The sequence below is a fragment of the Rutilus rutilus genome (genome assembly GCF_951802725.1).
Source record: "Rutilus rutilus genome assembly, chromosome: 3".
NCBI classification, from domain to species: Eukaryota; Metazoa; Chordata; class Actinopteri; order Cypriniformes; family Leuciscidae; genus Rutilus; species Rutilus rutilus.
In genome coordinates, this window is record NC_140211.1 from 5,110,814 (window position 1) to 5,182,902 (window position 72,089).

The following is a 72,089-nucleotide window of genomic DNA, read 5'->3' on the forward strand; positions in this document are numbered from 1 at the left end:
GCTGCAGGAGACCGGACTTAAAGTCAAAGTAGGGAAATGTCACTTCCTACAGTCTACAGTGACGTTTTTGGGACATCAGATATCTGCTGAGGGTATAGCCACCGACCCTAACAAGATCTCTGCTGTGAAGCAGTGGGCGGTACCCACTACTCTGAAAGCTCTGAGGTCATTCCTCAGTTTTTGTGGGTACTATAGGAGATTTGTCTCTGGCTTCTCAAAAATCGCAGGGCCGCTGCATGATTTAGTCAACCAGTGTCTGCACGAGGGACCTCCTGCTAAAGTTAACCAAAAGGTCGTCAATGGTTGGAGTCCTGAGTGTCAGGCATCCTTTGATGCTTTGAAGGAGAAATTAACTACTGCGCCCGTGCTCGGATTTGCTGATTTCTCTGCCCCATTTATCCTTGAGACTGACGCAAGCAATCAGGGGTTAGGAGCCGTTCTTCTACAGCAGCAAGAGGGAAAGAAGAGAGTGATCTCTTATGCGAGCCGAAGATTGCGGAATGCTGAAAGGAATGACAAAAATTATAGCAGCATGAAGTTGGAGCTGCTGAGCCTCAAGTGGGCAGTAACTGATAAATTCAGGGGCTACTTGCTGGGTTCCAAATTTACCGTAATCACGGATAATAATCCACTGTGTCACCTAAACACTGCCAAATTAGGAGCCCTGGAACAGAGATGGGTAGCACAGTTAGCGGCATTTGATTTTGATGTCCAGTACCGACCTGGTCGATGTAATCAAGCCGCGGATGCATTGTCTAGGCAGCCCTTGGCAGGGGAGCCCGTGGTAGACAAGGAAGATGCAGAGTATGATGACTGTGTGACTATTTGTAGCCTGGCACAACGTGGGACTGCTCTTGATGTTGAATTGATTCAAGCTGGAATAGAGAGGTGCGAGGTCCGTCAAATGCGCGCCATGGAAACTCGTGGGCTGGCGAGCACTGAGGCTCAAGGAAGTACTGCTATTTGGCCTGGTTATTCTAAGGAGCAGTTGGCCACGTTTCAGACTCAAGATCCAGTGCTGAAGGAGTTCAAGATCTTTTGGGACCAGAAACGTAAACCTGCAGGCTTGGAAGTAAAAGCCCTGTCGAAATCCGTACGAGCGTTGCTGAAGCAGTGGAGCCGTCTAAGGGAAAATGAGGGATTGTTGTACCGTGTTGTGGAGGATGTGCGTCATGGAGAGTGCTTCCAACTGTTAGTCCCCACCTGCTTGAAAACCCAGGTGCTTGAGGCCGTGCATGCTGGTATGGGGCATCAGGGAATTGAAAGGACACTGCAACTGCTGAAGCCAAGATGTTACTGGGTGGGAATGTATGGGGATGTTGAGCAGTGGATAAAGAACTGTCAGCGCTGTGTTCTCACTAAAATGCCTCAGCCTAAAGTACATCCGCCCATGAAGTCATTCCTTGCTACTCGGCCTTTAGAGGTGGTGGCTGTAGATTTCACTTTACTGGAGCCAGCCACTGATGGAAGGGAGAACGTTTTAGTTGTCACTGATGTGTTCACCAATTCACGCAAGCTTTTGCAACGCGGGACCAGAAAGCTGACACCACAGCTAAAGTTCTCCTGAGGGAGTGGTTCATGAAATTCGGAGTCCCAGAACGGCTACATGCAGACCAGGGGCGCAATTTTGAAAGTGAGGTAATCGCAGAATTGTGCAAGCTGTATGGGGTTAAGAAAAGCCGTACCACGCCTTATCCTCCGACTGGAAACGCCCAGTGCGAGCGTTTCAATCGCACTCTACATGAGCTGCTACGAACACTTCCTCCCGAGACCAAAAGACGGTGGCCTGAACATCTTGCCGAGCTGGTCTATGCGTACAATGTTACCCCGCATTCCACAACCGGGTATTCTCCTTTCTATCTGTTGTTCGGCGTGGACCCTCATTTGCCTGTGGATGCACTGTTGGGACGAGAATCGGGAGCTAAGCCGACTCATGACTGGTTAGTGGTGCATCAGAGACGGCTGAAGGAGGCTCATGAACGTGCCAAGGTCTACGCTGAGAAAAAAGCAGCAGAGTGAATTGCACATGCTCAGGATAAAGTGTATTGTCCATCCATTGAGGTTGGCCAGATCGTATACTTGAGGAATCGACCACTGGGAAGGAATAAAATCCAGGACGCTTGGCATTCGACCCAATACCGGGTGATAGAGATTCAAGGGACCACTCATACGGTGGAGCCTGTGGAAGGAGGGCCCATCAAAAGAGTGAATCGGGTGGATCTCAGACCCTGTGTGCATGTACCTACTCCAGTGGCCCGCAAGGGGAATGTTGAGTCTAATGTGGAAGTGGATGAGGCTTCAACAGTGGATGTGGATGATGAGAGTTTGGAGGAGGGCGTAGTGCTCGTGGAATGTACTGGCCCAAGTGTGGTTGAAAGTCTTGTACGGACTGAAACTGAAGCTGAAAACAAGATGGAAGCTCCCGAGGTGTCTCCTTGTGATCCCGAGGTTCCGGCTGGAATAGAACTTGGGGGAGGGTTTCAGGAGGAAGGGGGGGTTCTAGTTTGCCCACACTTCGAAGGAGTACCAGATCTAATGTGGGTCAACATTCAAATCCACACCATGAGCCTAGATCAGCCCTAAATCATAATGCTGTTTCTCAAATGATAGCTAATTTGGGTACCGTATTCTTCCGAGAAGCAGTTAAAGAGCTGAGAAATTCTTACGCTGTCACCGAGGGCGTTGACATGTCAGCCCTTATGATGACGTCATAATAGCGCGATACAGAGAAAGACGGTTAAAGCAGTGCATGAGAGACACATTCAGTCGTGTGCAAAGATGATTATCATCCTTGGTTTAATCGAGGTTCTATGTAAGTAAATCTAATAATCATCATTTAATCTGGTGTAATAGGCTATGCTCGTTTCATTCTGTGTATGTATACTGTGTATTTTGGTGGTTAGAGTTCGAGATGGCTGGAGATGTTTGATTGATGCACTTGACCAGCATTACGAAGTCTTTATAAAAGAGTTCGGTAAGTTCTTAATGTAATGTGTATGTGCTAAACAAATGTGAATGAGGTGCATAATGTCTTGTGTATGTTATATTTGATTTTTTTTTTGTGAAATAGTGCTTTAATGCACATGATGAAAATGCTGACAGTGGTTTTGTGTTTTTGTAGGGTGCCACTACCGTGTTTGTTTGCTTTCAAAGTGTATTGTTTCACCCCGAAAGTGTGCCCTAACATTTGTAATAATTTGTACTTCAAGAAATTGACACTTTATAAGGCTTTACTGGTATTTCTGTAAAGATATTTTGATAACTATACATTTTGAGTTTCTACACTTGAATAGTGTAATCTAGTATTTGAGGTTGAGTGATTCCAAACAATCACCTGTTATTTGTTGAACCATTCAGTTCAGAGCATTGAAAAGCTTAAAGGAAATTTAAACAAGTGATTCAATAAATAGAGAATAATAAAGCCAATCTAAAACGTGATTCAGTGTCAATTAATTTATTTTGTTAACTGGCAACAATATATTCAACTTACTCAGTTGCAATTGCTATACTTTTTTATGTAATTGCAAAAATTGTTTACTGTGTATACCGTGTACAATAAAAAAAAAAATCTGTAATGTTTTGGATGCTGTCTTCTCCCTTTTTTTGTGTAGTGTTTAATAAATGATCTGTAGTGTGTATATTATTGACTCATGTGTGTATGATCTGAAAGCATTGTTTGATTTTTGAGTTTAGTTAGAAAATTTGGATTAGTGTTTGTTGTGATAAAATGGGTGAAGGTTTTTAAGAAATGTGTCCTAGCAATTGTGGATGAATGAATGAATGAATGAATGAATGAATGGATGGATTAATTGATTCATTAATTAACTTTGGCTACATCTTTATATTTAAAAGCCTGTCAGAGACGTCTGTGCTGTGTCCTGATGGCATCTGTCACAGTTGCTAGGCGACAGGAGCGGTGGGCGGGAACAGCTGGTGATGTAAACAGGAAATCCTCCATATGTTAGAGCAGGAGTACAAAACTCAGTTTCTGTAGTGCCACAGTCCTGCAGAGTTTAGCACCAACCCCAGTAAAAAGCTCCTGATTAAGTCAATCAAGTCCTTCAGGCTTATTTGAAACCTACAGGTATGTGTGTTGGAGCTGGTTGGAACAACTGTGACCCTCCAGAAACTGAGTTTTGCACTCCTGGGGTCTCATTTATAAAACTGTGCGTAGGAACCTTACTAAAAGTGTACGTGCGCCCGAAAGCCAAAAATGGCGTACGCAAAAAAATATTCAGACTTATAAAACCGTTCGTACGCCAGAACCTGCGCAGAATTCACTTTATAAACCCCAGTCAGCAGAAGATTGTGCGCATATATGCGTCTCCACCCCGAAATAACCATATATGGAGCTTACAACGCCTAGTTTTACTATGCAGATCCTTATCTGCATATCATTTGCATATGATTATTCATCCACGTGATAACATTTATTAACTGTACAAGACACATTACATGAAGAAAAATCAAGTAGTTGCCTATCCTTGCCTTGTTTTTGAATACATAAATCAAATAGTGTATAAAATACATTTCAGAGAAAGTTTTTCTCAATCTTTTCCACTGGCCGAATTGTATTTTAATTGATTTATATTTTTAATGGAAACAGATAGGCCTTGGGCATTATTTGCACAAAACTATTTTCTCGGACAATCTGGTATTATCATGATAAGCAGTTATCTCTGTGGTTAAAACATTAAAACAGCACGCCACAGGAAAAGTGTTCAGAAGCATCGCATCCACAACAAATATTTCTATTGATTGAATATAAAAAATGTTGTAACTTCTCAGTAATGATTTCATGTTTAAGTGTTAAACTCCATTAGTTTGAATGGCATATTTAATCTAAATGTTTATATCAGAAGTAAACCATAGTTTAAATCATTATTTTATTTATTTAAACTGTTATTTGCGTCAGTTTCACTAAACGGCCCAACGCGCTCGCTGGCGCGGACATTTAAGAAGGGATGGATATTTGCTTCAAGTGACAGGCTTGGTGAGTGAAATTATATTTTGTATTATCTTTCTGTATGTCTTTAGATTTTCTGTCAAGTGACCAAAAAGACATTTAACTCCAGCTCACCATCGGTGTCGCCAAACTGCTCCATCTCCAAAACGTTCGTATACGCATGGGTCAGAGTTTGCGTGCAGGTGCGCAAATTTTCCCGTCAAGTTTGTTTTTATAAATCACAACTTATGCGTCGGAAGTGGCGTACGCCTCTCTCAGGGCCTGTTTTGTGCGTACGCAACGGTTATAAATGAGGCCCCTGGACTTAGGTTAGAGAGTCTCATTTAACAACATTCACTTCGACCTTCCTGGACTTTGAAGGATCCAGCTCTGAATTAAAGACACAATTATAGTGTGACTTTCTTGTTGTTTCAGTGAAACTAAGAGATGAATAAGACTGAATGAAACGTAATGAAATATGACTAGAACAATAACACTCTGTTTCTCCTGTTTCACGTCAGAGAAATACTTTCCATCCTGAACATCTAAATGTGCAAATGAGTGATGAGGATGTGTTAACATGCAAATGTGTTCATTTTTTTTTATAAACAAATAAATAAACAGTAAACAGCAGGAGTATGAAATGAAACAAAATAAAAAATAAAAAATCACAAAGAGATGAAATCTAAAAAATTAACACTGTTTTAATGTCCGCATTCCAGCCAATCACAATCAAGTGTTTAGACGGAGGAAATAAAGACACGTTTATTCTGAAACAGCAGCAGCAGAAGATGATGATATTATTACAGTGAGATAATGAGAGTCCAACAACCTTTACTAACATTAGAAATGGACTTCAGGGGAATGAAAGCATGATATGAGCACTTTAATGTCTTTATCTCGTCTCTGTTGTGAATGTCTGTCGTGTCTCCTCCTCAACAGTGATCTCGGCTCTCAGAAGAAGAAGAAAAGAAGAAATATAAGTGCAAAAAAAAGTTATCTCGTTTTCCTCCAAAAAATAAAGAACAGGAAAAAAAGGCAAAGGTCTGTCGGTTTTCCTTTATTTCATCTTTTTTTTAATTTTTTTATCCCTCTTCTCAACACAAACTCTCTCTCAATAATCAAACTTCATCTCACACACGTTTCTTTCTCTTTGACTGGAGTCTCAAACAGGTTTTTTTTTAAAGGCTCTCAGTAACCAGTATCACCAGTCTTCATGAACTCAACCCTCATCAATCAGATCATTAGTGGGTTGTTCAGTTCACACACAAACAGATAAAAAGTGACCAAAAACAGAGAAACACAAACACACATGTCAAATTCAACAGGGATGTAACACAAGTTATACAGTCTAGCAATAACATTAGAGAAACTGTTTAGTTATTAAAGTTAAAATATAAATTATGAATGTTCTTATGTATACAATTTTCCATACAAGGTCCATATTAACATAGACTGATACAGACTGACACAGACGTCAAGATGCAAATAAGGGGAAAGAGTTGGACAAATACAATATAGAGGAAGTAAAATATGAAACGGGTTTTTAGAGAAATACACAAATGACGTGATGAGCTGAATGAGGGATGAGAGCAGATATAATAATCACGTAGTTTAAATCTGCAGACAGAAACATCAGACTCAGGACAGAAACACACGACCTCTAAAGTAAGAACATGTTCATTCTTCAAACACAATTAGACTTTCAGATGTTAATATTGTCTCAACGATTATGAACTGAGTTATGTTTATATGCTTAAGATTATGTTTTAATAATCTTTTATGTTTTAATAAGATGAATATAAGATTATAATTTTTTTTTTTTTGTTCTTCCTCAGAAATGGACCAAACTCTATATTTGATTCTTCTTCTCATTGGTGAGTGTGTTTGTTGTATTATTTATGGTTTATAGTTTCATCAGGTTTGACCCTGTTATGAAAAGCATTAAATCAAACGCTCTCTTTCACAGCTCTCTGCTCCGTATCTGAGTGTGTTCAGCGTCAGTATCACTTTATAAACGTGTTGAAGACCTGGACTGAAGCTCAGAGATTCTGCAGAGAGAATTACACAGATCTGGCCACCGTTGACAACATGAACGACATGAACGAGCTGAAGAAGAGTGTGAATGATAGAGGTGTTCAGTATATCTGGATTGGGCTGAAGAGGACGAGTGTTGATAAATGGCAGTGGTCTTCAGGTGAACCTGCGCTCTATCTGAACTGGGGATCTGGACAACCTAATGGTGGAGTTGAGAGGTGTGCTTTCATGAGAAATGGAGAATGGCATGATGTGTCATGTGGTATCAGCCTGACTTTCATCTGCAGTTCATCTAACAGTAAGTGTAGCTTCATACAATCCCAATAAACATTCATTTATAAAACGATGTACAATATACTGTACAAAACTGGAATGCAGTTCTATATGCTGCTACTTTTTAATGTGCTCATGAATATAGAGGAGACTGTGGATATTTGTCACACTTCCAACTTACAGTAAAATCCCCAGTGTTAAATGAACAACCCTCAGTGTACATATGTGTCCACACTACAGGGTGTTAAAGCTGTGTTGAAGTTCATAAGATTATTAAATGACTAAGAGATGATTGACCTGATGTCAGATGAAACAACAAGGACAGAAAAAAAAACAGAAGAGCAGAAACACAAGAGCTACAATTAACTTCCAGCCATTACTCTTATCATTACGCAGCTTGAATTTAATTATAACATACATCAACAAATAGACATAGCACAATTAAAATAAAATTAGACATCAAGAATCAGCATATGCATCTCAATAATGGTCACATGCTTCAGACCGCAATGCATGCTGGAAGCCATGAGTTTTATATTATGGTTCTCTGATGACGACACAACTGATCCACGATTGGCCGAATCCACGAGCTCTGATGACGACACAACTGATCCACGATTGGCCGAATCCACAATCTCTGATGACGACACAACTGATCCACGATTGGCCGAATCCACAAGCTCTGATGACGACACAACTGATCCACGATTGGCCGAATCCACAAGCTCTGATGACGACACAACTGATCCACGATTGGCCGAATCCACAAGCTCTGATGACGACACAACTGATCCACGATTGGCCGAATCCACGAGCTCTGATGACGACACAACTGATCCACGATTGGCCAAATCCACTGCATGACAACGATCACGTGTGTTTCGTGTTTCTTCTCACACTTTCAGTTCCACTAATGCTCACAAGTCTGTTTTTAATAACAGTAAACGCTATTTTCATGTAGTCGCAACGTTATATTGTTAATTGAGAGTATAGGCTTATGTTGAACTTTATTCGTGTACAAACAGACGCTGTATTTAGTAGTTCATAAAGTATTGAATAGAAAAGTATTTGACAAATATTGCATTTATTTCACTTCAGCTGTGGTAAAGTATGCAAACACAGCACAAGCGTCACAAGAGGAAGCAGAAAGTGTCCGACTTCACGTCTCCATTTTCAGCTCCTCCTCTCCTGCACACGGCAACTCTCACCGATCGGTTACATCCAGCCGCAGTCGATCTCCAATATCCGATGTCTCAAGTCGGACACAGTTTCTAACCACTGCTCAAGTCAGCCACCGATCGGTCTGTGCAGAGCTGTATGAAGTCAAACAAGCCTCTTGTGTTTCTCTTTTCTTCAGTGATTCTGCTCTTTATCATCAGGTGTCTTCAATAATCAAACAATCATCACTCATTTAATCACTTAATTTTCCAATCAACTCTTTTACTTTTAACACCCTGCTGTGGTTCCCATATAAACACAGAGCCGTGTTGTTTTAACACCAGGGATTTTGCTTTTGGAGTAACATATTAAAAAAAAATCATAATGGGGAAATACTGTATAAAGAAAATTCACAAATCTTAATTAATGTTTTATCAGCAAAATTCTTAAAAGTATGAATATTGAATATATCATCAGCTGTAGAAACAGTCTTTGAATGACACGAGTTTCTGATGCTTCGCTGCTCTTATTCACATTAAAAACCATAACGCAATGTAAGAATAATGAACAAACTGATTCTTGAATCTGTTTCCATGTGTTTTTCTTAAAGTGAACACAGGACTCGTCTTTGTCGATCAGACGATGAAGTGGAGAGACGCTCAGAGTTACTGCAGACAGAATCACATTGATCTGGTCAGTGTGAGGAACCAGAATGAGAGTCAACAGGTTCATAAGTTCATCAATGATAGTCACAGATCTGATGATGTCTGGATCGGTCTGTTCAGAGACTCATGGCAGTGGTCAGATCAGAGTGACTCCTCATTCAGATACTGGGATTCTGGTAAACCTAATAATGTTGGAGGAAATGAAAACTGTGCAGTTCTCAATTCGAACGCTCTGAGACAATGGTATGAAATCTCTTGCGACAACCAAGACAATCCTTTTGCATGTCATAAAGGTGAGCAGATCCTCACAAACACACACAATCCATCCATCACCTCCAGATATCTTAAAGTTCACGCTACATGTCTGACATGACAGATTCCTCCACAGTGTTTGTTCTGCATGTTGTTTTTGATCAGTCTCTCTCTAGTTTTTGCTTGTGGTTTGTTTTGTGTCCAGATAAACTGATTCTGATCAAAGAGAATCTGACGTGGCCTGAAGCTCTGAGATACTGCAGACAGAATTATACGGATCTGGTCTCGGTTCATTCAGTCGAGATGCAGGAGGAGGTGATGAATGTGGTCAAACGTGCGTCTACTGAGGCGGTGTGGTTGGGTTTACGTCACTCCCGTATTTTGGGCATCTGGTACTGGTTGATCGGAGAGACCGTGTGCTATCAGAACTGGGCTCCAGGAGAGGAGGACTGTGTGTCTGCAGTGAGATCTGGAGCAGTTCAGTCTAGAGGAGATCAGCGCTGGATCAGCCGTCCTGAACACGACAAACTCAACTTCATCTGCAGCAGATATTAGGAGTGAAAGGAAATACATACCTTTCCTAACAAATGTATGTATTCACTTCCTTTATTCTCATTTGTCTCTTGGTTTGCAGTAATTTTACATACAGTTATTTCACCCTCAGTAGGCAGTTGTACCTGAGGGTAGTGATGGTCGCTTTCGATTCACGGTTTGTGAAGCTTTATAACCATTGTGAATCACTTGTTACAAACCAGTGATGCAGAATACCTATCAAGTGTTGCATTTATGCCATGTCGTAGTTCCCGTAGTTATGAGATGACAACGTGTGATGTTCTGGGAATTATGTGTTTTTATGACAACACTACACAGCAAAATCCCTAGTGTTAAATGAACTCCCTCAGTGTTCATATTTGTCCACACTACATGGTGTTAAAATAACAATAACACAGTGTTGAAGGTAATGAGATAATTAAGTGATTAAGTGATGATTGACCATCAGTGGTTTTATTAAGAACAGAAACAACAAGAACAGAAAAAAGGGAAGAGCAGAAACACAATAACTACAACTGACTTCCAGCCATTACACATTATTGCACTTATTAATAACCAGTTTGACTTAATTTCTGTAATACATCTACAAAAGTTCTTGAGAATTAACAGAGGTTAAGATGTTGATGTTTTAATGAATGTTTCGTTTTAAGTCACGATGGTTTGCATTTGCTATAGTTGGACTCGTGACTTTTGTATGTAACCCTCCTTCACAATTCCACTTTTTAAGGATTTATCATGTGCATGGGGAATGAATTGATGAGAGGTTACTAGAATTTAAAATCAGGATGTATTCACAGCAACTAAACTTCGGGCATGCGACTCTTGCTAAAGTGTAGAGAGGCCTGGTTAGCTTAAATATAGCTATACTGTGTTCGTTTGTTTTTTTTCCACTGTGAGCATAAAACTCCCATGCACATATACTTAGCCACTATAACCCTTATTTGAAAAAAAAAAAAAGAAACTAAAATCACAATCAATCACATACACTTAAATATCAGACCACAACGATTGAATGTTATACTCAAAATGTATTTATATATTTTTTTTCAGAACTAGGTGAGTTAACCTTTTAAAATGTCCTCATGTTCCAAATGAAATGACAATGAACAATACCCCGGGGTTTTTCTACTTTTATGTCTCAGTTTTGTGGTACCACAACGTTGGCGCGCTTATTGGAGCTCAGTTGAAACCTTTCCAAATAATATTGTCTGTACTCACGATTCCTCGGTAGTAGAATATATATATAGTGACCGTCTATCCAAACCATTCCGTCCAATGGTGAGATACGCAATGAAGAAACCCGTCCTGAAGCTCCGTCCGTCCATGTGCAAACGCAACACCTCCGGCCTGCAGCGCGAATCCTGAGCACATCTATAGAGATCGCTAAGACATGTGACCAAATGGGCGGCAACCTCTTCAGAACGCAAATAATTATGGGTATGTTTGGCCAGGCTGGCATAGCAGGCAAGTGTTCTGGCATGAAAATAATGAAAAATTAGTGTGAAAAACAGAATATAATCCTACAAAATGCAGGCATCTTGAACACTGCGTTCTTCCCTCCATGCAATGAAGTTTGGCGCCTTATGTTTGTGCCGCGGATTCCCAAAATGCTTTGCGTTCACCACTGGGAATACGTCATGATGACGTCACATTAGCAATCCTTATTGCAGCAACATGGGTGGCAACATCTGACGCACACTAGCCAAAAGTTCACAAAATCGAATGAGCTTAACTATATCTTGTCCAAAAATGTCAATTTCATTTTAGTTCACAATGTCCATACTCACTCAGAAACTCTGTGGCAAAGTGGTTTTCCAAACGACGTTTGAGTTACAGTTCTTATCAACCTACGTCTGTGATTTCATGTACGGTCCAGTTCGCACAATGCTATGGCGTTAGTTTCACTTCAGTAGAATCTCCGTGACCCATTTAACCAGCTCCAAAACAAAGCTCACTCTCCCGTTTTAACAGGGTTACACACTGACAAAAAAAAAAAAAAAAAAATCCCCCCCTGGCTCTTAACTTCGATGACCAGTAATATATCAATCATACAGGACTTAGAACTAACTTTTGCTCGTAGCTATCTCTCCGGTTCTTTTTTCCTTGTCACTCTTGTTTTCAGTCTCGCTCTACTTTTTAGTCCCGCCCCCTCAACAACCCGATAAGTTGCCCAACTGCTCTCTGGATGGCACTGATTGGATAACAAACAAAACTGACACCTGGCCACCCAATACAAAATAAAATGACAGGGTTCAAAGGTTACTCACAACAGAGGATATTTCAACACATCCACTTTATAACTGCATTAACACGTATTAATACAAAAATGTATTACACACCAGGCACAATTGAACTGGCCCATATTTCAGGATATATTGTATTTCTGTTAACAGAACACAAAATAAACAATATATAAATTTAGCAGGGTGCTACATGTAGATTTGAAAATCATGCTTTTCCCCATTATTGTTGAATCACGGAAGCTACACCAGTTACTTTTGCCAAGAGATCTCTATTTATTATGTTATACATGTGTCAGACATACGAGAGAAACAGGCATAGAATAATAAGGCTATAGGTGAGAAGGACTTCATTCCAGATTTCTCTTTTCCCCATTTCTCTGTCCTCTCACCCCATCATGGTTTATGTCCTCTCTCCCCCTCATGCCTCAGTTTCTCTTCCCTCTCCCCATCATGTCTTTATGTTTCTCTGAGTCAGTACAGTAAGGATTGAGCTTCTATACACCACTGAGGGACTTACAACTTCCTTGTAAGGTAGAAAAACATGTTGCTTATGTTTAAAATGTAACGTATACCTCATGCTTACACATGTCACAATCCACCTTCCATATTAAGAAACTATCCCTCGGTGTATACATTAGTGGTACTTTTGAATCAGTTGAAAAACATTCCTTTCCTTGTAAAAAATATGCCAACTGTACACATTTGAAGTATCATCATCATTGGAACAGTTACATTGCACACATACTTGAATGCAAAATATAGCTCATCCCATATCGCTCATCAGCACACATGTACAACATACTCCGACTTCACAAAATACATTATGAAATTATTATGAAAATGAATAAAGAAAAATAACACTAAAACATAACATTAAACAGTAAATTTTTAGTGTTCACTTTTTAAAACTGGTGTTCTTTGGCTTTTGCAACTTTGCGTTAATAAAACACATTTGTTATAGCCAGGTCATCATGGTTAAGTTTTGATAATTAAATTATTATCAGTAGTGGCCTGATTCACAATGTATTTTTGAATGCGTTCATATTGCTGTTGGATCTCAAGCTGTGAAATTACAGGCTTACAATCACCAATACTAAAGGTACAAATCAAGCATATAATCAGAGATTTAGACTCTGGATGACACCAGTGAATCAGGCTACTACTTCATGATCATGTCATCATCAAACCATAACCAGGTTATATTTTTGTAAGTGCTTTACAAACACAAAGTTGAGGCACCCAGAGAAAAACTAACATTAAAACGTTAAGGGTCATGAGTCCAACTAAAGCAAACACTGATCACCATCATGGTGACTTTAAGCCAAACTATTATTTTCCATAAAACATCAACATCTAAACCTCTGTTAATTCTCAATAAGAACTAATGTATACGTCTGACATATATAAAGTAAATCTTGTTAGTAAATAGTGAAGCTGGTAATGCTGTTTGTGGAGTTGTTTAATCCTCCTCTGCTGAGATCTTCAGAGATTTAATGTCTTCTTTTATCTTCAGTTGATTGCATCTAAAGCTGTGCCTGGAGGTCAGTTTTAGTTCTTGTGTTTGTTTGTTTATTTTTCTGTTCATTTTCCCTTCAGTGATTCTGCTTGTTATCATCTACTTATCTCATTTACTCCAACACTGATTCAGTTACATGTAACCCCCTCTAGTGTACACACTGAGAAGTGTTCATTTCATCTGTTTAACCCATGTGGGGCCTACATAGAAACTGAGGTCAAAACTGTCTGGGCCCCAGTTAGATAGACCAGGTCAAACACATGTGGGCTGGGGAGTGTTTTCAAAATCATTTGGCAAAGCAATTGGTTCAATTGATTCAAAGTTTCAAAAAGCGTTGTTTCTTCCATCAATGCCTGAGGGTAAAAAAAAAGACTGAAATCTTCTGCTCAGATGTTTGTTTAAATAGTTTAAATATATTCTTCAGTAATCTGTTATTGAGCTGTAAATTGTCTAAACTATTCTTTTGAGGGTCTGTTTTCCTCCACTGTATGGATGTCTGTTGATTCATGTGTTTCATTTGGGTGTTTGATCCATTTTTAGAGCCTCAACGGCCATAATCACTGTTTGCTTTTACAAACTCTTTCTGTCTTATTTTGTGTTTACTAACTTTAAAATTAATAGAATTGTATAAGGGGTCAAAGGGCATCATATACTCATCATTAGATACGTGTTTATACAATTTACTTTTTGTTTTATCATGAGATAATTCATGTAACTGAAGAGTTTTTTTAAATTCCTCATTTGTGTTTTAATGATCTCTGTACTTGTCTCTCTTATATTGAGTTTCATGTATTAATCATGTCTTTACATTAGAAAAATGACTGGATGAATGTGAATCAATGAGTACCAACAGTATGTGCCTCAGCTAAATGAAAAATTGTTTATTCTAAATGGAGTGAAGTATAAATTATCGAATCCTTTTGTGCTAAACATAAAGTAATGTGTCAACAACACCATCTAATAAACCCAATTAAACTTTAATTGTCTAAATGTATTATTGCAAATATTTACAGTTTCCTTCCTGTGATAACAATGACAAATTCATTTGACACATTTTACAAATATTTCAGACAGACATTTTAAAAAAAAAGTTTCTTTTTGTATTTTTTTTAAGTCAAGCTCAAAGAAATAAAACAGATGAATAAGACAGAATGAAATGTAATAAAATATGACTACATCAATAACACACTGTTATTGAACAGAAACACTGTTTCTCCTTCTGTTTCACGTCAGAGATGTAAATATTGTCCATCCTGTCCAAATGTGGTCTGTACATAAACAAATGAGTGAAGAGGATGCGTTTACATGCAGATGTGTTCATGTTTTACACACCAACAAAAAAGAAACAGAAAACAGCAGGATTATTTATATATAATTAATTTTCACAAAGAGAAGGATTCTAAAAAATATATAAAAAAAAAATAACAATGTTTTAATGTCCGCATTTCAGCCAATCACAATCAAGTATTTAGACAGAGAAAGTAAAAGACACGTTTATTCTGAAACAGCAGCAGCAGCAGCAGCAGAAGATGATATTATTTCAGTGAGATAATGAGAGTCCAACAACCTTTACTAACATTAGAAATGGACTTCAGGGGAATGAAAGCACTTTAATGCAGGGTGGTCAGAGTCTTCCTCTCGTCTCTGTTGTGCATGTCTGCTCTAGTCTCCTCCTCACCACCAAGGGTCTCAGCTCTTGTCCCGTCCCCTTTAAGACTCAGCTTGACGGACAGCTTGGTGAAAACGGAGCTCTCTGCATTAGATCCGCGGCTGGACCTGGTGCGGCTGGAGACTGACTCCGAGTTGGTTCCTTCAAAGAGTTTGGCCATGAAGCCCAGACCAGCATGACGGATGTGAGAGCTGCCGGTGAACACGTACAGGACGGGGTTCACACTGCTGCTCATGAATGCAAACGCTGTCACGTTGGGACGGGCAACTTTTGCCGCTTCTAAAAGAGAAGGGTAGTCCTGCATCATACCAATCACCTGTGGGAAAAGACCAACAAGAAAGAGAAATAGGCTGATGTAGCAGGGATATGTTGTTACACCAGATTATAAACCATTTCATTTATATTTGTATTTATTTGTATTATTTGTTTTGGGGCATTTTATTTTAAAAGAAGTTTGTGTGCTCTTACTAAACGTAATCATCACAGTGTGCACGTCAGCTGACGTCATACGTAGGAGTGAGGTTCAAACAGCAGTGCAATAGAGAGCCTAAGTCCCGCCCCTCCGCTTCCGGCTCATGGGACCTTATTTCGGAAAAAATATGTATGGAAGTCAATGGCGAGAGACAACTTATCTTTTTATTCCGTCTGAACTGTGCCCTGAATTACACATATGATGTTTGTCAATTTAAAAGATAATTATGAAAGTCAAGAAAGTCGCAGTTTGTCATAAAACAGAAGAGTAACATTTAGTTTTGTGAAAATCGCTCAATGAACTACATCTTTCGTCTCGCACTATGTACGTCACCATCCGTTGCTTGTATGTGTGCAGTCTGGTACAAAACACTCAGGCATGACGGCGTAACGTTACGATTATAACGTAAGACTATAGAAAAAATGACAGACGTTAGCTTCAGTAAAGTTAGCTTCATTCATTGAGAGAAAAGGTATGACATCACATGTGCGCCTTTTGGGTCTGTAGTCTCTGTAATTACGTATTTTCACAGTCTTATACCTCAGCAGTTTTACATCAAGCTGCGACTTTCTTGACTTTAAAATGTATCTTTTAAATTGACAAACATCATATGTGTAATTCAGGGCACAATTCAAACGAGATCAAAATATTAGTTGTCTCTCGCCATTGACCACCATACAATATTTTTTCCGAAATAAGGTCCCATGGTGGTCAACCGGAAGGGGAGGGACTTAGGCTCTCTATCGGAGGTTCGTCCTCTTTCCTGCAATGTCTCTTGAGGAGAGGTACGATTTCATGAGCTCCGTGCACTTGATGTTAAATTGAGTTATAAGTGTTCATGTCAGGTTTAAATAATCAATTGTGAAAGAGTATTCATTAAGATGTTATATTTGACTATTAGTTTGAGTCATTAACTTGTTAAATTGAGTTTATTTGTGTGCTGTTAATGAGAGAATAGTGCATTGCGTGAAATGGCGGCGGGGTGTGTGCATCACGAGTGAGAGATGTGTTAGTGGCTAAGCGGATAGCGTCTCGATTAAATTATATATATATATATATATATATATAGATAGATGTGTATATTTGGTACGCATACTAAATATATATTTCTAGTTTATTAATATATATTGTACATTGCATTTACTGGTTTCTGTAGTTAACTTACTGGTATATTTAAAGATGTATTTTGTGGTTAACAGGTGAAAGAGCTGCGGTTTAACAGTGCCTGTCTGTTTATGTGTTTTATCACACAGGCATTGTAATTAAATTCAACTTTTGCACAACCAGCTTAGTGTGGAAAATTCTTTTATTCAAAACATCCAAAATAACACAACGCAGAGGAACAACCGCTACACTGACATAAATGTGAGAAAATGTACCATTAATGTACATACTTTGTACTGTATTTCACACATAAGAAAACCATTGGCATGAAAGGAAGACTGAGCCTTCTGAATAATGTATTAAAAGTGATCAAAGTAAGCGTGTTTGTGGACAACAGGTGAAATGAACCCAGATACCACACATACATCTCCAAGATGTCTTTTAACTGTCTGTTGTATACAAACATCTGAAAAAAAAAAAAAAGTAAAAAAGCAGTTTACATTTTTTAAATGTCTATATGTTATAACCCCTGACAGGAAAAGATGCATTGCAGATCAGAAAACACACAAAAAAATCAAAATCAAATCGACATCTCTGCAATGTATGTCTGTTATCTGGGAAACATTTCAAATTGAGCCAAACTATCGTTGAGATCCAAATATTTAAAAACACATGAAGACTGAACAACAGGGATTAGGTATTCACAAGGCTGTATCTCGTAAAATGACAAGACACTTCCTTAATTCTCCTGGGAATTTAAAGTGCCGTTTTGTGATCAGTTTATAAGAATGTGTTTAATTATGTGCTTCAGGTCCAATATAGTGTAATATAAGGGAAACATATAGTTTGAATGTTTACCTGTGAGGTCACGTAATGTAGGCTATAAATCCCCGAAATCCCCAGACATAAATTAACTCTGCTCAGAGTACATATGGTCCCACTCTTCATAGAGTTAAAATTACTCTGAAGAAGTGTTAAAGTTAATGAGATAATTAAGTGATTAATTAGCCAGCAGCCATATCACCCTGTAGCCCAAGTTTCCCACTGAAGCTAACCCCTGGTTCACACAGGACGCCGAAGCGACGCGGAACGGAAAATCACGCGCGGTCCGGCGCCTGCCTGTTCACACTAGACGCGTATTCTCCGCGGCGGTCTACAAGCGCTTCTGCTCAGTTGTTGTTTATTCAGAGCTATTTTTTTACATCATGGGTAAGTAAATAACCTCATAAAATGAATACACCATGTTTCTGTAACCAAGAAGTTTGTACACTTCTTGTATTAATACTTTTTGTTAATACTCGCGGTATTTTAATTAGAAAATTGCTTATATTTTGACAATTGACCGGATGTCTCGTGTTTCTTGGTGTGACTTCCTGCCGGAATGGACGCGGATCACTCGCGGCTCGCGAAAAAAATAGACCAGACGCCGAAACTGGCGCTTCACGGCGCGGGCTGGCCGCGACGCGCCGCGGCGCACCGCGTCTGGTGTGAACGACACCATAGGTTAACATGGGCGCCGAAAGGAAGCGGCCTCCGTTCCGCGCCGCTTCAGCGTCGCTTCGGCGTCCGGTGTGAATGGGCCGTAAGCAGGGCTGAGCCTGGTTAGTACCTGGATGGGAGACCTCCTGAGAAAAACCAGGTTGCTGCTGGAAGAGGTGTTAGTGAGACCAGCAGGGGGCGCTCACCCTGTGGTGTGTGTGGTTAGTGAGGCCAGCAGGGGGCGCTCACCCTGTGGTGTGTGTGGTTATCCCCATCCACTGAACTGGCTCGATCACTCTCTCTCCTCTCCACTATAGCTGGTGTGTGTGTGTGTGTGTGTGTGTGTGTGTGTGTGTGTGTGTGTGTGTGTGTGTGGTGAGCGCACTGGCGCCGTTGTTCTGTGGCTGCCGTTTCACACTGGTGGTGTTGAGGAGAGATCCCCTGATATGATTGTAAAGTGTTTTGGGTGTACAGTAGTACATATGAATAAATGCCTCATTCTATTCTATTCTATTCTATTCTATTCTATTCTATTCTATTCTATTCTATTCTATTCTATTCTAATTAAGTGATGATTAACCATTAGTGATGAACACCTGCCCTTAACAAGAAGAATCACTGAAGGAAAGAGAGACAACAAGATTACAACTGACTTCCAGCCACAGTCTTAATCAAAATTCTGAATATGTAAGTATTTCTGTGGCAAGAAAATATTGTTGGTGAATATAATGTATTGATAACAAATAACCACTTTTGGTCAGGGACAAGATTAGTGAATTATTCTACTTTATGATACTGAAAACTATATCATCTGATCATCTTTGTTTCTGGCCTTTTTTTTTTTTTTTTTTTTTTTTTTTGGTAAACACTGTTACAAAGACCACAAACTGGCATAAAAATCTCAAACTGCCCAACTAAAATAAACACTAATCACCATAATGTTGACAAATTTTTATTTTTTTTATCATCAATGTGGCGGGGGAGGCGTGGTTCAGCGAGGTCTGCGACAGGAGAGAGAGCGGGGAGAAGAGCGTCGGTAAGTAGGTCAAGTGCAAAATGACTTACACCTGTGTCTCGTTGCAGTAATTGGCGTGGGGAGACCGCATATAAGCCAGTCTCTTCCAGTCACCGGAGAGAGAGGGCTGAGGACTCGTGGGCTGGCAAACGGAGGACTCTGATCGAGTGACACGGAGATCGCAGAGTTATTGAATCTGTTGAATGAGTATTGAGTTTGATGCGCATGTGGCGCGATTGTTATGTACGAGTTGATTTAATAAATACCCACGAGTCTCAGCCCTCTCTCTCCGGTGACTGGAAGAGACTGGCTTATATGCGGTCTCCCCACGCCAATTATATTAAGATATTAAAATATTAAGATTTTGCCTATTAATCGGCACCGATTGCTGGAACAATTGGTAATCGGCAAAAATCCATACCGATATTTTTCCGGCTTCCGTCTGTTGCTGGAACAGCTGAGAAGGGTCATTATACAGTACGAGAGCGGCCTCTAGAGGGGAAACATTGACGCCTTGTATAGTTTGTTTTGACACTACACTACATGTTTTCATATCGTTATACAGTGAGTTATTCATTTGTTGACTAAATGCTGCATAGTGGAGAATAGCAGTATGTTTGCCGTCGAGGCTAAGAGGACACTAACATTAACTCAAACGGTTAAAACAATATGACAAAAACACATGCAAGCCTGACCCATTACAATAGTTTATATCCAGCTGGTCTCTTTTATGCATTCGTTTGCAAGTTGCATATTTAAAGCAAGTGATGTGAGAAAGCAAACTGATGCATTCAATATCAGTTCTTTTTATCGTCACTGTAACACATTTTGTTATTTTGATTAATAATCAAAGTGTTCTAAGACAGAAACAATATAGACCTACATATAATATACGTCTAATTTCAATGCTATGGTCTCTATGTGAAGTTTGATGGTTGTCTAACAATTCGTATGATGAAAATACAGTGTTATTATGATGTTAAGATGAGTTTGATATGATACTTTTATCTCTTAACACTGGTTTATTCTTATTTTGAGTTAGTATCATGGATGAGTGAATGTTAATGGGTTGCGTGCTGAATTGTCAGTGTTAAATTCCTGATGGCATGTGTCATGACCTCATTAAACTGATAATGTGTAAAGTGTTATCATATTAACTGAAATGTTTTGAGATTGATATGCACTTTGAGTACAAATTATTTGAGTACAGATGACCTGTGCGTATTATGTTTAATCTGATTTATAGGTTTTTTTTTTTTTTAAGTGTCACACATAGTGATGCAAGCTATCTTGTTTATTGTGTGTACCAGGATGGATATAATGTTTTATGCCAATTGACGCTCATCTCTTTATTTGTTTTGTCAGCAAAAATAATATGGGTCATTGGTGCATAAAGAGAATGCAATGTTGTTATATGCAAGTTGGTATGCATTTCATGGTTATTTTGTGCAACATTGATTGGTTATTTTACACTCTTATAGTACAGAGATTGAGGTAAACGCAACAAGTGTTTATGTATGTTCTTTGAAATATTTGTTTCCTTTTTCAGGGAGACTACATTGACAACCATATAAACATTCATCACGCTATCTAGAGTGGAATTTGAATTTCGGTCAAATACAGGCTATTTTCTCTGTGTAAAAAACATACAATACACTTCAAATTCGTAATCATGTATGTAAATATGCAGTGTTTAAAGTTTAATGCCCACACGACTCAGGAAATTGGATATCATAACTATCTCAGAGCTTCCTAGTGGTAAATGCAGAGATGGCAAAAGTACCCACTTCTCTTACTCAAGTAGAAGTACAGATACTTGTGTTAAAAATACTCTGATTTAACTTCTTTACTCAAGTAAAAGTAACAAAGTACAGGCTTGGAAATTTACTTAAAGTATAAAAGTAAAAGTAGCCTTGCAAATGACAACCATTTTTTATGCAAAGCTACCAGGACCACACTAATGTTACTGGAGTGCAAGCTGAGAAACTTAAGTGGATATGGAAAAAAGGTTCTTTATAAGCCATTGCCTACATTTTAAATGGATGGCCAATCGGTCTTTGCCAAACCATTCCCTTCAGTTCCCTTTAGTTACTGTTGCTATGTCCGACAAGCGACGCCACTCTCACGCCACACCATGTTCTCACGCAGTGAAATATACATCGCGGAGCAGAGAGGACACTGACAACACACTGACAGACAGGACAGACCAGGTTATTTTTTATATGAAACAAATTCTCACCTTTCAAATTTAGTCATTTTTTAAATAAATTTAAACAATAAATACCGTTTTGTGTCTCTTTAATGTGTCTGACAGATCGCTGTAGAGCCTCAGTTAAAGGAGAACTCCGGTCAATTTTAACATCCACAGTAGTCGATTGTCGAGTTCACGCACGTGATCATAGGTAACTAAGCAACAGTGGTGAACTCGACAATCGACTACTGTGGACTTCGACCGAAAACAGGAAGTAAATACAGGTATGTGCGCTGGCTGAATTAACATCACTTTTATTCATATCTTTCACATCTATTGCAGTCAGATTCACCGTGTTCTCTCTGAAGGAATCACTCACATGGCTGGGCACTTGTGATGACACATCAAGGATGTTAAGAGGCTAAAAGCAGGTTTAAAACTTGCCCCATTTAAGTCAACAGGGTGCACATTTTAAAAAGAGGATAACACGGTGTGTAAGAGGAAAATCCGATTTTTGTCGTTGTTCTCTGTACTGACAGCACTCCAAATTTACCAAAAAATGAGCTCAATGTTAAAATTGACCGGAGTTCTCCTTTAAAGCTGCTCGTGAACCAATCATCTCTTCCTTCTAGTTATTTATAGCATCAAATAAACATGAATGAACATAAGAAGGAATGTTGTTTTTACCTGAAAAGATGTCGGTACACTTCGTTTTTCAAGTTTAAATCCTCCAATGTTAATCTACTAACTCTCCTGACTGCTTTGTCGGACAAAATGGCGGATTATGATTGGGCAGATCGCCTGTCGATCAAACTCCCTGCGAAGGGTTGATGACGCGACAAATAATAACGGTAACTCCACTGAAATTATTTGAAACTAAAGTAACGAGCCAAGTTTGTAAAATGTAAGGAGTAGAAAAGTACGGATATTCGCGTTAAATTGTAAGGAGTAAAAGTACAAAGTCGGCACAAAAATAAAAAGTAAAGTAAAACTATTTGAGTACAGAAAAATCTACTTGAGTACAGTAACGAAATATTTGTACTTCGTTACTTCCCATCTCTGGGTAATGTGACTTGAGAGGGCGTTCATGTCCAGGAAACTCGTATTTACGATAATTTGGATAAAGGCAGCATTAATGGCATCATACAGTGTGTGTTACTCACCTGTAAAATGTTGATTAGGTGATACGGCAGCCAGAAGATGATAAAAGCAGCGATGATGAGGAGGATGAGGAAGTTTCCTCTTCCTTTGCGCTGGAACATGGTGCTACGCAGCCGACAGATCACCGAGATATAGCAGAACAGGATGAAGGTGAAGGGCAGGAGGAAACCCAGCAGAGTCTCACACAGGTACTGAAAGATTTCATGAGTGCTGCTCTCCCAGTGGTACGGTGTACACACGAAGATGGGCACACCTGGACGGTACGGCCTCACGGTACTGTCGGTGCAAACAACAAATGAAAGAGGTCAACATATAAAGAGAGAGAGATAAGTCAGAGGAGACGGTTTAAATTATGGCTATGTATAAAACGGATACTAAAGAAGGCTTTGCTTGTAGAAAGAAGAAGCAAGTGTCACTTGAAAATATGAAGAAACATTTCTATAGCTCTGAATATTTTTGAATTGGAATTGTGGCCGCCTCTGAAATGGGTCAAACCACAAAAAAAAAAAAAAAAAAAAAGTCTTTATTTCTATGGTCCACTTTAGACATTCGGCTAACTATAAGTAACTTTCACAAGTAACTATCATCAAAATCAAAAAGGTGATGCCAAAAATAGAACATTAAATTAAATTTGTAAAATGCTAAGTTAATTTAATTCCTTTGTCTTGAGACTACATTAATTAGTTTTGTTGCAAGTTTTGTCCACAGACACAGTACAATCAACATGGGAAAATCTTACAGTAAAACAAGCAGCTGTGAAAAATATGACACACTGGTGTTTTTTTTTTGTTTTTTTGAGACAAGAAGTGTTGTTTTGTTCTTATTTGAATTCCTTCCTGTGTAAAGCACGTTGAATTACCATAGTGTATGAATGTGGTAAATAAAATAAATGTGATAAATGCCTTGCCTTGCATTTAGTGAAACTAGGCAGTGTATACTGACATTTCAAAGCCGTTGGTTTTTGTGGTTCCCATTGAGCTGAAGAGTAGAGTGTGTGGTTAGGCTCTGAGGCCACATTAAACGAAACTACGCTGTATGTTGCTCTTATAAGCAACTGAGTTTATGTCATGCAGCAAAAAATATTACTGAATATATTTGCATACTGCAAGGGATACACATAGCATGTGAGCAAGTGTAATATTTATTATCGAATAGTGATGGGAGGTGCAATCTGGACTTCTTCTTTCAGACAGTTGAACTGGTTAAAAAAACAGATTCACCAGTTTGTTTACTTATGCACGCAATGACGTCACGTATATGCATTTATTAAAGCGCCCAATAATGATGTGAAATGCATATAAAGTGAATAAGCTATCTTAATCATATGACCTTTTGATATAAACTATGAGAAACAATAAAAACCCTGTTCATTTCGCTCCCTCATTCGAGTCAAGTGCTCAGATCACATGTGCTCATATCAGCAGCTCATCTGTTTCCTCAGTTCAGTGTACTGGTGCAAGTGCGTATCTATACCACGAATTTACCACCTTTTTGGCATATAAACGGCACAAGAAATAAAATGCATGGTATATATGTGCACTTTCATGAGATCGTGTTGACTGGTGACTCGGGAGCTGTAACAAAATACAGACTCTTGACTCAAGAGAGAACTCCTATTGCTGTTGAACTAATGCCATCGGATCACTGTTATATTTCCAATAGGCTACTGAAGACTAAACCTTTTACTGTTTAATGTTATTTTTTAAAGGCTTAATTCCAAGTCTACACATTCAGGTGGGGCAATCGTGGCCTAAAAGTTAGAGAATCAGACTTGTAACTCAAAGTTTGCAGGTTCAATTCTCAATACCAGCAGGAAATGACTGAATAGCCCTTGAGCAAAGCACCGGTTCAAAAGAAAGGTTAATTTGCAAACTGGACATCAGTACTATTAGTGTTAACTGAAATTCCAGTCAGGGCCAACACATCATTTACAGTCTACGTATAGTGATGGACGCTTTCAAAACCTTTGCAAATCATTAGTTTCGAACCAGTGATTCGGAGCACCTATCAAACTGCCAAAGTCACGTGATTTCAGGAAACAAGGCTTTGTTACATTAACACAGAAAACTCACACAGCTCTCCATAGGAAACCAATCTGGGGTGCGTTTCTCAAAAGCTATAGTTGCAAGTTCCATCATGACCAACAGAGTTCCATGGAACCTGCGACCATAGTTGGCTAAAGATGCTTTCAAAAAAAAAAAAAAAAAAACCCGGCACTGTTTGGATCAGCAGGAGTGAATTACATTCAAGGAAAATTCACAGAATACGTCAAATAAAAATGTATGTGATCACACGGAATTAAGATGAATTTTACTCATCAGTTCAATTAATCGAGTTTAAGTTCAAATAAATTGTATCACCTGTGTGGAAATGCATGTCATATTTTTATTAAATTAGTCCAACGAGTGATTTTTGAGAGTACCTGAGTAGTTAGGATTAATTACTGCATAGGCCTTTAGGTTTACTGTCTTTGAATTCATTGCCCAGAATTAATCGGCAACAGAAGAGCTGTTCCTGCTATTCAAACGTGGTTTTAACACAGGAAGCAGTTCAAATAGTCAAGTAATCACTTCTGTGACCTATTTTGTACCTTTCTGACAACTTGAGCACTTTTGAGGAAGGTTTGAAATCTGTAGATAATACCTTTGTCCGTGAGCCAAATGCATTTTGTCAGTGGAGAACAAATAATGTTTTTTTTGACAGTAACCGTAAAGAAACCCCAGGCAGGATGGGGCCCGTAGAGACTGCCTGTGTCGCCTGAAGGATGGGCCGCCCTGTACATAATTCTTGGGGCCGGTTTTTGCAATAAATCCCCGCAAATGTACTTTTGTCTGCATGTTACATGTTTTATATTGTGGAGAAGTGTTTTTTGAATATTTCATTGATTCATAGCACTTGCACTCGGATTATGAATAAAATCATTCTGCTTTTACAAATACATGCAAAGCATTAAAGACCCCTGAAATCAAAATTCACGTTTTTTAGCTTTTAGTATGAACATGTTAAGGTTATAAGGCCTTAAGGTTATGCATAAGCTGGTGTGTTCCAAAACAATGACAAAATTTGCATTTAGAAAGATATAAGCATTCAAAACGTACAGTCTCTCACTTCCGCTAAATGGATCACTGATTTTTATGACATCATCGCGGACTTCAGCTTCTCATCACATCTTCTGTCCAATCAAATGCTCTCTAGAATCTAAAGTGTCAAAAAAGCCTGGCCAAAGCGGATGGGAGCGTTGACACATCACGGAGCAATATGGGTGAGTTCTGTTGCTCTAACGCTCAAGTTTTATTCCGTTTCCCAACTGTGCGCTGGTTACGAATGAAATGGCCAGAATTTATTCACACCTCTACTATTGAATCCAACATATCATCAGCGCAAGTACGACTTACAGTCTGTGAGGGAAGCTAAACGCTATTGGCTATTTGAAAAGGGGAGGAGCCATTCAATTTGTCCCGCCTTAGCTTCCTGTTTCAGTGGAAATTACGTCAACGCATCAAACAAAGCTGAGCGTTTCAAGGCACTTGAGAGGGCCTGATGCATAAGGGAAGCAATTGAAACCAATGGCGTTTCTGGTTTGTCGATATAGCGACATCTAGCATCTTAATAGCGCATAACCCTTCTTCACTTTTGAATGCCTTGGAAGTGAGAATGTCAACTTCTGTGTTGGACAATCGGATCTATCGTAATATTGTGCTTTCATATGAATCTGCAGTGCTGAGTATCATGCAGCACCCTTTATGTTTACAATAGCATGGCTTCTTGTTATTGCTCAATTCAAAGTGTGATTTGTGTTGTGTTGTTGTAGTGACTGGGAAAAAAAATCTCTCGGACTCACCGATAGAACGGCATGGGCAAAGCCATCAGAAAAGCCATCGTCCAGATGCCCAACATGACAGACAGGAGCCTTTTCTTGGTCCTCAATCTCTGAGACAGAAACGGCTTTGTGACGGCCAGCCAGCGGTCCATGCTCATCAGACAGATCAGGTAGATTGAGGCGTACATGTTGACGCAACACAGGTAATGGAGCGTCTTACAGACGGTGCCTCCAAACTCCCAGCCTCTCCCTCCCGCCAGGTACCTGATGAACAGCGGTGCGCTCAGGAGCACCAGCGCATCAGCCACGGCCAGGTTCAGAATCAGCAGACAGGTGACGGAGCGGACGCGGACCCGACACAGGACCGACCACACCACGAACAGGTTGCCGGGAAAACCAAACACGAAGGCGATGACCAGGATTGCAATCCCGATCTGATGGGAGACGGGTAGTGCGGAAGGTGAGGCGGGCACAGCGACAGATGGAGGTGTTCCAGATACGACTGGGATCTCCGTAGGAACAAAAGTGGCCATTTGATTCAAAGCTGATTGTTGCTTCTTGTGTTTGCTGTGTAAAGAAAGTAAACCGAGAGAAGGAAATTCAAAATAAAGCCAAGATCACTTTCCCTTTTGCCGGCAAAGAAATGATAAACAAACGCACATGTAAAAAAATACACTGGGAAAAATATTTATAGCTTATAAATACAGTTAGTTCCAACGTGTTAAAACTGGATCTGGACTAAAGAGGTCAAATAAGTGTATGCCAAGTGATTACTATTAACATACTAAAATATGATGATAATTATTTGATTGCCATTGGTTCCATCCATCCCAGATTGCAACATTGTGTCGGCCCAGATCCGGCCCACATCTGGCACATGTGGAATGATGATCTGGCCAACATGCAGCGTGGAATGACGGTATTTGGGCGGCCCGCTCCTGTTTGCCAGATCTGGGCCACAAGCAGGCCGTAGCAATGCCACATGTCAGCCAAGAGCAAAGAAATAAACCAGAACTGGACCTTATCTGAGCCACAAAAACCAAGCCTGTTAACAAGCAGAAGAACTGAAAAAAGGGAACAGAAAAAGAGACGAGCAGAAACACAAGAACTACAACTGACTTCAGCCACAGCTTTAGATGAAATCAACTGAGGAGAAAAGAAGATATTAAATCTCTCAAGATCTCAGTAGGAGGATTAAACAACTCCACAAATACCATAACAGGCTTGTTAAGGCTGAGATTGCTATGTTTAATATACACAGATTTTGTGGCTCAGAGAAGGCCCAGTTCTGGTTTACTCTTTGCTCTTGGCTGACATGTGGCATTGCTATTGGTTGCTTGTGGTCCAGATCTGGCAAACAGGAGTGAGCCACCCAAGGGCCGTCATTCCACACTGAACGTGGGCCAGATGTGGGCCAGATGTGGGCCGGATCTGGGCCGACACAATGTTGCTGTCTGGGATCCATCCATGCATCCATCTTTATAAATAGTCTTTAGCTGTTTTTGCAGTAGTGGTGATGATATTGCCCAACACAAAGAGCAGTTCCTTTTTTCGTTTGCAGCAAAACACTTTTAATCGTATTGGCAGTTGGGGCGTATTCTTGCTTCGGGTACAGCACAACAACACAATGCAGGGGTTTGGAGATTTGTTAACATTCTCTAACTTCACACAGCATCTTAAAGCGATACTCGGGGGAGGAAAAAGTGGCCCTGGCCTTTCTGGCACTCAGCAGCCCATGGTCCCCGGTCCGCAATACAAAACACATGACACACCAGCTCATTCTGTGCTGAGAAAGTTTTAACACTAAAAATGATAAACACTATAAAACAATAAAGAAATAAAAATGACATTAAAAAGTAATAAAAAATATTTTTGTACTTATCATTAACATTAATAAATGACTGGCATACGTTATAATTTGCCTAGCCTTTCCTGGTATCCACGGCAAATAGAATTTTGAGTAATCTTTACAGCTCTTTTCAATACAAGGACAGTCATAATATTTCATTTTATTTGACACTGTCCTAACAACAGCACACGCTTGAGTGAAAGCCACAAGTTTTGCCATGTTCTTGTTCAAGGATGGTAATTTCCCACTTTTTTTATGAATCATTTTCTTACACAAGTGAAATTACTGAAAGTCTATTGGGAAACCAAGTTATTCACAATATGATTAATATGAATGTTTTATATTCACAAACATTCACTCTTTCTCTTATGCACGCTAATCTGCTGCTATACGGTAATGTTTATTTGTTTATTTGCTCGTTACTCACAATTAGGAATTACATTGTGGGTGCTTCAGATGGCCAGTCCTCCCCTCGCGACACTCGTGGCTCGAGAGGCTGAAGCAACACTGAAATGCGTGCTGTCTTTTAGCACTTTTTTTTACCCAGCACACCACAAACTGTTGCACTGGAATCATTGCTCAATCAAATTGTGCTTATGTTGCAGTTCTTGCTCCTTTTTTTTTATCTTTATGGTGACCTAATTTTTTTTTATTTTTTATTTTTTACTAGGATTTTGGATAAAATTGGTGTTATAAGTCATTTGTGTTTTAATCTTTGATATTCTACTATTGCCTATTCTGTGAAACGTTTCCTGCCAAAAGTGTTAACCACGCTTTAGACACATTTATTGTCTAGCGACTGATAAGATGCTCTGCTTGTGTAGCAATGCTAAATGTTGTAATATTCTTAAAGAAGAACATTTCAAGCATACGCATTAGAAATGTGACTATTATAGACTATTAATAATACTAATAAAAAAACAGTCACCAAGTCCAATTTATTCTCAAGAAAACAATACCAACATACTTTCTTCTGTGCCTGGCACATTGCAGAACCCCATTTATAGTATATATATACACTCTAAAAACTGCTGGGTTGTGTTAACCCAATGTTGGGTCAAATATGGACTAACCCAACGTTGGGTTAAAAAATGCAATTTAAAAATGGACAAATTGCATTGGTTACATTAAAAATGTAAACCAACGGCTGGGTTTGTTCATTTTTAAATTAAATTTTTAACCCAACGTTGGGTTAGTCCATATTTGACCCAACATTGGGTTAACACAACCCAGCATTTTTTAGAGTGTATATAGACATTAAAAAGCCTTACCTCAATGATAGAGAGCGTATAATCACATGGACTGTCTTGTAGGTCTTGAAGTCTGAATGCCGCAGCTGAGGACATCAGCGTGACAGGAATAGTTTTAGAATCAGTTCTAACCTGTGTCTCAGAGTTTCCTTATCATTAACATCTTTTAAATAGTGGGGGTTTTTAACGTCATGGCTTCCTCTTCACATGCACGACTTGAGAAACAACCAATTGCCTCAGACAGGAAAGAGAAAAGAACACTTAACACTTACAAAATGTCATTGCAGTTTCATTTATTATTTTGGTATCTTTTCTTTCGGTTGCATTTTGTCTTCCCAGTTTCCATCTTTCTTTCTTTCTTTTTTTGCTCTATCCCTCTTTCTCTCTGTTTTGAATTGAATTAGACAAGGAGTCCTGTGATCACTGATAATTGCAGAGTGTACTTCGATTTCCAAACGACTCACGGTGTTTTCATAACAGCGGAGAGTGAGCGTTTCCCCAGACTGTCGTAATCAGAGCGGGACATTTCACACGCAACGTTAGAACAGAATCGCTGGAGATTTCTGTCCAGTCGATTCACTTTGACTGATCTACCAGTGCTGAAGTGTTTTCTTTGGATCTGCAGTTCACTGGATTTTGGCTTTATGTGATCTGAATGAAACCGACCAGGCTTTTTGTTTACAATGCAGTTGTATATATATATATATATAAAAAACAGGTTCCCTTTAAGATCTAGGGCAGTATTCACATAAAATCTTAAGGCTAAAAGTAGCTCCTCACTTGCCGATTTAGGAGAAACTCTTTAAAATAATGACGCCCATAATTCGACATAAAAGAAGATTGTGGGTCCTATCACACACCCGGCGCAATGCAGCAATTTTTTTTTATTTTTTTTTACCCGAGGGAAGGGTGGAGATAGTTCACCCAAAATTGAAAATTTTGTCATTAATTATATAACTTTTTGATTAAATCTGAGAGATTTCTGTCCATCCATTGACAGTCTACACAACTACCTCTTTCAAGCCCTAGAAAGTTTGTCAAGACGTCATTAAAGTAATTTGTTGTGGTCTTCTTATGGACACGCGTTGGAGAATAGTATTTTGTAAATAAAAGTATTTATGTTTTGTTTGTGCAAAGAAAGCACTCGCGTCACCTCATACTATTGAGGTTAAACCACTGAAGTCACATGGATTACTTTAATGATGTCTATACCACTTTTCTGGGGCTTGAAAGTTGTATTTGCATAGCTGACTATATGGAGGGACATACATCTCTCAGATTTCTTTGTCTGCCTGCTCGACCAAATGGTTGAGCACATTTTGAGTCACTATATTTTATTGAGAGGAGTACCTAACTTAACTCAAGCTGATTGAGCCTTCTCTACCATCTGGTTGAAGCATGTTATGCCAAACAAATCCACTAGATGTCACAGTGTCAATCAACAGCACTTGTCACAACTGTTTTTGGTGAAATTTTGTACGGTAAGCATATTTTTTTGGACATATTACACTGTAAGAGCCGTAACTTTACAAAATTATTTTACTTGGTGCCATGAAAAAACTTCAGTATGTTTTTAATAATTTTCCAAAAACATGCTCAACCAAACGGTTGATTTGTCACATAACGGTTAGCTGTCACACCCCTTTTTGAGAATGGACATTAAAATGCACTATTAAAACTTGGTTCTAATTTATTTATTTATTAATTTATTTGACAGGGACAGTGTACATTAATTAACATTACTGTAAATGCACCAGAATTAGCCAAAAGGCTATTTTTCATCCGTTGTCCCCGGACAGATCTTAAAATTGTCTACCTAAAAAAACATAAGAAGATTACAGTAAACAATAGAATATAAAAGCAGTAAAACAGATATAACTCTTCAACTCCTGTTGATAAATATATACTATAATACAGACATTATGTAATAAAAAATAAAAAAACATTTGACATTGACACAGCAGAGACACAAGTGGCAGCAGGTTGGGTTGAGGGAAGATATACATATTCTTATTAATGCTGACATGTCTGATGTGTTATAAGCCAGTTGTTTAGATGCTTTTTAAACAGAGTGTATGTGGTAAGTTCTCTGATGTTCTGAGGGACAGAGTTCCACTCATGTGCTGCTGTGACTGAAAAGGCACTCTGACTAAAAGCACTTTTCCGCAGAGGAACAATACAGTCTCCTCGGGCCGACCCTCGTGTTACTCTCTGTGTGGTGTTTCTGATGTTTACAAACTGACTGAGTGGAGGAGATGACAGACCATGGATGATTTTGTATAACAGACAGAGGTTTGAATACTTAATGACATTTTCCCAACTTAAAGGGATAGTTCACCCAAAAATGAAAATTCTGTCAGTAATTACTCACCCTTATGTTGTTCCAATCGCGTAAGACCTTCGTTCATCTTCGGAACACAAATTAAGATATTTTTGATGAAATCTGAGCTATGTCTCACTCCTCCATAGGCTGCTAGGTGGCCCAAACTTGCTGGCCCAGAAGTTATTAAAGAGATCGTTAATATAGTCCAAGTGACTCCAGTGGCTCAATCTTAAGTATATCAAGCGACGAGAATACTTTTTGTGCGCAAAAACAAACAAAAATAACGACTTTATTCCACTATTCATTTCCTTCTCTCTGGGCCTCGTAGTGTTTTTGCGCTGCGCGTCTGTGTTGCACGTCATCACGCATCACACACATGACCAGCATCGGCCAATAGTGAGCCTGCGTGGTGACGTGTAACACAGACGCGCTGCGCAAAAACACTACGCGAACCAACTAGAGTTCCAGAGAGAAGGAAAAGAATAGTGGAATAAAGTCGTTATTTTTGTGTGTTTTTGCGCACAAAAAGTATTCTCGTCGCTTGATATACTTAAGATTGAGCCACTGGAGTCACTTGGACTATATTAACGATCTCTTTAATAACTTTTCTGGGCCAGCAAGTTTCGGTCACACTGGAAGCCTATGGAGGAGTGAGACAAGGCTCAGATTTCATCAAAAATATCTTAATTTGTGTTCCGAAGATGAACGAAGGTCTTACGCGGTTGGAACAACATGAGGGTGAGTAATTACTGACAGAATTTTCATTTTTGGGTGAACTATCCCTTTAAAAACTTATGCTTTTGTAAAATGGCACAGTGATGATATCTTAATGTTTTTTAATCCACAATTTTAATTGTCTGTTTATAAAGTGACTCTAAAGAATTTAGTGTTGTTTTATTTGCCTGTGACCAGATTGTAAGACCGTAAGTGATGTGAGACAGAATCATACTATACATGAACATTTTAGCTGCCTGATTCAAGAATTCCAATTCAAGAATGCTTTGGAATATAGACCTAAGTTTGGTCTTGTTTTAAAGACAACACTCAGCAGATTATTGCTGAAGTGAATGCACTTCAAAAAATGAAAGTATGAAAAAGTAAATAGAAGTTTAAATTTACAGTAAATCAAATATACTGCACTTAATATTTTTTCTTTTATATAAAATATTTTACAAAATAAACCTTTACTATAAAATTACTATAAAATCAAAGCCATATATCTAACCAAGTTGTGTTCCAAATTTGAAGTTGATATCACAAAAATTGAAGTTCCCATGAGATTTTGTTTAGGCGCATTATCAAAAATAGCCACCGGGTGACATACATTCCATTGAATTTAATTGTATGCATTGCTGTAACACATAAATAAATTTCTGTCCAAATATCACTTCTGTCACAAAATATGGAACCTTTCTGACAATATGTGTTTGAAGATTAGAAAATGTTTTGATCATAAATTATGATGGGCTAAGAAAAAAATAAATCCTGTAGCTCTACCACACTTGACGGTGTGTTTCTTGAAACATAAAAGCCTAAAATGACATTATATTACTACATTTTGCTATTTCTTACTTTTTTCCTTTTTTTTTTTTTTTTTTTTAATGCAGAAAGAATGTAATGTCTTTGGTTTTGTTACTTTTAGTTATTTGTGTTATTTATTTTTGTTTATTGTTAAAAAACAAGAAAACATATCATTTCCTGTGTTAAAATGAAAACCTGAAATATTTAATGGCATACTTCAATAAATAAAGAAGATTCAAAAAAATATTTTATTTTGATTATGTTTTTAAATAAACTAGATGTACCGCATGGCGGTACAAAATATGACCGCCGCTCAGGCCTGCACTGGCTTTCCACAAAAATAAATGACGTGGAGCAATTTGGCTGTATTGCGTGTTTATGTATATACCTAAAAAAAGTAGTAGTATGTGCATGTCTGTCTGTGTGTGTGTGTATGTGTGTGTGTTTGTGTGTGTGTTTGTGTATGTGTGTGTCTGTGTGTGTCTGTGCGTGTATGTATGCCTGCGTACATGTGTCTGCGCGTGTGTGTTTGTGTGTGTGTGTCTGTGCATGTGGATTTGTATGTGTGTGTATGGGTGTGTGTCTGTGCGTGTGGATGTCAGTGTGTGTGCATGCTTGCGTTTGTTTGTATTCCTGCATGTGTGTGTGTGACAGTTAGGGTTGCCAACTTCAGAAAAGGAAAATGCGGGACAATCGTGGTTATTTAGGGGGGAGAGGGGTGATTTGTGCCAGGGGGGAAGTAGTTCCACCCCTTGTTTCTGGAAAACCATGAAGAAATTGGTCATGTGACCACATAATTTTGAAAAGCAATCAATTTTACTCATCCTCCAAAGAAGAGAGACACATGGCATGAGAGTTAAGCACATTTTAGTGCAAAAAACATTTTTTTCCCTTTCAAAGTAAAAATGTTATGATTAAGGTTTTTTGATTGTAGTGTCTGAATAATTATAGACAAGCTTGAAAACATTTCACACATGTTTTAGTGCTTTAGTAGGCTACACAATGAGTCTATACAGTTAGCATGATGTTAGCTCTTAACTGCTGGATCATGCTAGTTTTTCAAACTTGTGGGTCTGGGGTGATTTGTGCCAAAGGGCCTGGGTTAAGTTGTGCCAGATCCAGACCACCTAGACCTACATACTCACAGGGGATAATCTTGAAAAGTGAAGAGACGGGCATGCCTCATCATTGTTTGACTTAGGCCTGCCTGCTATTTGTTTAATTTAGCCTATGAATTTAGCTAACACTGATTTCAGTTTTGAGTTTGCACTATGTTATTAAAGAGAAGTTTTATTCCGTTTTTAAGTGGCCTATGTCACAATAGGATGTTTAGAAATTAGCCTTGTCACTTTATTCTTTTATGTTACATAATTGACAGACAGCGCTATGTCAACAGGCATCTATTGCCAAAGCCTTTTCGCCTGAAATGATTCACAAATATCATATATTGTGTTGCTATGGTGCTCTAAATGGTTGCTAGGCCGTAGCTTGATAGCTTCACAATGATCCTGAGAGACTGATTGGTCGTCTGAGTAAAATGAGCCCGCCCCCTTGTCTCTATGACACTGTGATCCAGAGTTATGTTCAATACAAAATCCCTATGCAATTGACCATATAGGAAAAACGCATGCTATGGTATTCCAGGGTGACAATATCTAAATAAACCTTAAATTAGTAATTTTGTATTGAATTTATCTTGCTTTCATATAGCATTACGGTTCATAACATTAAAATGTTCTATTTTACTTCAGAAAACACTGGCACAGTTTACCCCAATGTATTCCCCCAAAGGCACAACTTCCCCCGCACCAGGGGCAAGTTGTGCCATGAGACCACTTTTTTCCCAAAAGCTATATTTCTGAAACAATTTATTTCAGATCCAAAGTTATTGTTCTCAGGGATGCACCACATCCTGAAATATATGTACATCCTTAAGTTGAAGACATTACTGCCATGGCCTCACTTTAAAGTCATTTTGAGTAAAAACTTTCCCCTATAGGAAAATGAGGGACACTCAAAATATTTGTACTGTATCACACAGTGTACGTCATTTCAGTGTCTGCAGTTAAGTTTGTGTTTAAAAGGTTATCAGACATAAACACATTTGTATTGCTTAACCTATTTATTTAATTCTAAAAATAATTTTAATGTCATACATGAAAAAAGTCACATTACAAACAAACCATAGTTCAAAATAACAGCATTTATCTAAAATAGAAAGCTTTTTTAACATTATACACTAGGCTTACAGTTCAAAAGTTTGGGGTTAGTAAGATTATTTTTTGGGGAAAAAAAATAAAGAAAGTAATTGCCTACTTTTATTCAGCAAGGATGCATTACATTAATCAAAAGTGACAGGTAAGATAATGTTACAAAAGCTTTCTATGTACTTTCTAAAAGCTTTAAAACATTAATAATAATCAGAAATGTTTTTTGAGCATATTATTCCCTCAGGTAGATTACATGTTTTCTTGCGTGGCTGGATGTTAGACTCATGAACAATAATCACGTTGTTTGCATTCGCCAAAATTGATTAGCCGAAATCAAAACGTGGACAGTGAAAGGAATTACCGTTAGCGCGAGACGAGTCCGGCTTGAAGCGGAAGCGACCAGAAGGCAGAGGATGTTCGCAAATCAAACAATGATTTGTCTCAAAACAGTGATTAAAAAAAGCTGTGATTGGATGATGACAGGTGTCGGTGATCATTCTCAAGTGTCGTGGTCAGCACTGCTGCTGTTGCTGTTGTATCAGTCAGTGGTTTATCAGCTTGTCAAAAAACGAGACACGGGAGGTCACGCACAGGACAAATAAATTAGGCCCAAAATACGGGACGTCCCGCCTAATTCGGGACAGTTGGCAACCTTAGTGACAGTATCATCCTAAACCAGCAACCCTTCGCTCAACACCACCATCTACAGGCCGATGAGTGTACAGTCACTAAATGTGCACATAAATGAATTTATTTTATACCCCCCCATGGATGAAATTCTACGAAACTTAGCATACCCCCAGAGGATGTCAAGTTAATCATACACATGAAATATGGTGCAGTTCTGAACATCTCAACTGAAGATAGGGGCGATTAAAGCAGAATAATATTGCATTTTAATTTTTTATGGGAGGGGCGCAAATCACAAATGAGTGATTATGGGCTAGGTTTATGTGGGCCCTTAAGAGCAACATACCATAAAAATTTCTTCATCCTCGGTGCGACGATTCAGGTAGTTATTTAGGAAAAACTGCATTTTTTGGGTTTGGGGGGGCCCAACGCGGGGGGGGGGGGGGGGGGGGTGGCCCCCGGGGACCAAACTAATTTTTTCCGTAAAAGTCTAGTGGGGCTACATGCCCACCAAATTTCATGTTCCCCGGTGTTTCGGTGTCCCTGGTAACGTTGACGAAAAATTCAGTAGATGACGGAAAAAAAAAAAGAAAAAAAAACTTTGACAATCCCTATATGACCGCTTTCGCTAGCTATGCTAGCGGCAGTCATAATTAGTATTATAGTTCATTTTTCTTGGTGGGGCAGTTAAAGGGTTAAACAGATCTTCATTTGTGTTCAGAAGATGAACGAAAGTCTTATCGGTTTGGTACGACATGAGGGTGAGTAAATGATGGCAGAATTTGCATTTGTGGGTGAACTAACCCTTTAAAACAATTGGAAATGAACAAAAACGATGGATGACATTCTGCAGAAAATTGCAGAAAATTATTAATTTATTGAGCATCATTTCCTTTCCTCATTTTCAGAATACATTTACGAACATTGGACATAATAATCAGACAGTTGATTTGTCAATGAGATTTACAGTTCGCACACACTAAAGGCTACATGATATTAAATCAACACGATTGATATTCACACCAACAACCAATACCCAACTAACAGGGAACATTCTCATAACTTTGACTAACGCTCTGGTAACGTTAATAGATTGTTTGTCAAACGTTATCTGGGGTTCATTTATAAAATGTTGCGTAAAAACCATTTGATCTTGCGATCATTTCTCAAATGTGCGTACATGTGTTTCAGAGAAACTTCTCTTTCAGAAGTGAAATTTATATATCGCAAATTATCTTAAAATTGTGCGCAGCTGAATGGTGTCCAATCTCCGCTTTGTAAATGGCGCCTGTCAATAAATTTATGTCAATAAATTATAAAAGAGCACCAGTCAACATCCAAATCCTTTACCAAATATTTTTATCAATTTCTTTATCAATGCAATCTTTTTTTTTTTTTTTTTTTTTTTTTTTTTTTGTAAATATAAATTGCTGAAAGAGAAATAAACTTGCAAAAGTCAAGGGTCAAGAGCCCAACTAAAGCACACACTGATCACCATAATGGTGACATCAAACAGAACATTTAAACATCTAAACCTCTGTTATTCTCAAAAATAACTTATATGTAACTAAATAGATTATTCTGTAACTTTCTATGAGAGAAATAAAGTTGGAAGCTGGTAACACTGTTTGTGGAGTTGTTTAAGCCTCCTCTGCTGAGATCTTCAGATATTTAATGTCTTCTTTTATCTTCAGTTGATTTCACCTAAGGCTGTGGCTGAAGTCAGTTGTAGTTTCTGTTCTTGTTGTTTCTCTTTCCTTCAGTGATTCTGCATGTTAACAGCAGGTGTTCAAAATTTTCAGGAATGTCCTACTAACTTTTAAATGGCGTTTATTAACATTAAATAAACTGGGCATTTTTATGTTCTTGGAATGTTACAAATCAATGTTCCTAGAATGTTAATGAACTTTTTGTTTTTATGGGGATCGTTTTGACAGTGGTGTCGTCTGTACGCGGAAAAGGAAAACCTTCTCAGTTTTGAGCACATTGTTGTCATGTAAATAAACCCTAAGTATTGAATTGTTGGATCTTGCATGTCTACCAAGCTACCAGGGAACGTTCTCAAAACTTATGGATTCTTTACCATAGCAAAGTCTCTGAGATCCTGAAACCTTGTACTTCTGGAGACTCCAGTTCTGGAAAATGGTGGCGCTGGAGACTAAAGGGTTTCTGATGGTTTCACACTTCACCTTAATTCATATTTTTTTAGCAGTTACAGTAACATGTCTTTTCTTCTTGGCCTGTTTTTGTATGACCCTGCTGAACCAAAGAGTGTTTTCCTGTCCACTGGTTATGCAGACATTTTGCAATTTCTAGTAGTGCATTAGTATTGCATCCTTCTCATGAGCATTTAATCAATTTTTTACTTTTCAGTGCGAGTTAAATCTCTTTTTTGGCCCATTTTACCTGGAAATGAAAACCTGCTTAATAATTATGCACATCTGAATATTAAGCATTTTTCACCAAATATCAAACCAAATATATAAACCTCTGTTAATTCTCAATGAGAAGAGAGAATTATTCTGTAATCTAACATAAATAAAGTCAGCCTGGTTAGTAATAAGTGAAGCTGAAGCCATTTGTGGAGTTGTTTAATCCTCCTCTGCTGAGATCTTCAGAGATTTAATGTCTTCTTTTATCTTCAGTTGATTTCCTCTAAGGCTGTGGCTGAAGTCAGTTGTAGTTCTTGTGTTTCTCTTGTTCATCTTTCCTTCAGTGATTCTGCTTGTTAACAGCAGGTGTTTGAATGTTTGGAATAATGTTTCAGGAACATCATGCAAACTGGAAATTTTAACATTTCCATAACCAAAACTAAACCCGGACCCACCTCCATTTCTCACACATTTCTCAGTCCCCTCCTAAGCTCAGGCGACTGGAAATATCAATATTGCAGTAAACGAGCCTGTTTTAATACACGCACGCCTGCAAACAAACGATGTCACAGCACATGATGACATCTTCCCGCTCTCTCTCCCTTTGTTCGAGCCGCGCAACTGCGCCGTTCTCAAGGGATATCATAGCGGACGTCACGAGCACCGGCGAAAAGAGAAAGAGAGAGTGTTTTCGTCCCGCCTAGGCCGGACTAACCTCCAATTCTCATATATTTCTCAGTCCCCTCTAAGTTCAGGCGGCTGGAAATACTAATACTGCAGTAACGAGCCTGTTTTTATACACGCACGCCTGCAAACAAACGGCGACACAAAACACAACGCTCTGTCATATGCTCGAGCTAACATAAAGCTTATGTGTGCTCCTGTGGCTCAGTGGCAGAACATTAGGCTTTCACGCCAGAGACCTGTGTTCAAATCCGGCTCTGGTGGCAGATACAAAATTTTTCTGTTTGCTTCTCCGAGCTCGCGGCCAGCTTTCTTACATACAGAAAGCGAACCCGCATCTCGCACCCTCCCGCTCACAGGATGGTGCTTGAATATTTATGAGCGTCTAAAACATATGAGCGCAAAGTCCTCCTAGCAGCCGCAGAGAGGAAAAGATGGCTGAGTCCCGCTGCGGCCGGACCACCATCAAAACGCCCAGCTCTGTCAGTCCCCCTTACAAAAGGCTACTGCAGCAGCTTACATCGCAGCCAACGAGCCAGTAACACAACTCAACGAGCCAGTAACACAACTCACTCACCTGCACACAAACGCCGTTTTTACGGCGACCCAGAGAAATCTCATAAAGAGTATAAATTCGGGTTTTCCGGCTCACGCCGAAGGTGTCATAAGTGTAGAAAATGTGCCCACACCCCTGTGCTCACTGCTACACACAAACACGGTCTCCCCAGTAACGCTCACAGAGCGCACTCTCATAAAGCGGGCACGCGCCGCTCGAGTGCTAAGCGTAGAGAATGTGCCCACAGTTCTGTGCCCACACCTACCCACTGCCCGCTCTGTCACACAGTTAGATGCAGATCCTTTAAAGCTCCCAAACACTGGCCGTGTTACGAATGTAAGCCTTGCGCCCGCTCACGAGCACGCGCACTTACTAACAAACACGATACTCCCCACGCCGCTCTCACGACACGGGTTTTTAACAGCAAAATGTGCCCCATCCATGGTGATCGAGCCGTTATGCGCCGTACAGCCAGTCACCACTGTTTGCCAGCCCCCGTATTCGAGCACCTGCGGCGGCTGCGGCGCCCCATCTTCTCTGATACAGGTTCCCCATCCCGCGCAGCGCGGCGATCTGAACCCAGAGACCATTCGACCCCTAGCTATGTGTGCGAAAGCATGGGAAGCTATCCAGGGCATGTCAGAATGGGTGCTGAATACTATAAAGCACGGCTATTCGCTTCAATTCGCTCGCCGTCCCCCGCGCTTTCTAGCACGGACAAAGACGAGAGTGAATACAGAGGCAGCGCATCTGCTTCAAGCAGAAATAGCAAAACTGCTGCGCAAAAGGGCTATAGGGCTCAAGGCTTACATTCAAGGCTATAGGGCTCATTTTCATCATTGTAAGATTCTATCCAAATATAAATTGTTGAGTTGGGAAAACTTTGTTAAGTTTTCAAATGGCTGTCTAGCTTATAAAATTTTTAATGGCCTGGCCCCACCACCTCTTAGTGAGTTTATGAGTTTAAAATCGGAAAACAGTCGTCTCACTAGAGGTACATTTAGAAGGGACTGTGTTATTAATTTTAGGAAAACTGCTTTTAGCCAGTCTGCTTTCTCTATTAAAGCCTCTAAAGAATGGAATGACATCCCAACGTCAATTAGAGAATTAAATAGTTATAATGGATTTCGTTCTTCTTTTAAAACTTGGCTTTTTAGTATGCAAATATGTCAACATTGATTGTTTTTTTTTTTTTTTTTTTTTTTTTTTTTTCTCTTCTCTGTTAATTTGGGAAATTGTAGGGTTTGTTGTATTTTGTTATATTCTGTTATGTTTTGATTAAATTGTTGTTTTTACATTGTATTTTTAGGTTGCCTACTGTACATCTGGCCTAGGACTGCGGATGAAAACTAGCCTTTTGGCTAATTCTGGCATATTTTGACTTGTCATGTTAATATGCATTGTCCTTGTAATAAACTAAACTAAACTATAGAACAGGTGCATCCTTCTCTAAACGAGTCAGGCTTTTACAGCCGTTACTTCCTCGTACCCAAGAAGGACAGAGCGCTAAGACCTATTTTAGATCTGAGACATTTGAACAAAGCTCTCATGAGACGGTCGTTCAAAATGATCATAACCAGACAAATCTTCGCGCAAATTCGCCCAGGAGACTGGTTTGTCTCTCTCGATCTGAAGGACGCGTATTTTCAGATTCAGATAACACCTCGTCACAGGCCATTCTTGAGATTCGCCTTAGACGGTCGGGTATATCAATACACAGTCCTGCCGTTCGGCCTGTCTTTGGCACCCCGTACATTCACGAAGTGCATGGATACGGCTCTCGCTCCCCTGAGAAGGTCTGGACGACTGGCTAATTTTGGTGCAGTCAGAGACAGAGCTTGTGTCTCACAGAACAGCGCTTCTCAGCCATCTGGAAAGCCCGGGTCTCTCGGTCAACTGGACCAAGAGCTCATTAGCGCCCCGTCAGTCAATTTCCTTTCTTGGAATAGAACTGGACTCGGTGGCTATGACGGCCAGATTGTCAGAGCAGCGCGCGCGCCGCATTCGTCATCTTGCCGCATCTTTCCAGAAGGGCAGCCAGGCTCCACTGAAGACATTTCAGCGCATCCTGGGGCATATGGCTTCAGCTGCAGCAGCACTCCAGCTGGGCCTACTGCGCATGCGCCCGCTTCAACGCTGGCTGAAAGCGCGCGTGCCTCACCGAGCCTGGGCGGCCGGCAGCTCGCGAGTCAGGGTGAATCAGGGCTGCATTTCAGCCCTGCAGCCCTGGCTGGAAGCCGAATGGTATCGCACGTGAGTGACGATGGGTGTTGTCTCGCACCGGAAAGTTGTCTCGACAGACGCTTCCAACCAAGGTTGTCCAACCAAGGTTATGTGAGTCTCCTTCACATAAACTGTCTAGAGATGCTCGCAGTCGAGAACGCGCTCAAGCACTTCCTCCCATACCTACAAGGTCACCATGTTCTAGTCCGCACGGACAATACATCAGTAGTGGCCTACGTGAACTTTTCTGGGGCTTGAAAGTTGTTTTTGCGTAGCTGACTATGGAGGGCAGGCCCGGACTGGCCATCGGGAGCACCGGGAGAATCCCCGGTGGCCTGGCGACTAATTTGGCCTGCTGCCAGCCAGCGTTTTTGTTTTTGTTTTTTATATTATAATTTTTTATACTACAACCTTTACCAGAGATCATTTTCGAATACGTCATTCAATGAAATTATTATTATAATAAAATCATGAATCTGTTAGTCTTGACTGGCAAGGCTACGATTCGACTTTAAGCCTCAGCCAAACGGTTAAACAGAAAATGCGCGCATCACCCGATGATGGAGAGAAAACGGCCAGGTGGTGCAGAGAGGGAAAGGACAATGAAAAAGAAAGCACTCAGAGAACAAGCAGCAAAATGTTGCAAAATGAATTACCTGTTCAGGGCTTCAAGTGCAGGTCAGTTTCATCTGTAAATACTGTACTTTTTTCTAGGTTAACTTAGTATTGAAATGCTAGCAAGTGTAAGCGGTATAGCGCCCCTATTACTATCATCACTCAAAATACTGCATGCTAAAGGAGATTAATATTATTTATTTAGTGTAAAGTTACATGAGTAATTTAGCAGACAAATATTAACATTTATGTACTGGGAGCAGGGAGACAGGAGTGATAGTGCAGACATCAACAAAAAATAATACAATAACATTTTATTAGACAATTTAGAAAATGATGTCTGCCCATTTGTGAGGTTTAAAACAAATGGAGGTGGATACAAATATTCAACCTAGCACTAGCTGTGGTGCAATGATCACACATTTAGCCAGGGAGTGAGATGACATGTAAAAGCAAAATAAGATTTTTTTTTTTTTTTTTAAACATATTGTATGAAATATAGTGTTGCTAAATGTTGGATATTTAAAGTCCCTGTAAAGGCAATTCTAAAAAAAAATTCTAAACACATTATAAATGTTAGAAATGTATTACTAAAACATATTACAAAGACTGTGAACTGTGAAGTACTGAATTGTGGAGTTAGACCGTTAAACAGTTTTTCACCATTGCTGTGTTCCGGATTTTTTGGGCGGGGCTAAAACGGGGGCTCGATGACGCACTGGAGCCCCTGAGCTCCTGGACACGCCCCTACTTGATGGCGCACTGGAGCCCCTGACGCTGCCCCTCCCCTAACAATATAGCACATTCATTCACATCAGTTTGCCGATCGCGAGTTACTGTCAGTACTATTAGTTATACAGCCTACAGTTTGCTAGCTAGCTATGCCTTCGTCAAGGAAATGAGTACTACCTGGATGCGATCATACAAAACAGATCGGTGTCCTTATTTAAATTTACGAAAAACGATCACATCAAGAAGAGGTGGATTAATTTTGTGAAGAGCCACCTTGATGGACAGCTGAGGATCACCGCCAAAACCCGCCTCTGTAGTGATCATTTTACACGGGATAGTTTTATAAACTTCCTCAATTTTCCTCATTCCTCAACCAAATCATCCTCCCGTCGCGCCGACAACTGGTGCCATCGTCGGCAGTGTGAGCCCACCAATGAGTGTAAGTTGCCTTGTGTGCTTATGTTATAATTATAGTAGGTAACGTTAGTCCAGGCTCGAACATGGCTTTGTAAAACCTAGGAGCATCCATTCCGGCTGTAGCTAGCGGTGACAGTTGAGTCTGGCGAGTCGGCGACGGCAGCTTTCCATCGAGTGGGCGTGGTTTCAGCACAGCCAGTGGACACGCCCCCAGCGTTTGAGAGCAGAGACTACTGCTCATTTTATCAAGATTTTGATAGCTTATTTTATGTACTTGCCGGCTTTTTTTATCATTCAAATTTGGCTGGGTGGCTAATAACACATGTTTCTGTGGTGTGACAAACTCAGAACACATACTTAATTTTGACTTTACAGGGACTTTAAGTAATTTTAAGATAAAAACAAAAACATTTTGTCATAAATATAATACTTAGTTTTTTACTAAAATAAATGTAGATTCTGGGCAAACAAATTACAATGAGGTGGTTGTTTTACACCAAGGTGGAGACAAGGTTCTGTTTGTAACATGAGGCCAGAACAAGTGACAGGTGAAGAAGAGACAGGTACAAGAAAAATACGCACACTTTATACATACAAAAATAGGGTTGTCCGTGTTTCAAAATTTTATTTGGGTGCATAGGATGGCCTGGATGGGTGTAGGATTTCCCGGCCTGAAATTGTGTCCCAGTCCGGCCCTGATGGAGGGACATAAATCTCTCAGGTTTCTTTGTCTGCCTGCTCGACCAAAAGGTTGAGCACATTTTGAGTCTTTATATTTTATTGAGAGGATTACCTAACTTAAAGGTGAACTAAGTAACTTTTTTACCTTAACTGAACAGCTTCGGAGTCATTGGAATAGTTATATGACTTATTTTTGGGGTTGAATGGTGGTCGTCTCGCACCCCCCAAGCGCCTGTGAGCCGAAAAACCACCCTTGCAACTTTGGCCTGGCGGGCCACCGGCCTCAGCGTCAGTGTGATATCAGGTCTCGCGATGTAAACAATTGCTTTACGGCAAAAAATCTGCTAAAATTCTGTCATTATTGCGCTCCCTCACGCTGTTCGAACCCGAATGAAGAAGACGTTTTAAAGAATGTCCCATCTGCTTTGATGTCGTTGATCTACTAGCCTCTGGTGTCTGAGAGTCTAGAAGCTATTCCGCTAGCTGTAGGGGGAGCTCTATAGAGAATCATGCGAGCAAAAAGCGAGAATACAGCGAAGAAATTCCCGAAACTGCATAGCCCTGCTTTAACTCAAGCTGATTGACCCATCTCTGCCATCTGGTTGAGGTATGTTATGCCAGAAAAAATCCAGTAGATGCCACAGAGTCAATCAACAGCACTTGTCACAACACTTCCTCAAACATGGATTTCAGAAACAAAACAAAAAATCATTCCTGCCATGTTAACTGTTTTTGGTGAAATTTTGCAAGGTAAGCATATTTTTTGACATATTACACTGTAAGAGCCCTCACTTTTCAAAATTATGTTACTTGGTGCCATGAAAAAACTTTAGTATGTTTTTAATAATTTTTCAAAAACATGGTCAACCAAATGGTTGATTTGTCACATAATGGTTAGCTGCCCTTTTTGAGGTTCTAATGAAACTTGGTTCTAATTCAAGAATGCTTTGGAATATAGACCTAAGTTTGGTCTTGTTTTAAAGAAAACGACTCAGCAGATTATTGCTGAAGTGAAAGCACTTCAAAAAATGAAAGTATGAAAAAGTAAATAGAAGTTTAAATTTACAGTAAATCAAATATACTGTACTTAATATTTTTTCTTTTATATAAAATATTTTACAAAATAATCTTTTACTATAAAATAACTATAAAATCAAAGCCATATATCTAACCAAGTTGTGTTCCAAATTTGAAGTTGATATCACAAAAATGTAAGTTTTGTTTAGGCGCATTACCAAAAATAGCCACCGGGTGAGATACATTCCATTGAATTTAATTGTATGCATTCTGCCGTAACAAATAAATACATTTCTGTCCAAATATCACTTCTGTCACAAAATATGGAACCTTGAGACCTTTCTGACAATATGTGTTTTGTCAAGATTAGAAAAGGTTTTGATCATAAATTATGATGGGCTAAGAAAAAAAAAAAAAAAAAACAATCCTGTAGCTCTACCACACTTGACGGCCTGTTTCTTGAAACATAAAACCCTAAAATGCCATTATATTACTATCTTTTGCTATTTCTTTTTTTTTTTTTTTTATGCAGAAAGAACTGTATTTAAAAACTGAAAACGTGGAGGTGTTTGGTCGCTTCTTACTTCATCTCTGTTTGGTCCCTAACGAATGAACTGGGCTAAGCTAAGTGCTATCAAAGTGTCGCTGCGCGCCAGAGCGATTGAGTGCACGCACTGAGACGAGAGAGGTATGTATCAACTCGTCTTAGTTAAGGGAATAACATTGTTTAATATGAAAAAACGGTGGAGTGTTCCTTTAAGTGTATAGGCATTTTTTCACCAAATTATCAAACCAAATATCTAAACCTCTGTTAATTCTCAATGAGAAAAGAGAATTATTCTGTTGATGTCTAACATAAATAAAGTCAGTCTGGTTAGTAATAAGTGAAGCTGGTAATGCTGTTTGTGGAGTTGTTTAATCCTCCTCTGCTGAGATCTTCAGTGATTTAATGTCTTCTTTTCTCTTCAGTTGATTTCCTCTAAGGCTGTGGCTGAAGTCAGTTGTGGTTCTTGTGTTTCTCTTGTTCATCTTTCCTTCAGTGATTCTGCTTGTTAACAGCGGGTGTTTGAATGTTTGAAATAATGTTTCAGGAACATCATACAAACTGGACATTTTAACATTTCCATAACCAAAACTAAATGTTTGGAAAATGTTCTTAGAACAAATATTTGTTAGCTGGACCACAATTGAAGTGCTCCAGTTTATCATTTCATCTCTCAACTAAGCTCACAAAACACACACACACACACACACACACACAAACACACATGCAGACATGCATCAGTGTAAAACATCACATTTAATATGAATGATGCCATTAGTGTAAACATTTGTACAGTGTTCCAGACATAATTCCTCAAACTTTGATTTACCTCATTAATTGTTACCATGACAACAAAAGTCTCAATTAAACCCTAATTTCCTGATTACACCCTTTTTTACGGTCATCAGGGTTCAATTGGGCCTGAGAAACAAGGAACATTGATTGTCATGGATTTCTCTTTATATGTTCTGCTGATTCTCAGTTGTGAAGTATTTCTTTGTACTCTGAGTGCAACCCTTGTCAAATTATTATAAAAAAAATAAAATAATAATACTTAAACATTAACTAATCATGCAACACTGGAAATGTTATGGAAAAGTCATGAAAGTTCCCTCTCAAATCTCAGTACTGACCAAACTTGTCTCATTGGTCAGTCTTGAATCTTTATTTACAACTAGTGATGGGAGGTTCGGATCATTTTACTGACTCGGATCTTTAAGTTTCATTAAGCAAATTTAACTCTCTGTCATTTCAACAGAATTTAATTGAAATGTTACATGTTAATAGCCAAATTCCCCAACATATCTACTTATTCTAAATGTGATCAGCATTTGCATAAGAAACAAAATTATAAACATTTGCATAAGAAAACACAATTTACACACTGACAAACACTATTTACAACCATGCAAACCATTTTGAGCAAGTTTCAGTACTGAAACAATTCATCTGTCTCTCAGTTGTGTGACGCCCTCTACTGGGCAAAGACATGAAGCAGATCTTTGAAAGTGCAGGAACAAATACAGCTTCCAGTACTCTGTGGACGTTCATGTGTCTGAACCTGCTCCTTGTGTAAAGGGAAAAGACCCTGCGGCTGCCTCAGTCTTCGGTCAGGTGATGGTTTGAGAGTTAGGCACTGGTCTCCTTGTTCTCTTGTGGCTTTTTGGTACACAATTGGTACACAGTTTTTGTTTTATAAAATAAACTTGGATTCACTTTCATCTGTTACAAAAACACAAGCTGTCTTGATTAACCCACCTTGCAACACTGGAAAGCGCAACTCTCAGAAGTCAGAATTGAATTTCACAGCCATTCGCTCACTTTCCTTTTTTCTGCGGCACAACTTTAATAATGCAGCTCGCGTGAGGGGTGGTGGTGGAATCGGAGTCTTTGTCTTTGAGACTTCCTCCTTCATCGGTGTCCTTCTCTCGGCTGTTCTGATTGCTCTGGCGGATCTTTGTCGAATAAAGCGCCGTTGCCTCGAACAGCCGCGCCATGAAAGCCAGGCCTTCCCGTCGGATGAACGACTTTCCGGCGAAGGTGTAGAGGATGGGGTTTATGCAGCTGCTGACGAAGGCCACGGTGGAGGTGAGCGCTCGCAGCGACGTCGAGATCTCTTTTAGTCTGTTGGAGGAAGAACAGAAATGAGTTTGTAAATTAGCGTTACTGAGCGATCGAGCGTTTTCTTAAAGTTACTCACCTATCTTTTGTAGAACCTTCTGGATGTAAAGCAGCAGCCACCTGTGTGAGGAAAACATTTTTAGAGCGTTTTCACATTTGAGACACTTCTGATTAAGCGCTTGACGTATAGCACACACCTGCACCATGTTTACGATGTGGTACGGCAGCCAGAACAGCCCGAAGGTGACGATGATCACCAGGATGAGTTTCTCGCTGCGGATGCGTCGGCGAAAACGCGTCTTGCGGATTCTGCGCAAGATACACACGTAACTGCCTATGATCACACTGTACGGCAACAAGAATCCCAGCACCGTTTCCATGCCGTACTGCATCACCACCTACAGATGGACAACAGCGGTCATGAGATATCATTTTAACTTTCTATCCATCAAGCAATCATGAAAAAAATTGTCATGGTTTACACAAAAATATGGAGCCGCAAAACAGTTTTAAACATTGGTAACAATAATATTAAATGTTTCTTGAGCATGAAAACAGCATATTAGAATGATTTTTGAAGGATCATGTGACACTGAAGACTGGAGTAATGATGCTGAAAATTCAGCTTAGAAAATGGTTATTTTAAATTGTTTTTACTGTGTTTTTGATCAAATAAATGCAGCCTTGGTGAGACTTAAAAAAATAAAACATTTACCCATCCCAAACTTCTGAACGGTATATAGAAAAACAGGCACATTCCAGCACTTGTAGCATTATTACAATCAAGGTAAAATGGTTTTAAATAGAATTTTATCATTTGACTTACAGAAAATTACTAAGGGATTTGTTTTCCTGGTACAAAACTCAATTCTGGAACATTTTTAGAGAAGCGTCATCCTGGGTTTGTTTATAGAAAAATATTTGCCGAAAGGTTTGTTGGACACACTTCAAACATAAAAATAGATCTCTGCCAAATGTTTTTGGCACAAAACACTTTGTGGCAGAAACATATGGAGAAGCTCTTCACTGACATGAAGGTTCAAACGGCCAAATCAGCATGAGAATGATATAAAAGCAGAAGAGCCCAGTTAAAGCCCAACCAGACTGCAGTCCCTTCCAACCTGACAGAGCCAGAGCAGTTTATCTAAGGAAAATTTCCGGACGTTACAGCGTGAACGTGCAAAACTGATAACATTCCCCAGAACACTGAGCTGCAGCCAAAGATGCTTCGACAAGAACTGATGCATACTTACAACAGCAGATATTGCTTGAGGCTTAATTTTAGGTTACACCAAAACAATATTTTGCACATTCAAACATGTTATCAAACTCCAACTCGTAATCCCAGGTTTTAAAGCTAGATGATGTGTAAAATGTTCAGTGAGGTGAAAAATACTTGCAAAATACCCTGTAACTGCATCAGTCACAATTTAACAATGACAAAATACAGAGGAACTATATGTTTATTATTGTCGCTGTAGTGAATGTTTATGTATTATGAATAAAACACAAGAAGTTTATTTTCACATGAGGAGAAATGATATTTTAAGATGACTTTTCATCATCCGGTCATCTCATATACACTACTGTTCAAAAGTTTGGGTTGTAAATATTTTTACATGTATTGTATTCTCACCAAGGCTGCATTAATCTGATCACATAAAATAACTGTGTTCCATTGGAATACATTGCAAGATGTAATTTATTCCTGTGATCAAAGCTGAATTCTCAGCATCATTTCTCCAGTCTTCAGAGTCACATGATCCTTCAGAAATTATTTTAATATGATGATTTGATGCTCAAGAAACATTTATGATTATTATCAATGTTGGAAACAGTTGTGCTGCTTCATAGTTTTGTGGAAAACGCATTTTATTTTTCAGGATTCTTTGGTGAATAGAAAGTTCTGACTCTAAAGGCACTTCTTGAATATGTGTGTAATGCTTCGGTTTGAAATATTAGAGCAGCACAGACTCACGTATTGTGGTTGTGTGTGATTGCAGTCGCACACAAAAGACGTGGTGTTACTTTCCGTGGTGTTATTTTCCTCCGTGGTCCTGAAAACCAAAACGGGCACTGAGAGTCCCAGAGCGAGAACCCAGACTCCCACCAGGACCCGTGTGAGCGCCCGGGGGTCCGTCACCGCAGCCACTCGTTTCGGCCACACTATCGCCACCAGCCTGTGCAGACTCATCAGCGTGATCAGAAATATGGAAGCGTACATGTTGGTGCAGCAGAGGTAGAACAGCACTTTGCAGAGCGCCTGACTGAAAATCCAACTGCGCTGAACCAAATAAACCACGAAGAAGGGCGTCAGCAGCATGAGGAACCCGTCGGCGAAGGCCAGGTTTAGGATCAGGAGGGTGGTGACGGAGCGCCGGCGAGTTCGGGCCAGGACACTCCAGACGATGAAGATGTTCCCGGGAACGCCGAGGAGAAACACGAGGCTGAGGATGGTCGCGCCGGCGATCACCCCGACTTTGTTGCTCAAGATTGTGGTGGAATTCAGTGAGGAAATCATCTCGGCAATCTGAAGAGGAAAAGAAGAGCATTTCGTCAGTGAAGTGTGAGAGTGTGAAGTGTAAAACAATTTTGAACTCGTCCTAGACGGTTTGTCTGATTTTCACCAAGACCAAAACTGGCTGACATCATCTTCATCATCAGACCATGCTGGCACAATAATTCTTGAATAACGGGATTTGACAAAGAGCACACCAAATTGGATACGAGGCTGTATCTCTGCACCGCTTTAGCGAAACGAGACTTGTTTTGCTACAGGTCATAACGTGAGGCTACATGTAGCGTTTCAGCAAAGCGCCACCTACTGGTGAGGAGATATGAAAAAAAGCTATTTTTGCTCACAACTTCTGAACTGATCTTTTGATTCAGTGCAGCATAACAATTCAACTGATCCCTATTTGTCCACATCAGCCATTCTGAATTTTATCATTAAATGCTGAATTTTATGGCTGCATTAGCATATTGTTACGAACTAGGTATGTGTCGTCGGGACCATGCCCTGAAGGTACTCAAAAAGTTTCAGAACAGCACCACCTTCTAGTCAAAATGTATAATGAAATAAAAAAAAACTGCTAATAGCTTTTGATTCATTTTCCTTTTTTAATGAAACCGGTCTTTATAGATTCCTCGAGTCATACCGAGGACATTGTTGCCAATTATTAGCCTGGTCCTACCAGACTCTTGTACATTTCATTTGTACAGAGAGTCTGGCCTCTTCATTGACAAGCGTTAACTTCCTTGAAGGCGGGTACTCTGTTGAAGTTTAAAATTATTGGATCTGCCCAGAGCCACTCTGGATCTGCCATAACCAATCGCTAACCTTTGGTCGTGGCGTAACCCTACAACTCAAACTAACGCACCTCAACGTCATCGTTCTCAGCCACTTCCTCTGTTCGCTGATTGAACCGCCAAAATGTGACCGGAGAAAACCCAAGAATATACCACAAACCCAGACGGAGTACTGACGGAAAATGAAAATTGAGTGGAAGTACGTAGGAAGGCGATTATGCCATTTTGCATATGAACTTGCTGTCCTCCATTTTGAATCTCTTTGAAAACCTTTCAATATCCTAGACCGAATTTCACCAATCGATATTCTGTTACGTACGTCAGGTGATTTGTAAATGTGAAAAAAAACTGTTTCCATTGCAGCTTTGCGAAATATTTCTTTTTCGAATTGGTTGAAAAACCTCCTCATGCATGCGTAACATTTTTTTGTTTTGATATATGGGAGTTTTTACTAAATTGATGTGGCCACCTTGTGGTCAAAAGTAATAAGCATTTTAATCATATTGCAAGTTTCAAAATTGTGCAATCAACTGGAAATGCCACAAAATCTTTGATTCACTAATTTCAATTGCACACATTTCTTTCCTCATCACAGTTATTTCATGCAGCATCATTTTACTGATCAACTGATATCTTCAAATGAACTTCTAACATGTTTAATTTAATTTGATAATGACTTCCGCTCAATCTATGTTTTTGTAAGTCAGTAGATAAAAGTGTAGCTGAGCAATGACACTTTTCAGCAGTATTGATTCTGTTTTCCCATAAATTTCTTCCACAGGGATAAAAAAAACTTCAATAAATGAAATCCAAGCTATTAACCAGATCAACCAGCTCTGAGATGAATCATGACATTACAAATGTTGAGAATATGAGAACATAAGTAAAAAAGACAAAGGCAGGCCTATGTGTTTTCTGCAGGAATGAACTACAATCCCGTGAAGATTTTCACATGATACAATATTACTAATTACAAAACTGTACACTATGAAAGTTTCCGTCATTGGTTTTAAGTAAAATCAGAATTTTTATATTTCCTGCACAATATACAAAAATATAGAAGTAGTTTGAGAGTTTAGTGAGACTGATTTTGGTTATTAAAGAGAATCTTTACAAAATATAAGCTGAAAAATGTATTAATAACCTCCTAGGTCATGGTTGGTCTGTCTTGAAAGGTTTATACAGAATCATTAAAAATCAATGTCTCTAGGCCTATGTAGAAAATAAATGTTTATTTTTTATTTTGTAACTCTTTATTTCGATAGTCAACTTTCTACTACATTCGACAAACTACAAATAACTTTGCAGCGACATGTCAACTAACTGTCATTAGAGGATAAGTGGACTGTCTGCTTAATATCTGCTAACATTTTATTTTGTTGGTCCCCCGACAGACATTCACTGACTATAAGTAACTTGGCAACTACAAGTCAACTTATTCTACTAACCCGAACCCTAACACCTAACCCTAACCTAACAGTCTACTGACAGTCTACTAATACTCTAATGAGAGTTATTTGACATGTAGTTGAAAAGTTACTAATAGTAGAATATCTAAAGTGGACTATCGAAATAAAGTGTAACCCATTTTTGTATTTCCGGTATGGATGACTCGTTGGTGAAGCCGTTCCAGGTTCTATCCCGCCCTAATATAGCATTTAATGTTTATTAACCAATATTGCAGATGGACATTTGTTTGCATTTTGAAGATGCTTTAGATATGAGACGCTCATAAAGCCACCGTAAATGACGGTGAGCCACCGTAAATGACGTCTGTGGTCTTTAGATAACAGTGGCGGCCGGCAAAAAAGCAGACGGGAAAAAAATCATTTCCACAGAGCCACTTTACTGTACATTAGTGAATGCATTAGCACACGGCATGACGCTGACAGGCTCCCTGATGCATTACAAACACAATGTTTAGCTGAAGTGATTACAGGAGTCTGCGTAACGTGATCATTATCTCATCACACCAGATCTCCGATCGCATCGGCCAAATTCAATCTGACCGCAAACCATCCGTTCAAGAGGCACCAGTGCGGTACACCGAGTGAAGGAACACAGATGAACAGAACACAGATAAACTGCAGGTCCATTAGAGGCCCTCGGGGAGAGGAAAGAGAAGCAGAGCCAGGACAGGAAAAGCTTAGAGAAATACAAAGGCAGAGCGAATCTAACGTGAAGAATTGACAATGAAAACTGTGCCAACTCAAGTCTTCAGCGTGTGAGTGTGGAGCCCCTTACACGGCCACAGTTCATCACTACAGGAAGTTCATGCAGGAAATGATTTGTGAAACATTTGTGCTGACTGAGTTGAGAATCTACACGTTAACAGTCAACATAGTGCCGGCCCAGATCCAGGCCACATCTACATGTGGAATCCACGAGGACCAGATGTGGGCCGGATCTGGGGCCGACACTTTGCTTCTGTCTGGGATTTAAGCATCATCTCAAAAACTTTCAAACTCTTCGCAATATCTTTGACATCAGGCACATAACCACTGGAAGATATTGAGATATACTTAAAACCAAATTAAACCAAACTCAACCTCGATAATAAAAACCACTATAGGTATTACTGCAGCTTTTAAAAACACATACCGATTTGATTTCAGGAATTGTGAAGTTGCTCATAACGTGTGCGATTGTTCTAAAGCAAACACATTTTTGGTGAAGTAAAGTTTCAGAGGCCTTGCTTGAACATTAACTCAACTGTACAAGAAAACAATGTTCAAATTAATGATAATGACTTTGGAAATCATGCTAGTACACACGTATACAAATTTAATAATATTTTTAAACACTAATTTTAATTACAAATCCCCTCTATTTCAATACAAATGACAGAAGTTCATGTAAAATGATATAGGGAAAGAATTTACTTGTAATGGACAGCTCAAATGTTTAATAGTTTAGAGGTTTAAAATACATAAAAAAAAAAACTAAAATTTAATTAAAATAAAAACACACAAAGGTGCCGGTAAAGCTAAATTAATTTCATTTTAACTTTTTTTTTATTTATTTATTTTTATTATTTTCATATTCATATGAAACCTTTTAAATTGCTTTTTTTTTTCTTTCTGTAAAGCACTTTGACATAACAAGTGTGCCATAAAATGTGTTATAAAATAAACTTGCCTACAAAAAAATTAATTGCGCAACTTTAATAGCAACAGTAAAGTCAGCAAAATAATGAAATAACACAGAATTATGGGAATGATGTGGTGACTAAAACTTGTTTCACTACTGGAAACTAGACTGGAAATTGAGCTTCTTCTCTTTCTAAGAACTCATTCTAGGATGATTTAGCTTTTTCTAGAACTACTGAAGTAGGAACTTGATGCTTTAGCTCTATGCACTTCAAACTGTCCATTAAATAATAATAAAACTGACTTGATTTGATACGTGCAGGCTCTGTTTCATATGCAGTTTATTAAACAGAACTGAAGTCTGCAAGTCGTAGGCCTTAAAGATCATGAGAAACAGATTCAGGTCTGTTTAAAGTTGTGAAACTCTCTCTAGAGATGACATTCACACAGCTAACCATATCTCTGCAGCAGAGCAGACCAGATTCGAGATTTCAATCAATCACTGTCCTGCATCTGAACCCACTTCAAATTTATTTCTGAGGAACTCAGCCTTTTTTCTTCATCTTTTTTTTTTTCTTTTTTTTCTTTTTTTGCTGCCATGAGTTTTAGAAATGATGCTTGTGTAAGCAGTCTTTATTTCCTCCTGACCTTAATGTGTAGAGTTTGTCAAAAGGGCGTTTGTTTTAATCATCATTCAGTGATGAGTTGTCTACTGCTGTGGTCAGATTTGATGATAAGAGGTCAGGGAAGATTGCTTTAAACCTACATCACTTACTTATGTGAAACACAAAAGGGGATTGTTAAAAAAAAAAAAGAAAAAAAAAAAGAAAAAAAATTCATGCTGCTTTTAAAAAACTTTATCCGCTATAACTTTCAAGTTTTATACACATTCAAATATGGAACATCACAATCAGTTACTACCCAGCTAACACACTTTTGTTCTAAGAACGTTTTCCAAACATTCTGTTTTGGTTATGGAAACGTTAAAAGTTTTCTTAATGTTAGAGGAACGTGGTTTAAAAGGTTAGTATGATGTTTCTGAAACATTCTTTCAACTTGATTTTTTTTATTTTTTATTAAAAAACAACAACAAAGCATTCTAGGAACATTGATTTGTAACATTACAAGAACATAAAAATGCCCAGTTTCTTTAATGTTAATTAAAGAACATTTAATTAATTTAAATTAATTAATTAAATAATTATTTATTTATTTAATGATTAATTAAATAATTAATTTAATTTAATTAATTTAACTTAAAAGTTAGTAGGACGTTCCTGAAAATTTTGAACACCTGCTGTTAACATGCAGAATCACTGAAGGAAAGAGAAACAGCAAGAACAGAAACTACAACTGACTTCGGTCACAGTCTTAGGTGAAATCAACTGAAGAGAAAAGAAGACATTAAATCTGTGAAGATCTCAGCAGAGGAGGCTTAAACAACTCCACAAACAGCATTACCAGCTTCACTTATTACTGACCAGACTGACTTTATGTCTGTCAGACGTCTTCAGAATAATTCTCTTTTCTTCTTGAGAATTAGCAGAGGTTTAGATATTTGGTGAAAAATGCTTAATATTCAGGTGTGCATAATTATTAAGCAGGTTTTCCTTTCCAGGTAAAATGGGCCAAAAAAGAGATTTAACTCGCACTGAAAAGTCAAATATGATTAAATGCTCATGAGAAGGATGCAATACTAATGCACTACTAGAAATTGCACAATGTCTGCGTAACCAGTGGACAGGAAAACACTGCATGAAAGACACATGTTAACTGCTAAAAAAATATATGAATTAAGGTAAAGAAGTAAGTGTGAAACCATCAGAAACCCTTTAGTCTCCAGCGCCACCATTTTCCAGAACTGGAGTCTCCAGAAGTACAAGGTTTCAGGATCTCAGAGACTTTGCTATGGTAAAGAATCCATACGTTTTGAGAACGTTCCCTGGTAGCTTGGTAGACATGCAAGATCCAACAATTCAATACTTAGGGTTTATTTACATGACAACAATGTGCTCAAAACTGAGAAGGTTTTCCTTTGAGATTTCCGCGTACAGACGACGCCACTGTCAAAACGATCCCCATAAAAACAAAAAGTTTTACGTTTTTAGTTGAAAACGGTGTCGTGAAAACAGCCCCTAATAATAGTTTATGGTGGTTTTCAATTCTGATGACCCAGCACTGCATATTGTGTAGGTCTTCATTGTTTAACACGCCTGATTTGGATCATCAGCTATAGGCGAGAACTTCATTAACTTGCTTGATAAGAAGCACCAGGGTTGAAAACCACTGTTTGTTTGTTTTTTTGTTGGCGTTTTCACTTTTCAGGAGCTTGACTGCTGGTTTTGTTGTGTGGGAAACATCTTAGATTAAGATCATGTATTTCCATTGTGTTGCACAGGAGAAAGAAAATCATACAGGCCGTGACTGGGTGACTGAGACACAATTTTGATTTGTGAGTGCACTGTTGTGTTAAGGTAATGCATCATCTAATTATAGGAGACTGGGGTTGTAACACTCAGTTTAACCAACATTATCATACATAAAGACAAGGAGGGATGTGACATAAAAAAAAAAAAAGAAAAATGTCGGTGTAAAAGCCCATTGTAAGAGTGATTAAGACACACGGCGTCTACATTTGAACATTTTGCCTATGAACAAAAGTAGATTTGACTAACAAATAAATAAATGTAGAAACTTTACACTGTTTTCTATTAGCGTTGTACAAACAATGTATTTTTGTTGCAGATAAAAGTCAGAAACTATTCAGTGAATAAAAGTCAGAAACTATTCAGTGAATAAAAGGTATTCATGCAGTATACATCATACTGCAAAACATAGATACAAGTCATTTCTTTGTAGTCAGGGAAGTTCATGGGAAAGCGGGACCGAAATTGGAATTACTGGAAATATTGGTCAACTGTAACTGCTTCCTGATAGCGAGACCAGACATGAACACTGCTAGTGTAAATATACTCCAGAAATCTTTGACAATTCCTTCCTTATTCCAACAAAACCAAAGTCATACAAAACTGTGATAAGAAGGAAGAAAGGAGGGATGATAGTGAGATTTGCTCAAGTAAAGTTCAACACGCTTGGATTGATTCCCATTTGAATGTGGCCAGTCTTTGCAGAGTTTGTCTAGCGCACGTCTCGGAGATTTGACACTGTCTGAGACATTCACCTCAAACAGACGTGAAAATCCTCTCACACCCAAACACAAACACACCCTTTGGTGAGAACGGGATGGAGTAATGAGCGGCGGACTACACCTGTACACACAGACCTGATTCTGAATCAAATCACAGCACGTACTCAGCACACACGCTTCACGAATAAACACGCATGTGCGGCTTTGTGCAAAACTGCGGACAGATTACTTGCATTACCAGCTTTTACAAGAATAATTACAGTGTATATTATTCCTGTTTCCAAATCAAACCGTTCAGGTTAAGCAGATGTTGTATGGCAAAGCACTGAAAAGGAAGTAGCACGTCGTAACACGCTTTACACAGATGAGGATATTTAAATGACGTGCACAGAAGAAAAAAACCCGATGTGAGATGTGTGTGGGCATGAGCCACACTTTATCCTGGTTTAGTGATCGCACTAAAAAAACAACACTGGCATTGTTGCCTACAGTCCAAATATAGCACAGATTGCATACCGCGATGCACAAATACACCTGGAGCATACAGTGATGATCATATCCTGATCCAGATTTATGTAGTGTGGTATTTGTAGGTTATTTGTATTTATTTTTTAAATAGTAGCATGCACGTTGTATTTGTTAATGCATACAATGCACATTAGCAGATCTATACTGGTTAGTGCTACGTTTACTATGTTTAACTAATTACACTTCATTATCACTGTTTATATAGAGTGATGCATTTCATTTTAATGGTATACCATTAACAGGCTTTTTACTGCAGCACACAGGGAGTGTTAATGCATTTACACACGAAACACCAGCGAGCCTTAATCATATAGTCGAGCTGGTCAGGGTTTCAAATGAAATCAAATTGTAGAAATATTATTTCTTTGCATTCTTAATTTGTTCTCGTCCCAGAAGCACTAGCAGTTCACTATTGCAACTGTTTAATGCCGACTTTGATGTTTTTTGGCTTTTAAAGCTAGGGTAGGTAATCCTGTTCAGAAACACTTTTTTTTATACTGGGTGAAATGGTCCTTCCAGCCTGATAGTAGTCAATACATTATGTGTTTAGAAAAAGGAATGAAAAAAATCAGACCTCTGTAGCAGCTGCAGGACAGTAAAAACTCTGACCAATCACTGCCACTCGGTCCGAGTGTAAAGAACCAATCAGATGCCTTCATGTCTCGTGCCCGAGCCCCACTGCGTGCGCTGCCCTGCGCGCGCTCATCACATGTCACCGTTCCCGGAAATATTCAGCTCAAAGCACCTGCATATGCAGTCAGCGAAGGCAAACAAGGCAAAAACTACTTCCTCGGACCCTGCCCGCACTCTTGAACGACCTCCTCTGCTTCGCCCTCAACCCCGGACCTGTCCTCGAACCGACGATGCGGTACTTGTCTCCGGACTCGGAGTGTACGTTAGTCTTCATTAGAGTCAACAATGTTTTCATCATGGAAACTCTTACATGCAAAACACCGTATATGTTATGAATCTTACACGAAATTCACCTTCATCACAGTGTAACTGATGGTAATGGAAAAACGTGTATCAATGCAACCTGTTTTTAGTTTTGCCTTATAAATATAGCTCGTTACCGAATGAAACTTTACCATTATCGATATGCTAGCTTGATAGTGAGTACTAAAAGAAATCTTATTTGTTTATATTCATAGTGATAAAGTTAGGTATTTTATTACATGTGATTCTGACATGATGTCACTGTATGTACTGCGCTCCTTCCTCTCCACTCGTCTCAGGTAATAAATGCGTCTTGTTCCAGCTGAGCCTGAGCGTTTGGCGTCGCGCGTTCATGTGTTTTGGGGGCGTGGCTTTGGAAGGAGCTCAGAAGGGAGGGGGTGGGAGTGAATGGAAATAATGAGCTGTGTTTATTGCAGATTAAAAGGTCTACAGTCACTCGATGTTTATATTTTCTTTTTCAGAGTACTTACATTTTAATTATGTATTGGTATATAAAGACAGTTTAAACAAATTTGGAATGTTTTTTTTTTTTAGAAAAAGGATTACCTACCCTACCTTTAATATGAATATGCTAGCCGTACTGTTATTTATAAGCTAGTTTGCTCCAAAACAATGACGAATTTCACATTTAGAAGATATAAGCGTTCAAAACTTACTCTCTTCACTTCCGCCAATATGGATCAGTGATTTTGATGACATCACTCTAAAATTCAGATTCTCATCACATTTTCTGTCCAATCAAATGCTCTCTAGAATCTGAAGCTCCGCCCCCTACATTATAAATAGATGCTGAAGCCGCGGCTGAAATCACTCACTGGTTCACAGATTTACCGGTACTATTTTCTACATGGTGAATGGCACATGGTGCACTATATAGGGGATAGGGGACGATTCAGACAGTGTAAATATGCTTTCCATTGGGGCGAATGAAGTCTGGTTTGACGTTAGTGTCACGCAAACCGCCGCAGAGACACGATAGCACAGAGCGGATCATATGATGTCACCGCAGACCAGAAAACGTATCGGACACATTTGAATTCTGCACACAATGCTGTGTTTTAAAGCGATTAGGAGGAGAAACAGTTAGAGATTAGGAGATAATTGTGGCTTTACTGAACTCAATGGCTGTGGCCGACGAGCTGTGATGTAAACTAAACTCTATTGGCTATTTAAAAAATATATATATTCTAGTGACCCCCAAAACGTCCCGCCCTGTCATCCTGTTTGATTGGACATTACATCAACACACTTCAGTGGCCATTTAACTCTGGACCCTGTTCAATCTGTGTCCTAAGATATTTGGAAATATGTGAGTGACACACCTCCTGAATCAGCATCCTGCGCTCTACATATGCTTGTACAAACGTGTGTTAGACTCAGCACACACATATAGGCCTACACCTCTTATAGGTACTAAAGTAAATGAGGACAGGCCATTGACTTCTGTTGTGTGTAAATTAATACAACCTTTACTTTCGGCGATTCAAAACTTTTCACTGTTGGTAACACTCTGTGTCTGCACTTTTCTAGTGAACCCCCTCCCCCCACTCTCTCACACTCTATCACACACACACCCACACACACCCCCACACACACACACACACACAATGTCCCGCCCTGTATTCCTTATTCATTGGAAATTACATCAACACACTGAATAACACCACACTTTCAGTGGGCTTTTAACTCTGACCCCTGAAGATCATAGTCCTGCAGTGCTTATCTCCAAACCTGATTTTTGTAATTCTGAAGGCCTTGCTTGGCTTGTTCAGGTGTTTGATAAGGGTTGAAGATAAAGTCTGTAAGGACCAGAGTAGAGAAACCTCATTGTAGGTTGACCAGTTTCAACACCCCCGTGTTGCTGGTCCAAGATGGACTAACAGCTTGGAAAGATGAAAAAAAAAAAAATAATAATAATAATTGCTACCAAGAATTATTTGTTTCATAATGTAATCAGGAAAATGGACCAATCTACGAGCATTTGACTCAAATCTATTTTAATTCTTACTCTATACATTTTTTTTCTTTCCAAATAAATGAAAATACTGAACATTTTCATGTCTTCTGTAAAACATTCAAAAAAGTTGTAAAATAAAAATGAATAAAGTTCACTTAATAATGATTTGTGTAGTTCAGATGCATGGTCGGTGGTGCTAGCAAAGTCAAGACATGGGTTCGATTCCCAGAGAAAACACATACTGTTAATATGTTTACATTGAATGCTTTGGATCAAGCACTTGTTAAAGGCAGAAATGTGCATTTGTACATTAAAAGACAGATATGGCACTCTATAGATCTGCAGTGAATACAAATGAACTAAATGAAGCTAATTGACCATGCAGCTCTCTCAACATCTCTGTCGCTGTAATCACAATGATTTTTAATAATTAACAGTGAATTCAAACAGAATCAAACAGAATGACCGACACAGATACGACATGAAACAACTCTTACCGTCCAGGACTTCCAGAGGCTGAAACACCGACAAGAGAAAGCGAAGTTTATTCGTTCCCTTTTCTCTCTTTTTTTTTTCTCAGTTCCTCCACAGGTGATTCAGTGTTTCCTGATTCTCTCGCTAGTCAACATAGTTCTCCGACTCTTTTTACACTCTCAGCAGCCTCATGTCTCAGCGTGTAATATATTCTCTCTCTCTCTCTCTCTCTCTCTCTCTCTCTCTCTCTCTCTCTCTCTCTCTCTCTCTCTCTCTCTCTCTCTCTCTCTCTCTCTCTCTTTCGCTCCCCCCTCTCTCTCTCTCTCTCTCTCTCTCTCTCTCTCTCTCTAAGGAGAGGGGGAGTTTCTCTTTTCTGCCTTCACCTTATCTTATCATTTGATCTGTGTCCTAAGATATTTCGAAATGTGTGACACACCTCCTGAATCAGCATCCTGCGCTCATACAGATGCTTGTACAAATGTGTGTTAGTTTGGTTAACCATTTATCATTTAGTCACCATTTAATTGTATATTTTTAAGGAAATATTTGTTTGTACATTCATGGTGTTGCTATGGCACACAATAGTGTCAATTTACTGTTAAAAAATAAATTCAGGTGATTTCAGCAGAAATGACCGGTGTTGTTCTCTTTTCATATTGACCCATTTTAACTGAATGTTGTGCCGTGGTTTAAGAAGGTACCTGCTGATACTCTAACTATCATAATTTTAAAACAATTATACTTTTTCACATTAAAAAAAAGAGTATATATATATATATATATATATATATATATATATATATATATATATATATATATATATATATATATATATATATATACTCTTTTTTTTATGTGAAAAAGTATCATTGTTTTAAAATGATGATAGTTATATATTAATAATATATATATACTTAAGAGACCCATGCTAATTTATAAAAATATCATTTGATCTCATGCATAGCTTATTTGATGGTAATTACAAGTAATTTACCAAAACGTGGCCCATTTTAGCTGACTTCACCCTACTAAAGTAAGGACAGTAAAAATGAGGACAATTGACTTATGCTGTGTGTAAATTAATACAACCTTTACTTTCGGCGTTTAAAGCCTTTTCACTGTTGGTATCACTCCTTTCTAGTGAAACTTAACCTTCCACCTTTCACATTGGAGGCGTAAAACAAACTACGTCAAGATTTACGAATACGTCTCTGAATAATTCACTCAATCGAATCGATTTGTTTTAAACAGGATACGGGTGTTGTGCCGAATTTTGACCCCCTGCCAAATTATTATCCCCCTCGTTGAAGTCAGTACCTGATTGCCTAATCCTGACCCCAAGCTTAATCCTAACCCCTCCCCCACAACTAATCCTAAACCTAACAATGCTAGGGGGGTAATCATTTGGCCGGGGTCGAAATTCCGAAACACCGGCCATTTCTCTGTACCAAGTATGCAAAGTTGGGTCAATCTGAAAATGGTAGTGCAGGGTCTTGATATCGTCACTCAGCTTGCTCTGGCTACTCCGGTTGTGTCTCATATAACGAAATATGTTAAATATGCCTCTTTTCGTCTTCATTTTAAAAATCTTAAACATATTAACAGCCACACAAATGTGGTTCAGGGAACGTGTACATTGATTATCTCCACTGCTGCATGCATGTTTATAACAAAACATAATATAAAACTCAACCCTGCCTTGTTTACATTTTAAAAATATAAAACATTAATATGTGGTTCAGGCAGTATGTGCACATGTACACTGATAATCTGCACTGTGATAAAGTTAAATATGACATAGAAACACAACCCTGTCTCTTTTTGTTAGGTTGTTTGTCAGTTTTAATGTACAATAATAGCCATTATAAAAGTATACGTAAAAGGAATAAGAGGCTATACAAAAAGAAATAAAGACGAGCAAACAATTCGGTCAAACGTACAAAGCATGCTCTAGTAGGCTACAATGGGAAAGTTAAATAGACTAAATATAAAGTTATGAAACTTCACTTTGCCCTCAGCCAAAACGATCTGGAACGAGGGAACACATTATAGATTGATGAGACCAAAGATCGCCAGTTAGATATACACAAGACGAATTATATCTCATGTTCAGCCACTACAGAGACATCATGCGAGCGGCAACCGTCAACGACCAGTTTGCAATTTGAGTGTGTAAAAGGTGGGCTTGCTGGTTGGTGCGAGATGCATTCTGCTGGCTGTCTCAGTCAACACAAGTCACTTCTCGGTGCATCCTCGGTAAAAGAGGCGGATCAAGAACTGGACTTGGCTTGATGTGGACTTTGAACTGTATGAAGTCCACAAGAACACAAGTACAGACAAGAACGCATATTGAGAAACGGCCCCAAACTGTGGGTCGCGAAATCGAATCACTGGGAGTTGATGAAAAGCTAATTGCATGACATCATAAAAAGTAAAATAAAATAATTTTAAAATAAAAGCATAAAAAAAAAAGTATTCCAGAGATACCAAATGTTTGGAGATTTCACCATGACAACAACTTCTGCTTGGTCTTTAAAAATGACTGACATTAATTTAGTGATCAAATTTAGCACTATGATAATATTTTGTAAAAATAATTTAAATCTGACTAATTTTCAAATTGTTTGTCATAAATAAACATCTCAGGAAAATGTTATGGGGTTTCTAATCAAAATATAACTTTGTTACAAAAGAGGACATCAGGACTTATAGCATGTGTATCAGGGATTGTGGGAGACACAATAGGGAAAGAAATTATAGATATTATTAGATATTATTATGAAAATGTTGCCAATTATTACATTGCACTTTTTTTTGTTGTTGATTTTTTCAATACATGTTGCCCCAAGAACAGATTATGCAAATGAATGAATATTCATTTAGACATATGAATGAAATAAATTTTGTCAATTTTTTATTTTATTTGTTTCTTATACTCTAAACATGAAAAAATACTACATTCACAAAACTTTATTTCTGGTTCTCGGGAGAATATTGTGTTTAAATTGTAAGTTACTTTTTAATTCATGGGATCAATGAGATTTCAGGTGATCTTTCTTTATCTGACACATAATTCCATTTAGCAATTTCTTTCCAGTCAATGGTACCATCATGATCAGGTTTCCTGTCAGGTTTCGTTTACATCAGGGTAAAGCCGCTTTATGAGGGTCTCGACAGGGGAATTATGTGAGTTGTGGTGGGATATGAGTGGGTCTGAGTGCAGTTTTAATGGATATTATTTTTAAAACAAAAATATTTACAAAAAACAGGATCGATGTGAAAAGTGACTCAGTGTGGGTTGTCTACAGCACGACTGCATGGGGAATTCTATTCATTATTCACTTTCTAAGGAAATCTATCCATCCATCCTTACTTACTGTAAATTGTGATTCTATTCTCACTCCTGGAAAACTGCCACTGAACATTGATTCCATGTAAGGTGGGAAAATATGGTTCATGGATTGTGATGACAAATGTTAAAAACCATGAAAAAAACCAAAAAAAAACAAAAAACAAACCCATAAAAATCAGCATGCATCATGTCCATCCTGGAGATTCCCAGCTAATGTAATGGAACTATCAACTTGGATGTTTTCAGTCATTTCAACTTAAATTACATTAAACCGACTTAAAAAATTAGATGAATCTTTTATAACTCTTGTATAAGTTAAACCAATGTGAAAGCACACGTTGTCATGACTTATTGATCATCATTTTTACAGTGAAAATACTCATAATGCTACTATATCCTACTTTTTTATATCTTGTATAAAGGGGACATATCATGCTAAATCCACTTTTTTAGCCCTTAAATGCATTTTGTTGTATATTTTTAGTGTTTAGAAGTATAGAAAATTTCAAATTAGTCTCTTCAGGTGTTTCGTTGATATCTTTATATTCTGTTTTGGCCTTATTTTTCAACCGGTTCCGATTTTTCTATTATCTATGACGTTTTGTGAACTATTACGTCACAGTATTTGCAGCGGAACTGCCAAATAAGGACATCGACTACCGGCTCAACACTTCGAGCAATCCGCCATATTTATTTCTCGCTGTGATTTTGTAGTCTAAGCTCAAGGATGCAGAGGTTGCGAGAGGGTAAGTCAAAATGTTCGGTTGTTGGATGTAGTAACCCACACGCTTCATTACACCGTCTCCCAGCATCAGAACCTCTTCGAAGTGCCTGATTGAGTTTTATTTTTAACGGAAATGTACCCATAGTCATTTCTGTGTGCGCGAACGCGAAGCACTTCAAGGATAACTACTTCAGCAACAACAGGGTTTTTCCTGCATTGAACTTGTTTTAGCACCCGCCAAAGTCTTATTTGATCGGTGAGAGTAATGTAGATGAACTGCCGCGCTTGTGACAGGCGGAGCAGAGCAGTGAGAGACCCGGTCGCGCGCGCGCTCTCTCTCTCTTCCGAGCCAGGCGAAAGTGTAAACAAGCCTTCACCATCTCCAAACTAAGCGCTGTCTTGCTCTCTCTCCCTCGCACATATTAATCAAAATAAATCGACACAGTGGTAAAAGGCCGGAAGACCAAAGTTTCATGTGCAGCATTCGGAGATTTTTTTTTCCTGAATTACCGTGTGAATTGTGCTAAATAAGTTGCCTTATCTTTTCTGAAAAGCGTTCCGGGCATTAAGCTGACATAAAACAACACTTTAATAAAACGAAAAAAACTATCCAATGATGAAATGTTTTCTGTGTTGACACAAATCTTGGATGTCCAAAAGTTTCTGTGCCGCTAGATAATCGTATCTCTGCTATCAAACTACAAAAATGGCCGAACTGGGTGGAGTTGAACCGAGTGTCACCTCTGCAGACTGGAGAGGGGGCGGGGTATGAAGTGTCTCATTTGCATTTAAAAAGACCGCACCAAAACGAGTTGCTCTCAGACACAAATCAGAAAAGGGGTAGAAAAGGGGCCTGTGGAGCTATAATAATAAGGAATTCAGACCCAAGCATTGCAGTTCTGCTTTATATAGACCACAAATGTATGATTTATATGTAAAAAGGAACGATTTAAAAGCATGAAATGTCTCCTTTAAAGATGCACTCTGTTTTTGTTCGTCTCTCACTGCAGTTGCTGGATTAAACTAAAAACCAAAAGATCGCTTTTGCTTTGGATTGTTCCGCTTTTGCTTTTCCTCACATTTTTCCACTCATAAATGATCAGTGACTGACTAATAACTAAGTAAGTAATGTTTATTTATATAGACATGGAAGGGTCACAAAGTGCTTTACAGTAAAAATAAATAAATTATAATAATACTAATGATATCAAAACAAATAAAATACCATCAAACACCATAGAAATGTAATAAATGCCTAACCATGTGTGACCCTGGATCACTAAACCAGTCACATGTCACACAATAGCCAACAATACATTGTATGGGTAAAAATTATCGTTTATTTTTTATTTATTTTTTATGTAAAAAATCATTAGGATATTAAGTAAAGTTCATGTTCCATGAAGATATTTTGTAAATTTCCTACCGTAAATAGAGAAAACATTTATTTTTGTGAGTGAATGCAGCACAATCGGCAACATAAATGTACAACTTGAAAGGAGATTTTCTCAATGTTTCGATATTTTTGCACCCTCAGATTCTAGATTTCCAAGTAGTTGTATCTCAGCCAGATATTGTCATATCCTAACAAACCATACATCAGTTTGTTGATGAATGATGTATGAATCTCAATTTTAAAAAAAGTGACCCATGTGACTGGTTTTGTGGTCCAGGGTCACACATTGTTAATCAAAAGCTTGTCCAAAATGATGTGTCTTTAGGCGTTTTTTAAAAGATTACACAGAAGCCATAGTTCTCAATTCTAAAGGAAGAGCGTTCCATAGCCTTGGGGCCGCAACACAGACGTGTTCTGGGAAAAGATATCACTATAATGAATCCACACTCTTACTCACCCTAACTAGTCCAGACACACTCCTATCAAACATCCACTATAAAACAACCATCATTTAAGAAACTAGCATCTCCATCACCTTCTTGTAATAATAGAAACAAATACTATAAATAAAAAAACCTCTTTGATTTCACAGCAAAAGTACACTTTTTATTTATTTGGCTGGATAAAATCACTGTTTGGATTTAAACAGGCAAATGCTTAAGTGTCAGTGATTAGGGCTGGGTTTCCCGAAACCTCCTTAACGCTACGTCGTTCTTAAGTTACACCTTAAGCTGTACCTTATCGTTAATACGTGTTTCCCGAAACGTTCTTAGTCATATGTTTGGAAGGTTGGTCTGGACCACTCTTAGCTTTACCTTATCACTGTTGCAGGTCTGTACGAATATAATTCTGAAGTTTTAATACACACAGACAGTGTTCAATTAGGCTAATTCAAGTGTTTTCATGCAAATAATAAAATTGTCATTACACTGATTGTTGTTAGATTTTTAATTATAATACAATATTATTCATTTAATTAAAGAGCGCTTTTAACCTCTTAACCAGCGCCCCTAATTTTTCGGCGCTAATCACTCCGCCCAAGTAGCAGTGCTTCGCCTTCTGAGAAAATAGTTCCCAGTATTTAAACGTTTAAAAAATGGCTGTGTCTCATATGACCTTGTTATTTGTACACACTGTGACTATACAAATCACAACATGTAAATAGGAAAATGTTGGCGTTATTTTGTCACTTATTGGGAGAAGTATGCTAGCTGTAGCCATTTACATCCAGTCTTTGTGCTAAGCTAGGCTAGCGGTGGGTGCATCAAACAGACTTACAGCACGCACGGAGATGAAAAAGGTATGTATGGACTTATCTAACTCTGGGGGATACGGTGAATAAGCTAAAGTCCCAAAAAGTCGAAGTGTTCCTTTAATGGAAAAGGTGTGACTGCAGCCTAAAGCCGTGTTTCCACCTAAATTACCCGGAACAATTTTTCCCAGGAACTTTTTTTCTCAGGAACTTGTTTTCCCCCAGACCTGTTGCTGTCTGCATTTCCATCGCGGTCTGAAGTACCGTGACGATTAGGCAATTAGTCCGGTGACGTAGGACTGCGCGCTACTTTCCAGTTCCCGCTGGATTTTGCACTCACACTGTCAGAACAAATATACAGAACAACTAAGGGCTCTGGAGTGTGGATTGCTTACATAGCACCATAACAGTAAATATCATGAATAATAATAATCCCCCAACAGTCATATTTTTATGAATTAGAATTTATTAAAAATAAACATGAACTATGAATATTAAATACAAAACAGATTAAAAACTGTCAAAGAAACAGTGTCCAGTGTTCACTTGCACTGGTACTAGTCCCAAAAGCAGTTAACGCTTAAATATTAGCACATCTTGGAACTAGAACCTTGAACCAGAACCAGAACAACTCTTTATCTCAGAGAGAACATTTTTAAACTATCTTGAGAAGGAAGGATTTGTAAATTGGGAGCTTTCAGATTCAACGTTTGATTGGCTGATGCACCACCATATGGCCCCTCTTTAGCATGCGGTTCAATTGCATAGCTTCAAGTTCATGTTTAGACCAATGTTTTTAAGGTTTTTCCTATGCATAATTCACTTCTTAAAACCAATTCCAGATTAACCTAGACATTGTGCTGAAAACATAAAGACCAAACATCATCGGCTAATATTGAACCTCATCCATGCATTCATGTATACCTTAAAAGGTAAGTTTGTATATTTTGCATGTACACAAACAACACTCATTACGTATATACAGATATGAAGAATATTTGCTCCATTGTGTCCATTTGCATAGAAAATCCATCCTTTGTGGCTTCAAGCCACATGGTAAAACCGGTTTGGTGAGCCTGAGATTCTGTGGTCCTTCACACCTTGGACTCAGGACCTGAGGGACTGGTGTGAACAATGGGCAAATGGTGATGAAATCAGTCTGTGACCATTGACTGTCACGGTTCATGAATTCACTGTCTTCTTCTTGTCTCTGTCATTGTTGTTGTATGTGTGTGTATGTGTGTGTGTGTGTGTGGGCATGGTCCGGATCATTACCGCTGATCAGCGGTAACAGCTGCAGCTCACTAACGGCGCCAGTTATCCTGTTCCTGTTTGGCGGTCTCCGTTGTGCTTCAGTCTGGCGTGTTCGTGAGTCGGTGTTCCTGTTTGGTGTTGCAGTTTGTTCCTCACTCTGTCTCTGGATTACTTCATTCTGGTTCATTCACGGATTCCACCATTCACCACCGTCATCTTCAGTGTTGCCTGTCGAGGTCCCTGCGCCACTCAACTGCCACTGTGTTTGTTCCGTGTTATCTGACTCTGAGTATTACTAATAAATACTTTTACTTGCATTGCTTCCTCGCCTTGAGTACTATGACATTGACATGCTAATGTCATCATTTTTCATGAAGTTCCTAAACGCAAGTTAGGGAGGAGTGAGCCCATCTAATCTTTCAATCAACAGCCTGAGTATATAAGCAGCCGCTTACCTCTCTCTTGCATCAGCTGTTCCAGTATCCCTCCACCTCCCCAAACTCCACCTTCATCTCAGGTACCTTGCCCTTCAATTATCATATCCTACTTTTAGCCACTGGGGGGGTATATCAAAGCTCGAGTTGAAGCTGCTTCATCGAGCCCCTCTTCAGTGGACAGCAAGCCAAATAAGTTTAACCTAATATCTTAAAGATTTTATGGGCAAACAAACTCGTTAACCTTCTACAAATGGTACCTGGCAATTGGCTTTGCAGGGTTATCTCCTGGCCCACAATAGTTCCTTGTTTGTCAAACTTCTTTTGAAGGGGTGAGTTTTAGAGTCCAGGGCCCGGTTTCCCGATAACACTCACTCTTAGCGCGCTAAGAGAGCTCGAAAGATATATCTTACCAAAGGTGTTTATGTTCCTAAGTGTGTTCCCCGAACCATACCTTAGGAAGCTGCTTAAGATATACCTTCTTACGTGCGACGTTACCCGGCGCTGTCCGTGGCGATGGTGCTGAATCTGCTGATATCGATGGCTCGAGAATCAATTATTCTCTCGTGCAGGGGCTGTTTATGTGAGAAAGCGGTGATCTTTATAAATGAAGCACTTCAGAAATAGTTGAAATTGCAATTTATTATGATTATTGGATATTATAAAAAAATATCCAAACTATAATAGCCTAGCCTACATATTTTAAAATTGTAACATATATTGCTGCCACAATAACCTTTTCAAAAATGTACGTGCCTTCTTCTCTTTCCCATTTTTGTTCGCTGAGGTGGAGCTGCGATGAAATATTGTTCTTGTAAATACTTTCCAGCATTTCAGTAATAAAAGTTTACATCTTGCATACGGTGCTCGGCAGTGATCAAAAAGGATTTAAAACGTGAATTTTGAATCTCTTGTAAACTCAGAGATGTGGATTCAGACGGCAATTAAATTACACAACCTGTTTGTCAAAAAACAGAAGGTACTAATTTGGCCAGGGATTTTTACGCGGGTTGGGTGAGAAAAACACTGATATTATGGATTCGGACGGCACTAAAATCACCAACTTACCCCTGTAAATGTTTAAAATACCGGACGAGCCCATGAGAAACAATATTAGCGTCCGAATAGGACTTAACTGACAGTAGCCTATGCTTTCACTGGCCTTTAAAAGAGCGTTTTAATTAAATTAATAATATTGTATAATAATATAATTAAAAATCTAACAACAATCAATGACAATTTTATTCTTTGCATGAAAACACTTGAATTAGCCCAATTTAATACTGTCTGGGTGTATTAAAACTTCAGAATTATATTCATATAGACCGGCAACAGTGATAAGATAAAGCTAAGAGTGGTCCAGACCAACTTTACGAAAGTGTGACTTACAAAAGATATACTTAGCGTACGAACGTTTCGGGAACCGTCCCATAAGGTTAAGAGAGAGGTTAAGGAATAGGTTAAGAACTACTTAGAGATAAGAACGCTTTGGGAAACCGGGCCCTGTCCTTTTCATCATGGCAGATTAAAGGGGATTCGCGTTGTGATGAGGGGAGTCTTAACTTCCTCTGTATTTGTGTATTTTTACACCTCTAAATACAAAAATGCTATGATATGCTTGCAGAGAATTAGAAAACATGCAAATAATTGTTTCTCTGAAAAACAATGCTACAACCAGTTATTCTGCTTTGAAATGTGTGTTCGGTGTTAGAATATCTGTTTTTGTTTCGGTCTGTGTGATTATGCGATCCCATCCACAGCCAATTTACCCAATAGTATTTAGACACGCTGGGTTGCCAGTTAGCAGAAAACATAGAAATGGAAACCAGCAAACTGGGTTAGAAATCCCAAATTCTATCCGACCTACAATTCCTCAGAAATAAAAACATTGCAAATGTATACATTGATCAATGTATAG

At 38.8% G+C, this 72,089-nt stretch overlaps 3 protein-coding genes across 4 annotated transcripts; 1 reads left to right on the forward strand and 2 right to left on the reverse strand.

Moving 5' to 3' along the window:
- The first annotated feature begins 6,456 nt into the window (after window positions 1-6,456).
- LOC311287713 (ladderlectin-like) lies at window positions 6,457-12,020 on the forward strand. Its single transcript, XM_084404745.1, has 2 exons — window positions 6,457-7,280; window positions 9,024-12,020. The coding sequence occupies exons 1-2, from the start codon at window positions 7,037-7,039 to the stop codon at window positions 9,449-9,451; spliced, it is 672 nt and encodes a 223-aa protein (XP_084260871.1). The 5' UTR covers window positions 6,457-7,036; the 3' UTR covers window positions 9,452-12,020.
- Window positions 12,021-14,597: 2,577 nt separating this feature from the next.
- On the reverse strand, window positions 14,598-29,832 carry ltb4r (leukotriene B4 receptor). Of its 2 annotated transcripts, none has more exons than XM_084404710.1 (4): window positions 29,673-29,832; window positions 26,574-27,119; window positions 22,735-23,008; window positions 14,598-15,626 (listed from the first exon to the last, which is right to left on the reverse strand). In XM_084404710.1, exons 2-4 carry the CDS (start codon window positions 27,083-27,085, stop codon window positions 15,252-15,254), a joined length of 1,161 nt encoding a protein of 386 aa, XP_084260836.1. In that variant the 5' UTR covers window positions 27,086-27,119; window positions 29,673-29,832; the 3' UTR covers window positions 14,598-15,251. The 2 variants fall into 2 exon arrangements, with proteins under 2 accessions (XP_084260836.1, XP_084260837.1); XM_084404711.1 differs by lacking the exon at window positions 29,673-29,832 and adding an exon at window positions 28,829-28,946.
- A 17,082-nt stretch (window positions 29,833-46,914) lies between these two features.
- ltb4r2a (leukotriene B4 receptor 2a) lies at window positions 46,915-62,022 on the reverse strand. Its single transcript, XM_084404721.1, has 5 exons — window positions 61,783-62,022; window positions 50,276-50,827; window positions 48,495-48,695; window positions 48,377-48,417; window positions 46,915-48,300 (listed from the first exon to the last, which is right to left on the reverse strand). Exons 2-5 carry the CDS (start codon window positions 50,816-50,818, stop codon window positions 47,994-47,996), a joined length of 1,092 nt encoding a protein of 363 aa, XP_084260847.1. The 5' UTR covers window positions 50,819-50,827; window positions 61,783-62,022; the 3' UTR covers window positions 46,915-47,993.
- Window positions 62,023-72,089: the final 10,067 nt, after the last annotated feature.

Bases quoted from the DNA above. Each gene is read 5' to 3' on its own strand.
- LOC311287713 (XM_084404745.1), top strand. From the start codon at position 7,037: ATGAACGACATGAACGAGCTGAAGAAGAGTGTGAATGATAGAGGTGTT. The intron at 7,281-9,023 runs GTAAGTGTAGCT...TTTTTCTTAAAG, and splicing joins CATCTGCAGTTCATCTAACA to TGAACACAGGACTCGTCTTT.
- ltb4r2a (XM_084404721.1), bottom strand. From the start codon at position 50,818: ATGATTTCCTCACTGAATTCCACCACAATCTTGAGCAACAAAGTCGGG. The intron at 48,696-50,275 runs GTGAGTCTGTGC...GTCCATCTGTAG, and splicing joins ATCACACACAACCACAATAC to GTGGTGATGCAGTACGGCAT. The intron at 48,418-48,494 runs GTGTGTGCTATA...TTCCTCACACAG, and splicing joins ACATCGTAAACATGGTGCAG to GTGGCTGCTGCTTTACATCC.
- ltb4r (XM_084404710.1), bottom strand. From the start codon at position 27,085: ATGGCCACTTTTGTTCCTACGGAGATCCCAGTCGTATCTGGAACACCT. The intron at 23,009-26,573 runs GTGAGTCCGAGA...TTGCACCGACAG, and splicing joins TTGCCCATGCCGTTCTATCG to TACCGTGAGGCCGTACCGTC. The intron at 15,627-22,734 runs GTGAGTAACACA...CTTTTCCCACAG, and splicing joins ACCTAATCAACATTTTACAG to GTGATTGGTATGATGCAGGA.